This window comes from Medicago sativa, chromosome 6 (genome assembly GCF_051527215.1).
Source record: "Medicago sativa cultivar Bolivia chromosome 6, Bolivia_mono, whole genome shotgun sequence".
In the NCBI taxonomy this organism is placed as follows: domain Eukaryota; kingdom Viridiplantae; phylum Streptophyta; class Magnoliopsida; order Fabales; family Fabaceae; genus Medicago; species Medicago sativa.
In genome coordinates this window covers 28,008,826-28,080,914 of record NC_140754.1, presented here as the reverse complement: position 1 = coordinate 28,080,914, position 72,089 = coordinate 28,008,826, and the positions used below count along the sequence as shown (strand labels likewise).

The window sequence follows — 72,089 nt, the reverse complement described above, 5'->3', positions numbered from 1 at the left end:
TAAAAAAGCAATTTTTTTAGTTATTTTTAACTAGTTCCATGTGTTTATCTCTTTGCTTTTGGAAAAGAAAAAGATTTTGGGAAAAGTTTATCATAATAGCTTTTTATTTTATGGTCAAAATATATATTTCTTTAACGAAATGATTTTCTTAAAATTTTAAACACCACTTAAAAAATAAAAAAAAGTAATTTTTAATAAAAAATATATATTTTTTAAAAAAAATGAAAAAAATCTTGAAGAAACGCATCCAAAGAGACAATAATAAAATACAATTTTTTTTTAATATAATTATTTTGGATAATCCTTTCTTTCTCCCTAGTTAATCTTTAATGTTTTCTTTTTCTCTCTTTTTTTGAAAAATGTTTTCTTTTTATCTCTTCCCACCTATACTAATGACACCATTTATGTTTTTTTTTTTGGTTTATTGCCACCAAAAGAGAATACGATCCAAAGAATTTGAGTGTGCATGTGTCTCTATAAATGAGCCACGAGGGTACATCAACTGTTGCGTTTTATGTCTAAAACTGTGGCTATGTAACAGAATATTTATTCCTATCCGTAGGTGGTAAATGCAAGGCAACCAATGTTCTAGGGTACATTTCCTTCAAAAAAATAAAAATGTTCTAGGGTACATCTTTATACAATATTACACATATAAGCAAATATACACAAGTCAAAGTTTCCTTAAAAAAAAAATACACAAGTCAAAGTTGATGAAACATGATGAGAAAGAGTGGAATATCTGCTAATTTTGAGGTTGTTTGGATTCGAAAATGTCTCAGGACATTGCCGATCTAAAAAGTTATATCTTGTTGTTTGAATCTGCGACACCCTACATGACTGATAGAAAGCATGACAACTTTGTATATGTTTCTTTTAAGTTCGGTATTTTGGATAAAAAAAATACGTTACTCTTTTTAAAAATTCAATAATCTCTCTGTTTTAAAATGAAATTTGTTTAAAATATTTGTAAGATAATAAAATAGTAGGATTAAGTGAATGGGTCATTATATTTTTAGGTTAGTCTAACTTGGTTAAGTTTTTCTATGTAATGTAAATCTCTATTCTGATAAAGAATGTCATTGTTATACAATATTGAAACTTTAACCGTTTCCTTTGTTATTCTCTATTAAAACTCTATATTTGTCAACGATATATATATTGATAAATGGAATAACTAAAGTAGAGTAGTCATTTTACCACGTTATTTGTATTATCTATTGATTTATTTTTCTAATATAATAAACGTAAAGTGAAAATAATATTTTTTTTATGAGTAATGTGTATAGTACAAATTTGAGTCTATTATAATTAAAAAAATAAAAAATAACTAAAAACTGGAGAAAAAAATTAAAGGCAAATGTTAACGATTAGTTGTTAGATTTAAACCTAAGACCTAACTTTTAAACCCTTGCTTCAAAGAAGATTAGCTATCTAATTAAAACTGAAAAAATAATTAGAGGATATCCAAATTTTAATGTCAATTTTTTTTTTTGTGGTGGCCGAGATTTGAACGCCGGACTTTGTATATATTTATGCATTGTTCCTATCAACTGAGTTAAGTTTACGAGGACAATGTCAATTTTGTTTATATGTTTTGAAAAGTCTCCGGTTATAGAAAATAAACAATAAGTAAAAGACTACTATGACCACTTAGGTTGCCAGGGTGGTATTGACCGGAACCTGGGAGTGTGCTCCTCAAGGTCTCCGATCTCATATGGTCTATATTTATAATATTTCTGGCCCTCCTAATCGTAACAACCTAAGGAGCTGCTTTCTGATCATCAGTCGATTGATGTGTTTTTAAACCACAATACTAATCTGACTAATCTACCTTCTTTAATTAGTACATAAAATTGATTCTTCATTCTAATCTAAATTTTTATAATTGAGATTGGAAATTTAGATCTTTCTTGACTTGACATGAGATGAGATTGCATTTGGACTCTTGGTTCCTGGTAAATTCTGTCTTGATTCTAAAGTGTTGTTGAGATGCTTTTGATCTCAATCAAGAGGACTTTTGATCAATTTGAAGTCCTTCTTAACACATTCTAATGTTCCTAATTATGTTTCTTTGGATAAAAACTTATTTGTGGATTATTAATATCATGCTTTAAAGAAATATGATAGTTGTTCAACTAAGTTTCTTAATATTAAAACATCTTAAAAGGGATAGTGTGATTTTCCACAACAGAATCACTAATACCCTTTTGGATGGAAAAACTTCATCAATTGGTAACTTTAGAATTGACATCACCAAAACCTTATTTGTCCCATATCTTAAGAATAAGCTTCAAAGCTTTGAGTTTAGCAGATAAAATAAACTTTGAACAACCAACATTTTTCGTGACCCAATGGACATATATGACATGTTTAAAATAATTATGAAAAGTCCACATTTTTTTAAATTTAAAGAAGGAAAAATTTGTGCATCAGTATCAAAAGTAAGGAGAATAGAGTGATGATCAGATTAAACTTTAGGAGAGTACAAGAAGAAATAGTTTTCCAATAATCAATCCACCTAGAGTTACAAACTATGAAGCACAGATACGGACACGAACATCTGACATGACACGGACACTAACAAGCCGACATTACTAATAATTTGAAAAAAATCATATAATTCAGTGTAATTATATGTCGGCGTCGTGTCGTTATCTGACAAAACACGTGTCCAACACCGAAACACGGTTAATTTAAGGAGTGTCCGTACTTCATAGGTTACAAACAACTCTATTTGCAGCATAATCATAACCTCTTATATCATTGGCCCAATTATATTGATTACCAATGGTAGCTAGATGAATAAGGTTATTAAAATTATTCGAGTTCCAAGTATTCATCACAATATGTTTTATTTGGCAGGCATCTTCCATAATTCTCATGAGTGCCTAGAACTGCATTAAAGTCTCCAATAATGGACCAAGGACCTACATATCTAGCACAGACAACTGGAATATAGTGAGGTTTCTGATCAAAAGAAATGTAAAGAGACCCATGTTGCTAAGATATGCTTAGCATTATAGGATCAATGTCACAGAACCTGGAAAGATTAGGGGAATAATGGCTTCTAAAGTCCATCACAAATCTCTCCAAATTTAGAGCTCTCAAGCACTATACGAGAAATTGAGAAGAGGTTACGGTGAAACTTGTGAAGCTACCTATAAGGCGGAGATGATCACTCTAGTGGCTAAATAGGTTATGGTGAAATTTTTGAAGGATTGAAGAGGTATTGGAGAGGACGTTATTGAGAAGACATTTCGAGGAATATTTTTTTTTTTAAGAAGCTAAATTAGCCCACTCAAATTGACACCAGACTAAGTGTGAAATCTCGTGAGACTAAGTGTAGTTGGAGGCAAGGAGAATGAACAAGGTGGTTGATGATTAAAGAGACATTACCGCCGATTTAAAGGCAAAGCAGAGATTTGTTTATATGCCTTAAAATCTCATCGTTTGGAAAAGTCGAATTTTTTTTGGTGTTGTTCCGCCTTATTCATGAGGCTCATGGATGTACTTCTCAATAGCACCTTCTCTACTACCTCGTGCGTTATTAAAATTTATGGTCTTGGTTACAAAATTATAAACATGAGAAAAAACCAAATTATAATTTTTTTGAAAAAGACCTACTTAAATTGTTTTCAAATAATTCAAGAAAAAAATAATTAACATAAAATGCATGTTCTGCAATTATTTTTATTTACCGTAACAATATGTATAGATATAGATAAGTTAGGTCTAAGGTTCGCAATGAATGAGACATATCTCAATATTCATAAAACACATTGGAGTTATTTACGTACTATCTATTAACATAGTCGTCACTCACGTTAATACTGAGAGTTAAACTCACACTCTGTGCAAGTCAACTCCTTATCAACTGCACCGTATTAGCTTGCAATATGAGACATATCTCAAAGTTTATAAAACACTTAAAAAGTTATTTACAATTATCTACCAATGTGGTCTTCACTCAAATATATAAGTGAACTCTTTATCAATTACGCCACATTGGCTTGAAATATGTGCAATGAATGATACATATTTCAATGTTCATAAAACACCTATGGAGTTATTTACATATTATCTACCGACAATGTCGTCACTCACATTAATATGGAGAGTTGAACCCGCACGCTTATAATGTATAAGTCAACTCCTTATCAACTGCACCGTATTAACTTGCAATATGAGACATATCTCAAAGTTTATAAAACACTTAAAAAGTTATTTACAATTATCTACCAATGTGGTCTTCACTCAAATATATAAGTGAACTCTTTATCAATTACGCCACATTGGCTTGCAATATGTGCAATGAATGATACATATTTCAATGTTCATAAAACACCTATGGAGTTATTTACATATTATCTACCGACAATGTCGTCACTCACATTAATATGGAGAGTTGAACCCGCACGCTTATAATGTATAAGTCAACTCCTTATCAACTGCACCGTATTAACTTGCAATATGAGACATATCTCAAAGTTTATAAAACACTTAAAAAGTTATTTACAATTATCTACCAATGTGGTCTTCACTCAAATATATAAGTGAACTCTTTATCAATTACGCCACATTGGCTTGCAATATGTGCAATGAATGATACATATTTCAATGTTCATAAAACACCTATGGAGTTATTTACATATTATCTACCGACAGTGTCGTCACTCACATTAATATGAAGAGTTGAACCCGCACTCTTATAATGTATAAGTCAACTCCTTATCAACTGCATCGTATTAGCTTGCAATATGTTCAATTCATTGAAAGCTTCAATGAATGAACAAAATATAAACAAAGTGGATTAAGTTAACGATGAAAGAATTCATCTCTTTTCATAGTATTGGCACCCATTAAGAGAAGCATATATCTTGTAAAACTAAACAATAAAATTACAGTGTGATACTCCCTCCGTCCCATATTACTTGACCTATTTAGAATATTTGCACTATTCATGTACCATGGTTTGACTCTATTTTTATACTAATATATAAAAACAAAATATAGCATATAAGATGTTGTTAGATTCGTCTCTATTAATATTTTCAAAATATTAAATTTTCGTAATTTTTTCTACTAGATTATTAAAGAAATTTAAGTTTAAAATTGTGCATTGGCATACGTGACAGAGTCAACTAGGTCAAGTAATATGGGACGGAGGGAGTATTGTTTTTAGGCTCACAATATATATAACAGCTCACAAGATTCCTTTTGGTGGACCCTCCCACAAAGAGTTTATGACTCCATGTGTGATGCTGGCATTTTCTGCAAGGGAAGGGTCCTATTCCAAAACAAAGAGTTGGGTTTCTGTCCCCACAATTTTAAGCCTCTTTTTTCTACTTTTTTCCCATTTTTATCTATCAATCTCTTTTTCTTCTCTCTTCTTTTCTAGCTACAATTTAAATTTTCATTTTACCTGTTCTCATATTTTACCGCCAACCCAAAAATATTCAACCAACTAAGTGTTTAGAGGTAACTAGCTAATTAAATTTAATTAAGATCTAACCTATGAAACACAGATACAAACACAAACATCAGACACAACTCAGTCACGCTGACACCGATAATAATTTTAAAAAGTAATATAATTTAATGTAATCACATGTGTCGATGTCGGACACCGATGCATATCCAACATCAAGACACGCCAAATCCAAGAAATGTCTATATTTCATAAGATCTAACCAATATCCTAGTGTAAAACACAAATGTGAGCATCTCTACTAACAAATAGTCGAACTTTGGTTTCCTTTCATATTCGAGACAATTCTATTCAAGGTATTGTAAAGCACAAAATGTTAGCATCTCTACTAACAAATATTCGAGAACTTCGGTTCGCCATGTCATGAGAGTCTAGACCCTTCTGCTAGAACCAATTGGCATTTGTATTTTTAGTCGAAATTTAACTACCTCTTAATTTTTTCTTGAAAATCTTATGATAAAAGAAAGAAAAAAAATCTCAAACTCTTTTCGCTCATTTCTTTCATCTTCATATGTGTACGAACTAAATGAAATTAGGAAAAAAATAATCAAATTCATCATAACAACATAAAACAATGAAAATAGAAAACAAAATAAATCACTGATGATAAATGAAGAACAAAGATGAAAAACGAAAATTTTCAACCAAAAAATAAAGTTAAATGTAAAGAAGAAATAAATAAACCCCCCAATCAATGGTTTCTCCCATTTACAACATCTTAAACATGAAAATTAAAAATAAAAGAACAGTACATAACATTATTCGAGGTTTATTCCTCTATTATTTTCTTTATCTTAAATTCCCATCTCCCTTATGAACTTATTTATTTAGCTCAAAAAATAATTAATAGTTTCCGGTTTTGAAAAAGAAATAACATATAATCTTGGTGATTATATGTTATATCAAAGATTCCTCACACCCTTCTACCCCTATGTATATATTCAAAAATTTGAAAAAACCACCACCACCTACCACCAATGTTGCCGGTGTCGTTGCCGCCGCTTACTGCCACTTTTTACAACAGTCCATGCACTCTTTTGGCCCCCACCTAGAGCCTCATTCAATGATTGATTACAATCATTATTTACTCCTCTTTTATTGAGGTGGCGGTGGTTTGTTGGCAACCACTTCATAATTGTCACTACCTTCATCTTCGTCCTCGTCATCATCACCGTCATCATCGTCATAATATTCTTCCTCACCTCGACGCGGCCGATCATTCTCAGCATTCTCAGCATCCTCCATGGTCACATCCGCCCCGGCTGCTGGTGGCGCCTGTTGTTGTGGAGGCCATTGCTGCTCCGGCTGAACCATCAACGGTGCCATCATCGTTCCCTCAGGCCTCAACGCAGCAGCTGCACCCTCCACCTTGTTCTTCTGCCTGTATAGAGCATCAAGTTGGTGAAAGTAAGGACATGTCTTTGAATCTTCTGGCCTCTTCTTGTTGCTTTCCTTCACTTTCTTGAAATACTTGTTGATGTTCTCCCATTTCTCTTTGCACCTCTTTGCATTCCTATTGTACCCCATTTTCTTCATCAAACCTGAAATCTCCTCCCATAATGGCCCTTTAGGTCCATTTTCTTGGTACTTCATATCAAGAGTTGTTCTCAGCTTTATCAATGCCTCAACCTCAGTTTTTGGCCACCTAGATGAACTTGCATGCATCATACTCTCACCATTGTTGTCACTTTTCGCAACTTCCATATTCGTCACTTGCTGCTGTTGTACCTGAACCTGTTGTTGCTGCTGCTGATGTTGTGGCAACGGCGAAGCCTGAGGAATGACCGGTGCTGTTTGTTGTTGCACTGTTACAGTTGGAGTTTGAACTTGTTGCGGTGTAGGTATTGCTGGTATTGGTATTGGCAATGGTACTGCTGGTACTGGCAATGGTGCTGCTGCTGGTGTCGGTGTCGGTGTTGGTGTTGGGGTTGGTGTAGTTTCCTGCGGCGCTTGTTGTTGTTGAGGAATGACGGTGTTGTTGTTCAATACAGGAGGAACAAGATTTTGTTGTTCAGCAATCTTCTGCAAAAAAGCCATAACAGCAGCATCTTTAGTAGCAGCAATAGATCTCTCTTGAGCAAGAATTTCCCTTTCTCTATTAATCCTTTGCATCTCTTGCAACCTCCAAGCTTCTTCTCTAGCACCTCTCTCTCTTTCTCTTTTCTCTATAGCTTCCAAGAACCTCTTGTGCAACTCCTCTTGTTTCTCAACAACCTCCTTCATTAGTCTCTCAAAGAAATCCTTCCATTTCCTCTTCCTCTTCCGTCGATTCGATCCCCCTTCCATTGTTGTCGTTTCCTCCGAAGAAGTCGAAGACGAACTTGAATTCGAGAAGAAATCCGTTGAAATATTAGGGAATGAAGATGGTGGGGGTGTAATAGTAATTTGAGGAAGAGGGTTATTAGTATTTGTAGGGTTTGTTGTTGTTGTTGATGATGGTATTGGTGGAAAATGTGTAGGGTTGGATTGTGTGTAAGACATTGGAATTGGAAGTGTAGTTGATGGAACAGTGGTGGTAGGAGGTGTAGAGTTTAACAATGGAGGTGCAGATAGAAATGAAGCTGTTGTTGTAGGGGTGGGAATAGTACTAATGGGTGTTTGTGTTTGAGTTTGTGGTGGTGGTGGTGTTATTGAAGGTGATTGATGCATTGAAGGGTTGTTTTCAAGGGCTTGTAATTGATCAAAGAATCTATAAGTTTTACCATCTGATTTACCACCTCTTCCTTCTTTGGTTCTCTTGTGATATTTGTAAACATTCTCAAACTTTTCTTTGCATTTTTTGGAGTTTCTTTGATACCCAAGATCTGCCATTTTCCTATTAGCCAAAGTACCCAAAAATAAAGACAAAATTAATTAAAAGAAAAAATAAAATTTCTGGCTTTTTCTTATCTCATTAAATCTTTAGGATAAGAAGCAATTAATTGGTGCATAAGATAATAAATGAATTGAGTCAAAAATAATAATAATAAAAATAAATAAATCAATTTAGACAACCAAAGAATTGAAATGGAGCAAGTAACTTAAGTGATTAAGATAAGGGAGAGGTGAATAAAAAATTATTATATATCAAAGTTGATGTAATTGGAGTGAAGATTTTTTTTAATAATGACAAGAAATTAAATAGCGTAAAATGTTGAAAAAATTAAAAAGTTTGTTTCTCATGGAAAACACATGAACCAAAGTGTGAACAAAGATTTTGTAATCTACCATCATATTTTTATTTTTCAACACTAAAAATGGGTAACTGAAATAAGGGAGGAAGAAAATCTTTGCTTTTTGGTGACTCAATTCAAGTTTGTAACTTTATTTGGTAAAAATACAACATGTATCAAAATGAATGTCAGAAAAGCAAATCACATCAAAGTCATCATATCATAGATAGATAGAGTCATAGAGAGATGCTTGCACACATCTCTAAATTATTTAATTTTTCATAAACAGTACTTATATCTTTAAATTAAAAATATACATGAGGGAACTTCAATAATCAATTCAATAATAACAAAAAAAAATTAAAAAATTCATCTTTACATGAAAACAAGTCCAAATCAAAGATAAAAAAAATATGAAATTGAAGTGAAATCAAAATCAAAATTGAAACACATTCAATAATTCAGATTTCTCAAGGTGGCATTGAATCAAGTAAAAAATATATCAAAAATTGAAAAATTAAATTAATAAATGGGATTGAGATGAAATGAAAATTGAAACACATTGAAAAAAAAAATTAATACACAAAACATGAACTCAAAGTGAATTTTTTTTTCAGATTTCAGAAGGTGGCATTGGATTAACAAGTTGAATACAATCTCAAATAATTAAAATCAAAAAAATGAAAAAAATTGAATTTTTTTTTTTGACTAACCTTGAAACTTCATCCCATAAGGGACCTTTAACACTTGCATCTTTGAAAGCAACATCCATATCAGACCTTATCTTCAACAAAGCAACTGTTTCTTGTCTTGGCCATCTATTACCACCAAAACTTCTATCCACACCCTCTTCATTTCTACTACTTCCACCCCCTCTTTCATCATCACCTGAAATTGATCCACCACCACCATCATGGTAAGCTCCTGCTCCATCTCCTGAGCTGCCTCCTCCTGTTCCCAACACTGTTGAGTCCCCTAGCATAGCTGCATAGGAGTGAGCACTCTCTTTCTCCCTCTCTATGTCTCTTTCTCTCTCTTTGAATGTCTCTTTCTCTCTCTCTCTCTCTTGTGTGTGCCTTACAAAAAACAGCACAGAACCTAAACAATTTACAGATAAAAAATATGTGAGAAAATATAAAGGGTAGTGAATTATTTTTTATGGGTATTTTTTTAATTTTTATCAAAGAAATAGAACGTGTGTCTGTCTGGTGAATTTTTTTTCAAAAATATTATTTGGGTGCGATCTGCCAGGTAAGTAATTAATTTTTTTTGTCAATAAATAATAATGATATTTATTTTATTTTTTTGGTCAAGATAATGGTATTTATTTATTACCATGCCAATATTAATACTAATAAAAATATTTCTTTTAAAATAAATGTATTACTATATTATATAGGTAGAATTATTCATTTATTAGTACAAATATGAACACTCATCTATCTCCGAGTTCGGAAGAACTCGAGATTAAATTGTTCGTCTATAATTCTTACTTAATTTGTGTAAGACGATCTATTACAATAATTTTGTGGGTTTGAGGGAGTACTTCTTCCGATCTTATATATAACCAGAAAAACTAACTTTAAACCTCTTAAGAAAAGCCGATAGTTTGATTTAATTTTCTTGAAGTTAAGATATATATCGTTTAAATTATCATTCATGAAAATTTGTTGTAAAATAAAATTTCAGTTAATTGAAGGGTAATTTATAAAAGATAAAATTAAATAATTGATGACACAACATAAAATTTGATTTGTCTCGGTTAGATGTGGATTGGTTCAAGTTATAAAATATTTGGTCCCTTAAGTAAGTGGTTATGAGTTCGATCTTTAACTTTTACTAATGACGGATGTTTGTTGTTAAACAGATGAAAACTTTGTAAAAAAAAAAAATCCATTTGTCTCATGTAGATCATTTTAAATAAGATTAGTCTTATGTTAATATCTTTTTTACAACATTAATGAGCATTAATTAAGTTTTTCTTTGTTCATTTTATTTTTTTTATTTTTTTATTTGGTCAAGATTGTTCATTTTATATTTATTAATGTGTCTTTGTTTTTTTGTGATATTTATATAAAAGATTAAATATTATAATTCACTAAAGAATCCTCTAAAAAAATAATACACTAAAGTATACTCCTTTAAGAAAATGTCAAATGTATATGGTTCACATTGGAATCAAATACATTTGACATTTTGAGTTTATTCTTCAGTTTTCATAATAATGTTATATTTTTTTCAGAGATGATAATAGTTTTTTTTTTCTCAACAATAATAATGATATTTATTTATTACCATGCATATATTAATACTAATAAAAATATTTCTTTTAATTAAAAAAATGTATTGCTATATTATATAGGTTGAATTATTCATTTATTAGTACTAATATGAACACTCATCTATCTCCGAGTTCGGAAGAACTCAAGTTTAAATTATTCGTTTATAATTCTTACTTAATTTGTGTAAAATGATCTATTACGATAATTATATGTGTTTGAGGGAGTACTTCTTCCTATCTTATATATAACCTGAAAAACTAACTTCGAACCCCTTTTGAAAGACCAATATTTCATTTAATTTTCTTGAATTTCAAATATATATTTTATAAATTGTCATTCATGGAAATTTTTTGTAAAATAAAATTTCAATTAATTGAAAGGTAATTCGGGAAAGATAAAATTAAATTATTTAAGGCACACCATTAGATTTGATTTTTGTTTGTCAGGCGCGGATTGTTCAAGTTATAGAAGATTTGATCTTATAAGTAGGTGGTTATGAGTTCGATATTTAATTCTTGCATATGAAAAAAATTGGTTGAAAGGAAGAATCTACTTTGAACCCCACAAGTTTTCTAACGGATATTAGTCATTAAACGGTGATGAAAAGTTTATAAAAAAAATTCATGTGTCTCTTATAGATCATTTTAAATAAAATTAGTTTTATGTTAATATGTTTTTTACAACATTAATGAGCATTAATTATATTTTTCTTTGTTCATTTTTTATAATTTTATTTTATTATTATTATTTTGGTCAAAGGTTCATTTTATTTTTATTAATGTGTCTTTATTTATTTGTGATATTAGTATAAAAGATTAAATGATATAATTCACTAAAGAATCCCCTAAAAAATAATTCACTAAAGTATACCCCTTTTTAATTTTATTTTTTTATTTTTTTGGGCACAAAGTATACTTCCTTTGAAATTAAATGCAAGAAAAAGTACCAACACACGTTGGCTCAGTTGGTAAGGAACGGGCAACTTCCTTGCAGAAGGTTGTGTGTTCGATTCCCTCTGCCGATGTGAGGGCAGTGTTGGTAGGTGATCTGTAAGTACCTCTATAAGTGCCCTTTGGGCCCGGAGGCGTGCCCTGACCCTGGTGGTGACCGGAGCCGAACCCACCTAAACTTTCTGTATGTAGGTGATCTGTAAGTACCTCTATAAGTGCCCTTTGGGCCCGGAGGCGTGCCCTGACCCTGGTGGTGACCGGAGCCGAACCCACCTAAACTTTCTGTAACCAAAAAAAATGCAAGAAAAAGATGCAAGAAAAAGTAAAATGTATATGGTTCAAATCGAAATCAAATACATTTGACGTTGCTTTTACTCTTCAGTTTCATAATAATTGTTATATTTATCCTTTTTGGAAATAGACTTAAATATAATTTTGGCCTCTTTTTTTGGTCAAACAGTAATTTTGGTCTCTTTATTTTTAATTGCAATATTTTGATCTTTTATTTTAGAAATTTTGACCACCTCTTTTGATGATGTAACGATAAATTGTTCATTCAAGGATTCTTGTATTATTTAATTGATATTCTTTTAACTTTGTATATACGGTTCTATGTCAATTTGACATCGTATTTTTTAAGACTCGCAATAATATTAATTCATTCATTTTCATCTCAGGTCAGCAAGCTAATTTCTAAAATAGGGGACAAAAATTGTGTAATTTAAAAAAATGAGAAATTAAAATTGTTGTACAACTAAAATAGAGGGATGAAAACTATTTGCTGACCAGAGATGAAAATGAATGAATAATTTTGATCTTAAATAATATTATAAAAAAAATTTATCAAGGGGAAAATTAAAAAAAAAAAAAAAAAACTAAGCAAAACGCTGTCTAAATATCCCAGAGGCATCCGCAAGCAGAGAGATATTTAGCTGAGGTGGAGGAGTCATCCATATCTTCAAGGGATCAACATTTTTAGCACCAAACTTGGCCAACCAGTCAGCACATTCATTTCCTTCTCTCAAAGTATGATTAAAGGAGACCGACCAAGGAAAAGAAGAGAACTTTCTAATGAGAAAAAGCAAGTTTCCATGAGGATGAAAGTCATTCTGATCAGTATCCGCAATAAGATCCAAAGATGTCCAAGAGTCAGATATTATAAAAAATTATGAAGTTTAATGTTTTAAAAATATTCGTCGAGACAAATCCAATAGTTTTCTTTATATATATTAAAAAAATATGATCAAAATATGTTATATGAATCGTTAAATTTTTTAAAACTTATCATTTAAAATAAGTACATTAAAAAACTTATCATTTAAAATGGACCAGAGAAAGTACCTTAAAATCATTTGTTGACATTTTTCTTTTATTTATTTAAAAAACTGAGTTTTGAGGAGGTATCTTCTTGGGCAATGTAAATTCATGCACCTGGTTTCTTCTCTCTCACTGTAATTATAAAGTGGCACTGAATAAGATATATACCGGTGTTTATACATAAAGAAAAAATAAAAAATAAAAAATAAAATACGACAGTTTTTTAAAACAGCTGCGTAAAAAGATGCTGAAAAATGGAAACAATAACTTGGTTTTTGTCTGTGCAGCTAAATTTAGGTAAAAGCCAGCTCGTGTAGGTCAGCTTTCTTTTGCAGTTTCATTTTTTTGATATCTTTTAACTCTGTTAGTCCCAAAAACTTCGGTTTATTTTCTTCTTTTAATATCTTTTTGTTTTAGGTGAATTTAAATATTCTCTATAGTGTTTTACCTGCATTTTTTAGGGCTGTATTAATTGTTGTTTTGGATCTAAGTGGCAATTGGTAACATTGAGGTAAAATGACCAAACTAGACATAAATATAGATCTTACTTTGACCTTTGACCTTTGACACTCCTAGTCCTTAGTAGTAAATACACTTAAAAGTTATATCAATAAACGTTGATGTATTTGATCCAAATTTTTATTTATATTCCTATGATTCTTTTAAGAAAAGACGAATGGATAAACAAAAGTTAATATTATATTGTTAATTTGTTTATCTTTTATAAAAAATATCGAAGGGAGTATTTATGATTGAGGAAGCAAAACTCACTCTTCTTAATAACGGTTGTCTTATTTGTAATTATAATTTGTCCTAAAACCAACCTTTTTAAATTTTCAATGTCAACTTAATTACTTTTTCAATTTTGTGCCCTTGAATGCACCCACTAATATTAAGAAGTTAAAATGGAATTAAATTATCAAAGACTCGAGACTTTCCAGCTTTTTCAGCACAAGGTGTGTCAGGAAGAAAAGACTAACTCAATAACAAGATACATGTCAAAACAAGGAACGAAACAAAGAAAGAAATGGACGGTTAAGTTATACTTCCTCCAGTCACATTTATAAGCAAAAAAGCACTTTTTAGATTCATTCAATATTCAATGTATTTGGTCAATATATAGACCGAATACATTGTGTATTCAATGAATCTAAAAAGTGCATTTTGGCTTATAAATGTGACCGGAGGGAGTAGCTCTCAAGCACATAATTGGGTTAAGCCACCAAGAATGATAATCAAAAGAGAAAGTAACATATTTTGCTTTCAACCACTAAAATGTATGTAGCTTAATTTTGTTGATTAGTTGATGCAAAGAGAGCTCCTTTTACCTAAAAATTTGATCATTCATTTCTTTCTAAATCACCCAAACACAAGGTAACTGATGAACGAATTGGCAAGTGCACCACATCGCAACAAGTAGTAAAGTAATAAGTTGTATCGTTCTCCACAGGGATTGTCGTTCAACTCTATAATTAACTAAATTATTTCAAAAGTGAAAAGTAATAAAAAATGAATAGAATTGCAGGGATGAATTTCCCTGTAATATCCCTCCTGTCAGTATCGGAATATTACCAGTCGATCGTGCCAGAGGATTAAAGTTCATGTTCAGTAAGTGTAATGGAAAATATTTAATATGTGATATCAGCTTAATACGGGTTAAGTAACAGAGTTGGATTTAACACGCTTAAGACAAGGGCATTTTGGTAACTTCACACGAAAGAGATATTTATTTGGTTTTGACCCAAAATATCCCATTCTTCCTTATCCTTTCTCTCTCTAAGTTTGTTGGCAAAGAATTTCTCTCCCTTCTCTCTCCATTCTCACGCCCTCTTCCTCTCTTTTCTTCACCAATCCATTCCAAAACTTATTCCTCTCAAAGATTAAGCTTATGTTATGGTACTTCCAAGATCAAGGAACAAGTAGAAGCTTCATATGAGCTTGTTTTTCAACTCTATCATCACAAGGAAAGAATCATGAGTTTAGGGTTTTGGTGAAGGAAGCTTTGGGTTGGAATAGAGATGAGCAAGCAAGGATCATGGTGATTAGATTGCAAGAAAGAACAACAAGATTGAATGGTTTGAGCAAAGGAAGTAAGTTGAATCAAGCTAGGGTTTTGAGGTGTGAAGTAGAAGTGATGCTTGGAAGCTTGGGAATCTTGTGCAAGCTTGTTGTTGCTTTGAGGTGAGTTCCATAGATAGTTTATCCTACCTTTTGGAATATGTTTATGTCTTGTAAGGATAACATGAAATTCTAGGTTTTCAAGTATTAAGTTTAGTACCCCTTTTGCCATTGTTCATTGAAATTGTGTGGTTTGTTGTCATGTATTAGTTCTAAGTTGTTTTTTCACATGTTATGGGTGCTTTGTGTGCATTGAAAACTTGGTTTTTGAGGTTAGAAGTAAAAAAAAATATGAAATTTTGCAGGTCTGATGAACTAAAATCGTAGCCCGATGTAAAGGAATCATACTACGATATTTTACGAAGCAAAATGCCACAAAACTGCTCACAGATCGTACTACGATGCTTTATATCGTAGCATGATATAAAGGAAATCGTACTACGATGCTTCAAATCGTACTCCGATTTCCACAGCACAACACTTTTTCTTAAAACTTCCTGTGATGCAGTGGTTTCGACGAGGCTTTTGCTTGCAGTTTATTATAACTATAGAAAACCCCTCAATATCAAGTAGTCATTGCACATTATATCTCAAGATATTAAGAATGAAATGCATGAACAACCTTGACAACTTCAATGACGAATGGCACATGAAATGTTATGTTATGATATAGTTTAGGGTAGCAAGTTATTCCTTAAGCAAGGGAGAAACTAGAGCCTCGACACAGTTGTCGAGAACTAGCATGTTAAGCAAGAATCCCTAGAATGATAAGACGCGAAGTGCAATCTCTTCGCACATGAGCAAGAATGATGTAGTAAGCATGTTAAGTCGTGGTTTGATTAGTTAATCTCTCCACCATGTTTAAGCATGAACAAGTATGAATTACCGTTAATCGGATCGATCAAGGTTCCGAGGTGAACATGTATGCATGAATAGGTTAATCCTACATGAACGACAAGACCATGATTAATGTAATGTAGGTGGCATGTCTCTTGTTATCCACATCAAGGGGATACAAGGGGTTCTCGTAATGAGAACGATTCAAGTCGTAAGGGACCCGCATGTCACCGAGTAAACAAGACGTAGGTGTTCGTGTCTCTTGTTATCCACATCAGGGGGATATGGGAGGTTCTCGACTCAAGGGGAACGGTTCAAGCCGTAAGGGACCCACACGACACCGAGGGAGTCCGATGTACGTACTTCGGTCATGTATGGGATTGTTCTCAGGGTTACTCCACCCGGGGCTCTCCGTAAAATGAATCAAGATAATGACTGTTTGTTCAACGCTAACTTAATGAATGAACTTATGTATGATCATGCATGTTATGTTTAAGATTATGTTCATGATTACGAAAGAATGATTCCATGCACGATTATGTTCAAGAACAAGAGCACTAGATGCTATAAGGCAAGTATAAGACATGGAATAGAGCAAGTAAAGATTATGATACCGGTGACGATCTTAGGTTTCCCCTAATCGTCCAGTTTAAGTTCGTGTCATGATTATGTTATGTTTAGGCCTTGAAACGTAGAGTGTATTCTTGGCAATGCGGTCCTAGATTCCCCCTCGGCCGCCATGACACGTATAAAAAGAGAAGCCTATAACAAGTAAGATAAACCTATGACAGACCTAGCATGCACTACCGTCTAAAAAAGCATGACTACACACGTATAATCAACCGTCAGGTTGTATTGTAGACACGTGGTAACCGTAGGTTTCCCCTGAGGTTACCTATAGCCTAGGATTTAGGGGAACTCACTGAGACATTATGTCTCATCCCAATCCTTATTTGTTTCAGATATCAGGTTGGACGTCAAGGTAGAAGCCGGATGGTTTGATATGGTTATAAAAAGTTGATTTATGTATATATGACAACTATATGTTGATTGAATTGTGAATGTTGTTGGTGATTGTATATATGTCAAGTGGAGGTGAATTGTTGTTGAATACATACATACTAAATAATTGATGATGGTGTGGTGAATTGTTTATGTGAACATATGCATTTGTAGTTGAGTCATATGTTCATGCATTCATGACTGATGGTGGCGGATTTTATATCCAATTGAGGTGATTATGATGTTTTTGTTGCATCATGGGTGACGACCTTGAGGAGACTTGGTACCACATGCATATATGTGTCGAGTATAGGCGCATATCATCTTGGCATGAGTCTTGATTGTTGCATGTGAATGATGAATGTGATGATAAGTGTGTTTGACGAATACATACTTGCAATGATTGGAAGTGTTATGTGAATGTGTATATGGAAGTTAAATGTTCATGATGATTGATAAAGGATTGAATTTATGTGTTATGTCGATTATTATTTGTTGATTATGATTGATGTAAAGTTAACCTCCAGTGGTTTTGACCGCCTACCTGTCTGTATGGATGGGTAGACGCTGTGCATGAGTAGTTCGCTTTAGGTGAGTACTTGGATGGCGGGAGCTATCTCCGTTATCGGTTGGAGTCATAGGTTTAGGCTTTGATTAGGTTGTCGGTGTCTTGTTGTTTTGTTGGATTTATTTTATGTTATGTTGAGTTGACTCACTTGTCGGAATTTGGAGATTTTATATGATGGTGTGTATTGACCATGGCATGTATTTTGGAGACGTATGATTTGTATCCGCTGCGACTGTTGAGATATTTTTATACATGCATGTTGTTTTAATTTTGTTGAGACGTAGCGTCTATTTCTTGAATATATGTATTATTCGCATGTTTTATCGCTTTAATAGAAATAGGGCGTTACATTTACACTTGGATCATAAAGTGTGCTAGCAAGTTTACAGTCAAATAATTACATTTCCTTAAGATATTCTCAACCTTGTGAGATTCCTCGAAAAAGTTCTCTTTTCTGATCTAGTAATCTTGAAACCAAGAATTACTTCAACTTTGTCTAGGTCTTTCTTATCAATGTTGTTGATAAACACATAATTCATAACATGAATCTCTAAACCAAATATGAGCAAGTTGTCTTCATAGAGACATATGATCATGCAAATATTATTTACATATTTGTTTTAAATACATTTGTCACTTTCATTCACATCATACTCATTCGATAACGTTAGAAAGTCAAATTTATCATGTCACTCCTTAGGAGTTTATTTTAGACCTCACAAAGAATTATCTAACTTAGAAACTTCGTTTTCTTGTCCATGAATCACAAAACCTTCAGTTTGTTCCATATAGATTTCATCTTTTAGTTCACCATAAAAAAGGCAACTTTCACATCCATTTGGAGTACTATCGAGTTATGAACGGCGGCTAAAGGGACTAGTACTCTTATGGATATGATTCTAGTGACAGGTGAATAAATGTCGAAGAAGTCTATATTTTTCTCTGTCTAAAACCTTTGATTACAAGGAGAACTTGTATTTATCAACCGTACCATCAGATTTTAGTTCTTTTTTTTTTCTTCAAAATTCAAATACAATTGATTAGTTTGCAACCATGAGGCAAGTCAACTAAGTGTCAGGTTTCGTTAGACTCTAGAAAATCCATTTCATCGTTTATTGCTTCTTGCCATAATTCAGCATCCAATGAGGATATAGCTTCTTTAAGGATTAATGGATCTTCTTCCAATGTATAAACCATAAGGTCCATACTCTTTAGCAGTTCTTGCTTTCTTACCTCTTCAAGGTTCTATAACATCTCGTATGATGTTTTCATAACTATTTCTGATTACTGAAATATGATCAGATATAGTTCCCCCACTAGTTCTTAATATACAAGGGGAATATAATTTACCCCCACTAGTGCCCCCACTATTCTTTAATTTACAGGGGTACTTAATTCATAGAAATCAGCATCGTTGACTTTATGATCACTTTAGCATTTAGGGAAATAAAACTTATAAGCTTCCCTAATTATAGCATACCCAATGAATACACATTCATAGGCTCTGCTAGTGAGTTTAACTCTCTTGGGTTCGAAATCCGAACTTATGTCAAACAATCCCAAGTTCAAAAAATAAGACAAGTTGGATTGTCTTTTCTTCAAATATTTCTTAATTAGAATTTTTGTTCATAGACTTGGGTACTCTAACCAACATAGATTTCAATTTCCGTTATAGAAATTGAACATATCAAGTATATCAATTTTATTTTTCAAAACTCGCAGTCATCAATAAATATGATAAAATATCATTTTATCATTTGTAGGTTATGTGCCATCAAGTTCGCACATATCATAATTTATTAAGTTTAGAGATTCAAATTCTCTAAACACTGATTTGTATGAACTTTTGGTTCATTAAACTTGACTGCAAAAAATAAAATTGTCTAATCATATAACTTTGGAATTAAGTCCAAGTTACTCAAGTATAAAATTAAAAGCTTGTTCTCATAATAAATTTTGATATGTCAAATATTAAAATCACACAACTTATATAAGGAGAATTTAATTTCGAACATACCATCAAAGGCGCAGTCTATTCGCACAAGAATGCATGGAACACAAGTATCTCTTTAAGTTTGAGTCATATATCACATCCTAGAAAATAATTCTTTTCGGACGAGAATTGCAACTTCATATCTCCAACGCCCACTACTTTAGTGGTGTAAGAAGATTCTAACAACACTTTCTTATTCTCAGCAGTAACATATGTTTTTGAACATAGCATAATCGTAGAAAACATGGTGTGAGACACTAATGTTTATCCATCATTCACTTATTCAGCAACTAGAATGATTTAACTAGTCATATCAATGAATTTCTCTTTAGTCATGTTAGGCTACAAAGCAGCACTTGACATCTTCATATATTTGCGGGACATATGACATGGTTTCAGTATTAAAGAGTGGTTTTAGTACTATATTAGAGTGTGCAAAATATATTCCAGATCATGCACTAAAATATATCAGATTGCCTACCAAAATATTTCAGATTGTGTTCCAAAATATTATAGATTGCGTTCCAAAATATTTTTAGCAAAACTTGGGGACTAAGAAAACACTTTAAATTAATTATTTAATTTATCATTTCCAAATAATAAAATATTCAAAAATAAATATATATTTTTCTTTAATGCTTACTTCGTTCACATAACTATGTACTCCTATTAATTAGAGGTACACCCCCACTATATAAACACTATTAATGTGTGATCTATCCGATGTGGGACTTTCACTTTTTTCAATTCACACTACACTAGTTCTACCCATTGTGGGAATTTGTGTTTAGTCAATTACTCAAATTCCACATATGTTCCAACAAATCGGTTGGTCAAAACTAATTTCAGTTGATCCAAATTGATTTCTATTAAGTTGGCAAGTGCGGCATTTTGCTTTTGGTTTAATTGGGAGATTGATTGAAAATCTAATGGTGAATGTTGTGGCAAGATGGTATTGGTATCTAGTCTCCTCGTTGTTGTCTGCAAAATTGTCTCTCTATGAGTTTGATTGCACTTCTCTCTAACTAATTTGGTTTATTTTCTATGTTAATTTGTAACAAGCTTAAAACCAGTAAGATTTAACTTGAAAGGTAGTGTTAGAAGTTTATATTACTTAATATGTTTTTTGTATTTTATTTGACAAACTCACTATGCTATCATGAGTTTGATTGTAGGTGTTAGATAATACAATATTGAGTTTAAGCTATTGAGCTTTTATTCTAGTAAGTTAGTTGTCCATTAAGTTTAATTATATATTGATTTGTAATCTATGTTATTGTAATGATGTTGTTAATCATATCGAAAACCTAACTGTCTCTCTGTTATTTTATATTGAAACCCTTTGTTAACAACAACTTTCACAAATTCACAATCTGGTTAAAATTAGCTTGTTTAAAATAAACGGTGGATAACTAAATCGATATTTAATTTACAAATTAAAGTAACATTATATTCAACATTTCAATTAGATCAATGATATTCTAACTATATTGTCACTCTAAAACTATCATCTATCATTTGCAACATTCAATAAATGTTAAGATTGAATAAAAATAAATAAGAGAGTTTGGGACTAAACCAAAACTCAAGAAAAAAAATCGAGCGAATAATAAGCAATTATATCATTAAATTTGAGACGTATTGATTTTGAGTTTGATGCTAAAAAAGTTGTGGAAAATTTCTCATCGTGATGCTATATAGTATGGATTGATAATTCATAATTGTAAAACTATCTACACCCAATATTATGTAAACTCTTTTTTGAATGACAAATATATATTATATATTAAATATAAAAAGGAGATATCTCTTACAAGAGTCCAAACATATATACAAATTTGAGTACAAGAAGTACTCAGGTAGAGCGATAACAAAATCAAAGGATCTCTCCCATAGAAAAACAAGAGCAAAAATAAAACCACAACATAAACACAAAACTCCTAACATGAACACCCAACGACATTTGAACAAGAGGAAGACTATGAGTAGAACCCCTAAGTCAACCAAACTCTAGACAATATCGGTGCCAACACAAAATGGGTACTTGATCGCACTCATAGAAGGAACAATCGTGATGAGAATATTTTCCTAAGAACCACTTACAAGAGGTGAATTTAACCATATCCACCAACTGGAGCTCAAACGTCACCTTCCCCAAAAAGATACGAGCATTTCGGGATCTCCACAAGGACCACACAACAGATTGCAAGATTAATAAGAAACTTAACCTCTCGTTTGTTCCTCCACCTAAACCGAACATAAAACTAAGACCCGCTAGATCGGAAGGTAAAACCAACTCTGACCCCAACCACCTAAACACATGATACCACACCTGACATAAAAAAGGACATCTAACAAAAAGGTGATAAACCGACTCTACAGTCTCATTACAAAAAACACAAGAAATACCACCATAATCAACTATATTCTCCTTGAAAAGAGATTTTGTCGAGTCAGAATCCTATCTTGGAGCAGCTGCCAAGAGAAAACATTTACCTTGAGAGGAGACCAAGACTCCCATACCCTTGCAATAAGTTGCACAATATCTTATGACCTCTCGTCCACCACACTAGCTCTCATATGAAGAAATTTATAAGCTTATCTCACTAAATATTATATAAACTTTAGTGTTGAGTTTGTGAGGAGACAAACAAATGAGACATCCTATAGATTAACTGAGACGGCCACATCCTCAATTAGTTTCCAGGTCTTAGTAAATATACCAGATTGTATTGAACACATTTTAAATAATTCAATGTTATAAGCTATTTTCCTTAAAAAAAATTATGAAATAAAACCAAGGTAAATTATGAGTAGAAAACCATAAGTTAGCCAGCTTATCATCAAAGGTATTTCCGCCACTGAAGATATGAGAAACAATTGTTGCAAGAGAATGACCCAGTTTTTCCATCTTTTCAATAACACCAAAGAACCATATCAAAAGATTAAAGAGTAGATGCTATTAGTTCAACCTGAAAGGACGACAAAATACCAAGGTTGACAACAAAGGAACTGGAACCCACAAAATAAGCCAAGCTATACCTTTGAAAATGCCACCACAAAAAGTATATGTCTCCAAGAACCATGAGTTGCACTGTCAATATTACATTTAATCCAAACTGTAGGAGGGGAGAGACAATCAACTTGAATTTTGTTTTGAACATTCGTAGGATGGACATTTATTGACAAGAGTATACACGTATTAACAGAAATTAAAGACAATGCCAGAAAACCCAAAAAAAAAAAAATCACATTCAAAATCAAATCAAAAACATATTTTATCCAAAAGCTTTTTATTTTTGTGTGTGTGTGTGTAAAATTTGCTCCAAAGGTTATTACAAATATTAACGGGATAACAAAAGAAGTGTCAATGAAACATTTCATAATAGACTTTGTCAAACGCATGATTTTTGACCCTTACTTTTAGTGTAAGCCAAAATAAATTCATTTTCAAAGAGAAATAATGGTATTATATAAATTTGTGTTAATAATTCAAATTGACCCTCTAATATAGACAGAGTTTGAAAAATGACCATATAAAAAGAACACAAATTCTACTATATGTCATCTTAGATCCTTCATATTTTTGTCCTCCTATTTTTTCTTGTAGACATAAAGTCCAAAAATGTGACCTAGAGTTTGAATTTTTCATAATTTTTTACAAGAACGTGTAAGACGTTAAAATTCCGGCTTTTTTCCTAAAATTAAAATTTTTCAACAAAAGACAAATTAAATATGAACTTTTTTTTTTTTGATAAGCAAGGAACGTAGACAGACATCAAGAGGCATCATCGACATCCCAACTAGGTTGGCACCCCGAGAGACCCCCATCCTATGCCGCCACGCTCTAAAAAATTTATTAAAAAAGGGGGAAAAATAATTACAAAAGGAGGGGGGGACTAGACCAAAACCCTCAAAAAACAAAAAAAAGAAATGAAACAGAAAATAAACAGAAGAAACAATAAAAAGCAACCAAAAAACAGATCAAGGTAATCTGTAATTTGGAAGTCCACATCTATCCCTATAGAAATCAAGCCTTAAATCAAAAGGAAGAGTGTCTAGCCAGACTACACCAACACTGGAGTGACCCATAGAAGCCAACCTTATTTAAATTTAGTGTCACCCCGTGCACTGGATTTAGAAGTCTTCTTTGAAAGAACATGTTGGACCTTCAGTTTCTGCTTCTGATTTCTTGTAAGAACCGGCATAAAGCCTGCAGATGCGTTAGCTGCAGCTTCAGCTGCTGATCGAGCATCATACTCTCGGACTCTTTCCCACAAATCTAAACCATGCTGGATGTTCTTGCTAGGATGTACCTCTTGTCTTTCTAATGGAGCAGGACCCACAGGAATATTATTAACATCATGTGTTTCAACACATAAATTAGCTTCTGTATCAGTTGGCTTTGTTTGCATGTTTGCGGAATGTTCCAACGCCATAACATCCATAAATGATGACTGATGTGTTGCGACAGTGGCACCATCTGCAGAACCCTGTTGTGTATCATCTTGTGATTCAATGATTTCCTCAAGTACATGAACGGATGTGTTGGGCAGCCTTTCTTGATGAATTTCTGTGTCAACATTTCCTTCGTAGGTGAAAGTCATAACCTGAGCTTCGGCCTCATCAGCACACAAGTTGGCCTCCAATTGTAAAAATGCTTCAGTAGAGTTGATATCACGCGCTGGTACTGTCTTAGTAAGTGACTGTTGATGTTGTTGTGAAACATCAGTTGGTTGCTGAACATCACGTGAGTGTTGATGCAGTTGTGCGACATCACTTGATACATCATGTGGTTGCTGAATTTGTTGTGGGGGGGTTTCCACATTTACTGAAGGATCTGGCTGCGGAGTTGGTAGTTGAAACGCTGCAGATGAACCTATTCTGGAAGGGTTATCCTTTAAAGGAACCCATTCAATTCTTTTTGTTGGAACCTGTTTTTTCCCTTGTACTACCTTTTCCTTGTCTGTATTACTATCCTTTTCTTTCCGAGGGTAGAGCCACCGACAAGCAGTAACGACATGGCCTATGTTTTGACAATGTGTGCAAAAATCCGGCATACGCTCGTAAACAACCTCAACAGGAAACGTAAAGCCTTCTCTTTCAACAATAATTTCATAAAAGATCTTGCGAGTAAAATCCATATCTACAAGAATTCTAGCATAATGACCAAACAACCGATTGGTAGTCACATTGTCTATTAGCAGCGGGGTGGCAACCGCATTTGCAATCTCACGGAGGGTTCTCTCCATCCAATACTCCTGAGGAAGCTCCATGAGTCGAATCCAAACCTGAGCATGGGAATTGCGTTGATTGTGCATGTTAAAATCCTTAGCCCATTCGAAAAGCCATAGGACACCAGTTTTCAAATTTACGGTGCCCGCAGCCCAGACATTTCTCTTGTCGTTCTCAGTTGCAAAGAAAAATTCATAATAGCCCCGGCCTAACGACGTCATGCTCCAGTTGGCTGTCGTTTTCCAGACTTTCTGTAGTTTTGTTTGAATGTCCTTTTTTGTATACGATTTATCGCCTTTGTTCAAAAGCAATTGTCCCCGCAAGTTATGCTTGCATACTGCCGTTCCTTTCTAGTAAACTTCTTGCGTGATTTTGATGCTAACTTGTTCCCCTCTAATTAAAGGCGGAGGCAGATTTTCATTGGATGTCGTTGTGTTGTAGCCGGTCAGAGCCTGTGCAAAAGAGACCGGCGGTGCAGCAGCTACAGGAGGTACTGCAGCCCTCGCAGCTGTGGGCAGGGGTGCTGGACACGACAACTCAGCCTGCCAGTCAAACATGGCAGCTGAGATCGTGAAAAAAAAATGGTAGAAGTTGAAAGCTGATCCAAAAAAAAAGCTAATTGAATTGACGGTGGAGGAAAGCTTTCACGTAACAAAGAGTGGAGGATTGGTGTTGTTGCTAACTTACGTAAGCCAATTGGATTGGTGTTGAATTGTTGTAAAAAATTGAAATGATTTCTTTGGAGCAATCAACAACAAGCACAATTAGTAGACAAGCAATTGGATAATTGAATTAGGGAAGCTGTAACGGTGAACAATGGAGGGGTGGCGCTCATGCTAGGCAAACCCTAGCAGAGCTTTTTTTTTAAATATGAACTTTTAAAGCACAAAAAATTAAAAAAACAAAACAAATGAAACCTTGATCTAGAAATCAAATTTTGAGTTGATTTTTTTTGCAGGGAAATCTATAAGAATACATAGGAGGTATTTGCAAGTTTCTGAGCAATCTAAAGAAGTCCTTCCTTATTTTAATTTTTCGACCTAAGCTTACAAAATTGCAATTTTGTTCCGAATAAGCATATTCTCACTGGTCAAATTATGCTCTCTAATTTTCTATTATGTTTATAATATCATAAGAACATCCACGAGTTTTCAAAAGAGGATGGATTAATTGTGAATTGATGTTCCCCATAAATATGAATTTTAAACAATTCAAAATTAATTCGTCTCTCATTTAAAATATTTAAAATTTTCATGATGAATGTACTTATGATATTCTAAACACGCCTACAAAAACTACAAAGTTGGAGAGCGAAATTTGATCTGTGACTGTGAGTACGTGCTTACTCTGAACAAAATTACTATTTTACACGTTTAGGTCGAAAAATAAAAATAAATCAAGGCTTCTTAGGAATGCTCGGAATCTTTATCTTACCTTCTATGTATTTTTATAAACGTTTCTATAGAAAATCAGCTCAAAATACGATTTCTAGGAAGATGTTTCCGTTGTTTTTTTTATTTTTATAGTTTCTGGCGGTTCAAAATTCATAATTATTTTGTCTTTTCTCCGAAAATTCTAATTTTATGTGAAAAACTATATTTTAACGTCCTATACATGCATGCATAAAATTATGAAAAAATTGAAAATTTATGTCACTTTTTTGGGTTTTATGTCTATAACAGAAAATATGAGAGAAAAAATAGGATAAAACTTAAATTACATGGGTAGAATCTGTGTTGTTTTTACAAAGTTATATTTCATATTTCGTGTATATTACATGATCAATTTCAACAATTAACTCTAGATTATTTTAGTTAGACAAAAGTTCAAGTGGTAATCTAAATTCAATTTGAAATCACCAAATATATGACCTAATATTTGAGTATTTCTTGAATTTTGGAGTATTTTTTCTTCCAAATTATAGGTTTTTACATAGTTATGCCACTTATTTATGAACTAGAGTGTTGACCCGTGCGACGCACGGGTCTTGTCGACTATAATAGAGACTAATGAATAATCTTTATCCCATAAGATGATGGATCGATCAATAAACGTAAATTAGAATATTAGAGATACAATATTACGATCAAATTTGTCTTACTATGTCCTTCAATGACACTTGAATCTTATCAAATTTTACATTTTAGTTTTGAAAAACTAATCAATTAAAGAATGTTATTTTATTTTATCACAATATAATATTGAGGCATTATCTTCTCATTTTTTTAAAATTATAAAGAAAAAGATAAAAAGAATACAATATTATATTATTGCACAGGTCAATTTTATTTATTACTTTTATAGTTAAACATCAAAAATTAACTTGTAATAATTGTTTTAAATTTCTACTAACATGAAAAACAAAGTCACTTCAATTAATAGAATTTCTAAATCACACGTACAACTCTAAAAAGAATAATTACACTTTGATATTTACTAAAAGTAATAATATATTTTTCCAACCAAATACATATCATATCCAACCAAATAAAAGAGATCTTATACAATGGATTAATTATTTTGAAGATGTGTGCTTGGTTGAAGGACTATGTATTTTCCAAGGGGTATAGCAATAGATGTAATTTAATGCAATTCATTGTTCCTATCAAAAAGTTTTGAATTTCAAATTGAATAAGTGTTGGAAGGAAATAGTACATAATTAGGGTTAGCACTTAGCAATTAATGTGAATCATTTGGAGGGAATTTTCTAGGTTTAGTTGCTGCAAAAATTAAGGTAGTCGAGTATGCATGAAAATTAGGGTATTACATAATTAGGGTTAGCACTTAGCAATTAATGTGAATCATTTGGAGGGAATTTTCTAGGTTTAGGTGCTGCAAAAATTAGGGTAGCCGAGTTTGCATGGAAATTAGGGTATTCTGTTTGTAAACGTATTAAATAAGTGTATAAAATATTGTCAAAAAAAGGCAACAGAATAGGAATGAAATTGGTGCGATGCATTTTTTTTATAAGTATTAAATAAGTGTACAAAATATTTCTTTCAAAAAAAAGTGTGCAAAATATTGTCAAAAAAAAAAGCATGAAATTGGTGCGATGCATTTTTTTAGTATTAAATAAGTGTACAAAATATTGTCAAAAAAAAAAGGCAAGAGGATAGGAATGAAATTGGTGCGATGCATTTTTTTAGATGGAATTTGTTAGGTTAAATTACTGAATCTAATACAGTAAATGAGCGGAAAAATATTAGGTTAAATTATTGCAGACCTAACAAAATTAATAAATAAGGATTCTTTACATAATATTAAATATATCCTATGCTGAAAAAGAAAGATCGTTAAATAAAACTAGTTTGATGCAGTGCAGGTCATGTTATTAGGCCAAGCCATTTATGAACAGAAGTTAATGGTGGCCAATTCTGTTGGAATTCTGACCCACCGTTATAAATGGCATCAAAATTTCGATGGAAGTTATATTAGAAGGCAAGATGACACAACAATTTTTTATTTTAACCGTTAGGATTTTGTTAATTATTTGAGTCCAATAACTTAGTAACATGATACAATATCTTTTGTTGCCAAAACCATAATTAATACAATTTTTCTTTTGTTGATAAAATTTACAAAACAAAGATTGAAAATTATATATTAAATCGGCTCTAAATTGTTTCTTGACAAAGTCCATTTTATTTAAAGGATTCTAGACATAATGCTGGTTGGAGTTCGAGGTATTTTATCCTGTCGTCTTAAATAAAGAAGCTATTTTATCCTGAAAATAGCTTCATTTAATTAAAGATCAATTCTATGATTTTTTGTTGTTGCTTTATTTTACTTATCTTTAGCTTGCAGATGACACCCTATAAGTTGCTAGGCTAATTAAAATAGCTTCATATGATCAAATAATGCATATATCATGTAGTTAATTTTGTAGTGAATTGAGTTAGTTGCTAGGCTAAAAGTTAACTTTTGCAAGAGTTGCTTGATGTGACACAATTTACTCTTCAATGGAGAATTAACATTTAAATGGTAAAAATTTGTAAATACTGATGTAATTACTTCCATAATTCAATTTATAAAGGTGAAAGCGATAAGAGTTGTTTGCATAAGAGTTGTTGATTGCAAAGAAAATAAAATAAAGTGAACAATGCGTGCTTGAGCAATATAAGTCTCTTGGAGTTGTCCTTAAGCAGTGGAAGTCTCTTAGTAGTGGACCTTGAGCAAAGAAGTCTCTTGCAAGGGTTCTTGAGCATTGGGAAGTATCTTAGAAAAGTCCTTGATTAATTGTAATCTAGTGCGATTATAATAAAAACCTTTGGAAGTGCAAGGGGACTGGACTACTCTTGTGTTATGAGAGGAACTACTCTCTCTCTCTCTCTCTCTCTCTCTCTCTCTCTCTCTCTCTCTCTCTCACATCTTTGTCTTCTGTATTCCGCTGTACTCAGAATTTGTACTCATCAGATTCTGATAAGCTCAAAACACTCGGAAAAAGAAAATCAGAAAAAGCCAACACAATATTCAACCACTCCTTCTTGTGTTTCTCTCACCTTTACAATATACCATAGAGAAGCAATGCAAGTATAAAAAAATAACATCAATGCATGAGTGTGAACTTAAGCACACATTCTTCATCTTTATACATTAGTTTCCAAGAACAATAGAATTCACTGCATCCTTCTTCCAATGCTTGTCAGGTGACTCTCTTTGAGCAAGATCCTACTCTAAGTCTTCGAACACAACTATTTAGTAACAGTGAGCCTTTTCCTGTTGATATTCATATACTCAAACCTATGAAGCACGGACACGGACACCAGATACGACACAGACACTCACACGTCGACACCGCTAATAATTTAAGAAAATTACATAATTCAGTGTAATTATGTGTCGGTATCATGTCAATGTTGGACACGATACGTGTCCGACACCAGAACACACCTAATCTGAGAAGTGTTCGTGCTTCATAGACTCAAATACTTGTAGAAACTATGCTCATTCTAAGACCTTAACCTAAGCTCATCCAACTCCATTTCAATCATGGCTCTTGAAGTTGCTAAGAAGAAGTGGACAATCATAATCCTCTTCCATATACAATATCACAAAATTCACTGTGAACATTAATTTGCCCACCTGAACCAATACATGTTTGATCACTTTTTAAGACCAAGTGCAATGATGATGAATGATGGTGTTGAAAGCATGATTCAACACTTGGTCAAGATGCAATGGAGTGTTGAAGTTGGGGAAAATGATGTCGAGGAAAGAGGAGTTGAATGAGTTCAACACTAGTTGAAGCCTGTGCCGAGGGACACGTGGCGCGCTAGCTATTGTTGGCCAAAACTGGCGCGTGTGGCACCCGCGCCGACAGGAGCGCGTCATGCTGCAGGACGCGGAGAGAGAAAATGCTTTGTGGATAAGTGGGTGACACGTGGCTGATTCTGATTGGCTGTCTGGATTTTTCCCATCTTTATTATTTGAACTCAATTATTTCATTGCAAATTAATTTTTTTTATCAAAATTCATGATTTTTTTGTCTATAAATAGAGACTTGATTCATTTGATTTGGACACAGCAAAAAAAAACCAAGTTTTTCACTATTTTAATCTTATTATTATCTTTCTATTAACTTTTTTTTTATAAAAGTTTTAAACTTCTTTTTAGTGATATGGATCCCAATAATAATCATTTCAACACCCCGAATTCTTCTAATTACCCAATAATAATCATTTAAACGAAGTTTTCCACTATCTTAATCTTAGTTTATTGTATTGCATTTTAAGTTAAGAAAATAGAAATAAATTATTAAAATAAATTTTGTTTTTCCAAAAAAAACTAAAAAAATAAATTGTTAAGTGTTTATTATTCTAATTTAATTATAATCGATAATTGTAATTTTATGTAATAAAAAAACAAAAATATAAAATTAAATAAGAATATGAAATAAAAAGTGGTGGGGTAGAGTATTGAATGAAAAAACCATTGGAGATGGTAAAAGTTGAATGAGTGTTGAATAAGAGAGAGAAAATGATGTGGAATGTTGGGAAGAGAAAAAATGGGTGTTGAGAGTGTGAACCATTGTAAGAGGTATTCTTCCATGGTCACAAGACCAAATCAATAATGTTTGGACACACATAAAAAAATTTTCTTCAAAATATTCAATCATCTTTTTTTATCAATTTCCTCCTTATTATTAAAAAATATTTCTTTACGTGTGTGTGACCAAACACTATTTCTTTGGTCCTGTGACCATATTAGAATTTCTCCCGTTGTAAATGGTCTAATCATACTTATTATACTTATTTACAACTGTAAGACTCATCTTGGTCAGTCTCACATTGCTCTTCCCCCTGCACTTTTCGCTCGTGCCCTGCAGCCATTCCAAAAATGTCCTTGCGTTAGTTAACTAACGCAAGTGTTAAACTTTGCGCTACTTAACTAACGTTCCGTGAGTTAACTAGCGCAGCGTTAGTTAACTCACACTACGTTCTGTCTTAAACAAGGCAGAACACCTCATTTCCTCATTTCTCATATAAAATCAAAAAAAATCTCAAAAATATCTCTCAAATCACCCAAAACCAAAATTCCTTCAAGTTCAAATCAAACAACACTCCAATAACAAGTAAGTTTTCATAATCAAACATCATTAACCATTTATGTTTATATGTTAGATTTTTTTTCTTAAATTAATTTTTTTTAGATTTAGGGTTTGTTTAAATTTTGGTTTTTTTGGCAAGAAATCATACAATGTTTACATGAAAATGACTTGTGTTGCTTAAATGTTTAGATGTTTGCATGTTTATGTTGTAGGTTTTGACTTGTAGAGAATTTTTTTAGATTTAGGGTTTGTTTAAATTTTGATTTTGCTTGCAAGAAATGATACAATGTTACATGTAAATGACTTATGTTGCTTAATTGTGGTTAGATGTTTGCATGTTAATGTTGTAGTTATCATTTTTAGGGTTTATGTATAATTTGCACTTCAAGTGTTTGATGAAATGTTTGAATGAGTTTTTCATTGATTATTTTTGATTTCTTATTGTGTAGATTTGAATAAATGGTCGGGTGGATCGACGTTCATGCCCAATTCAACAGCGGAGAACTTCATAGGTTGAAGGTTCAGTGCCTTGGTGTAACGTTAAAAGGTCTCAAGGATGAACTGGATGAATTCAACCAAGGAGTCAACCCCGGAGACACAAGGAGGGTGGAATACGTTCGGTATAAACGTCCAACGCTCGACGAGGGGAGAGTATCATTCACTTGGGTGGAATTAAAGAACGACGAAAACGTGACGAGCATGTTTTGGGAGCACAGCATGTTCCAGTGGATCGATATGCGGGTAACGTTGCTGAGATCAACAGAAGATATTATTAAGAGTCTGATTCCGCCAGAAGATCGTGATTAGGTAGGGAATGCACCTTTCAACTACAACAATTGTCTTCCTTTGAATGGGGTAATTCAAACTTGCCAAACGGAGGGACTCCAACATTCGCCCGACATTCCCATTGTTCCTTTCAAAGGATTAAATTCTTGTTAGGCTGGTTTAGATGAAGGTATTGAAGTGTCAAGGGATGGACCTCATTCTTTTGACACTTGAATACCGTCATTTAAACCAAACATAACAAGAATTTAATCTCTTGAATGGAACAATAGAAATGTCGGACGAGTGTTGGAGTCCTGCTGTTTGGCAAGTTTGAATTTACCCCATTCAAAGGTAAGACAATTGTTGTAGTTGGAATGAACATTCCCGAATGTAATGTAATGTAATGTAATGATAGGACATATTTATGAACATATATAGTTGACATACATGTCGTTTATGTAATGTAATGCAACTTTTATTCGAATTTATTCAATACACAATTTTTATTCTAATTCATTTATTTACTTTATTTGAATTTATATCTACCATAAATAGGGTAAAAAAAACATGAGAAAACTTAACAACAACGTGCAAAACCAATTAAAATGCATTGAACAAAGTCAAAAAAACGTGTGTTCTTGAGCTCCAACCACCGGCCAACTTGCGTGAGTTAACTCGCGCACATGCCAGTGGTGTGTGACTTAACTCACGCAAAGATTATAAGGTGTGTTAGTTAAGTCACGCAGCGTGACTTAACTAACGCAGGGGCTTTATTGAATTTTCAGTTGGGTGCGGTTGATAAGTGCAGGGGGATGAGCAGAATTCTTCTCCTTCTATCTTCTACATTATAGACAACGAGATGAGGTTGAGGCATGTTCTTATATCACATAAGGGATAGTATAAAACTCCTGATCAATGGTTTCCCGATATAACAAGGTATAGTGAAACTATCGGGATCTTTAATCTTCTAAGGGAGCTTCCTTTGAAAAAAAATCCACTACAATTCTCGGCCAATGCCATATATTCATCATAATTTGGTTTTCTCATATGTGATGCTTGTGTGTAAAAAATCATGGTAAAATAAGTTTTCAACTAAAAGATATTTTTCAACTGAAGAACCTTTATGATGGTGGAAAGCAAAAGAAAAGTGGGGGTTTAAATTGTGATTTCATGTTTTAAAAATTATTTTTGGAAACTCGCAATTACAGGACTCCGAGTATCCACACAAAGATTTCACGAAACAATTATATTTTTTAAGTCCATTACTTCCATCACTTACCCAGCTATAACCCATGGTGATCACTCTACTAATTAATCGTTATCCAATCATGATGATCCTAGCACTTACCCGGTTGCCTAACCATGACGAGTTACCTAACAATAACCATGACTTTGACCAATCTACTCCGTCTTCTCACACATATGTGAGGTCCCAAGTGTTTAGAGGCTCTATGAGAAACATTTACACAAATTACACCACCGATCAACACCGATAAAAATACAAGGTCATAGTGGGCGGTACTATGGTTGTTAACGATAAAAAATATATTTAAAATGTGAGTTTCAGGTGGTTTGCCACTTTATCTACATATTAAAAATATTTAAATATCTATTTTCAAAGTGTAAATGTTGAGTTTTTTCTTTTCTCATCATTGCTTGTCTTATATGTCAAAAAAAAAAAACACTCTGTCTTATAATACATACATAAAATAATATTGGTTTAAATATATTTTGATCTCCTTATTTAAAAAAATAATATGTTTTGAAGCCCTCATTTTAAAAACTTGATTTTCTGAATTTTCCACCACATTCCTACTTTGGGGTGATTTTTGCTGACGTGGCTTATTCCTGAATGATGTGGATTATTGCAACAACATCAATAAAAAAAATGTCACATCAATAGAAATGACAACAAGCCGGCCCTAGTTTTCTAGTGAGAGAAACTCTAACTTCTCTCTAAACTTTCTTTCTCCTTCGTTCATCGAGGAGGGGTGGTTTTAGGTCATTTTTTGACCTAGAATCACCCATCTACATCTTTTTTTCCCTTTTCTTTCAATCTAAATAAGTGGTTTTCACATATATCAAGTTTTTTCTTTTGTGTTTTTTTGTGATTTCGTCGTCTAAGTGCGGCGTTGTGTTGTTCGTCGTCTTGTGCGGCGCTTGATTTCGCGTCTTGTCGCGGTGTTCGTTTAGTTCCTATATCTACATCAGTCAATTACAAATTCAACCAATGATTTGGGCGTCAACGTTGCAGATCCGGAAGCATGGGTATTTCGGTGAATTAGGTTTTATCATATTATTTGTAGGCATTTTGCCGTTATATGCTATTAACTTGGGTGTTGTGAGTTTGTTCGTAGATTCACCCTTTACGTTTTTAGCGATGTTTGTATCTGATGTACTCTATCGATTTAAATGAATGAATATCCTTTTGTTTTTGTCAAAAAAAAAATGACTAAAAAATGGAATAAGGTAAAAAAAATATTGAAATTGTAGACAAAAGATCAGTTTTTAAATCAATTATAGAGAAGATGCATTACTGACTCAATACGTATATGTCCATCATATTTGGTATTTCACAGCCTAACATATACCGGATATATATTTTCTAAAGAAAAAAGATTACAAAGTATATACCACAAGTCCAAAACCCTAAAAAAAATCTTTTGCTTCTCCTTTCTCTCTCTACACGATAGGTATTTTTTTTTTTTTAATAACGATAGGTATTGTATTGTATTGTATTGAACTGTATTTTTAAACCTGTAAAAAAGTGATACATTATATAATATGATATTCTTAGGGTTATGCATGATCCGCAGCAGAATACTATATAATAAAAAATTTGGATGCTATGCTATAATGTAACGGCATTGACAGCTTACTACAGAAATATATAATAATTTAATAAAACTGATAAGGAACAGTGGTTGAGTACATATACGTATTTTGTGTATGAAGTAAGGGATATATTCAATTCATAGCAATCTCATTATACCAAAAAGCAATTAGTACATAACCAACATTTTTTTTTTTTTTTGAGGTGGACATAATCAACATGCATGTACACCAGAAAAATAAATGAGATATATAGTGGAAAACAAAGTTAACATTTCTCAACATACATTTCTCTCTTAGCTTGGTGAATTAAGGTTTGAATTAGGGTGGAAATAGTTGACAATATTTAATATCCGACAATATTTTGAATAGGATTATCTTAAATGAAATAAACCTTTAAGAAACCAAACAAAGTTAACATTTTTTTACTATTCCGATTATTTTTAAAATAAGTTAACATTTTTTAATTTGTTCTAATGAAATATTTTAAACTATCCAAACGAAGTTTATTTGTCAAAAATTAATAGAAAAAGAAAAGTGAAGTTTTATCACTTGATTGATAGATTTACTCATCCGGTTGACACTGTTAGTCTTTTTTTTTGACAAAAACAAAACAATATTCTTTCATTCAAATTCATAAAGTACATAAGATACAAACATCGCTAAAAACGTAAATAGTGAAACTGCGAACAAACTCACATCACCAAAGTTAAAAGCAAACAACGACAAAATGCCTACAAATAATATGATAAAATTTAAGTCACCAAAATACTCATGCTTTCGGATCTGCAACGTTGACGCCCAAATCATTGATTGAATTTGCAATTGACTGATGTCGATCTTTCAATAGGAACTAAATGAACACCGCGATAAGACGCGCAATCAAACGCCGCACAAGACGACGAACAACACAACCGCACTTAGACAGCGAAATCACAAAAAGAGCAAAAGGAAACACTTATATGTGAAAATCACTTATTTAGATAGAAATAAGAGGGGAAAAAGATGTAGATGGGTGATTCTAGGTCAAAAAATGACCTAAAATCATCCATCCTCGATGAATGAAGGAGAAATAAAGTTTAGAGAGAATTTGGAGTTTCTCTCACTAAAAAACTAGGGCCGGCTGTTAAATTTATCATAGTAATAGTCAAATGGAAAATAAATCTACTATTTTATTAAAATTTATCAAAAATATTTGACAAAAAGAAATAATAAAAATAGTAAGCTTTACCTTTGGATCATATCTATATTAGATGCACTCTATCTCTTGTGCTGCTACTATCATTTACATTTTTTTTCTAATAATCTAGTGACTAGAAATTCTTACATTTAAGACGAATAAATGGATAATTCAAGGTTTGAATCCCTACATATATAATATAATGTTCATACCAATTGAGTTATGCTCACAAGAACAATATCATTGATATTTTGTATGAGTAAAATTATTGTAAATGTGTTTGCTTATTAGTTAAATTTATATATTTGAAATGGATAGAATAATTGTTTTAGTTTAGACTAAAATATCCTTATATTTAATATAACTTTAAATATTATATGGCTTAAAAATGTAGTTGATACTTTTCTTGCATTAAAATTTCTTCAATCTATATGTCGAAACAAAACATGCCATTTTAACATATCTCCCCTCCCTTATTTCTTCTTCTCCATTAAAATCTCTAATCTCCCTTTCGTTGATAAAAAAAAAAACATGAAAATATTAAAATCATTTTTTTAACCATTGTTTAGATGAGTTGGACTTCGAGGCTCAAAGACCTCAACGTTTAAAGAGCACTTGATGATAGATCATGCACTAAAGAGGTCATCACATCAACAAGAAGAGTTGAATTTACGACTTTGTAGGTGAGTCAACTCCTTACCAACTGAAACAATATTTATTGGTGATTAAAATCATATATGCCAATCAATTTATTTTTTTAGGACATATGCACATACGCACTTGTTTATGTGAATCAGAAAAATATAGTTGTATAAAGAAACATAAAATATTATATTTCTTTTTTTGAAATAAAACATAAAATACTATATTGTTAAATAATTCTTGTAGATAAGTACGTCAATGTATCGCCTCAAAAAGAAAAGTACTCTAATGGTAGGCTGCAACTAATTGCAAATTGCAATATGACATAGAAAACTTTAAAACGGAATTATGCTTTTTTTTTAAAGAAGAATTATGCATTTCTTATCGGGTGAAGCATATCTATTTAATTTAATTTGTAAAATTGTATAGGGTGGTCTATTTTGATATTTTCAAAAATTAATTAATCCTTACCACTCACATACTCCCTCCATTTTTAATTGTCGTACTAATATCTTTGTAATAAAAATTTGATATTCTCCATATATATTTTTTTGTGGTAGTCGAGGTTTGAATCCTAACCTTGCATATATTATGCATACCAACTGAGTTAAGTTCATGAAGACATATCCTCCATATGTTTTAACATATGCGAAGGAGTTAATCATATTTTACCTTATTGTGAAAAACGTTAGCGTAGCATGGAGAAAGAACAAACTCACTTCATTTTTCATTTTTTATTTATAGAAACAAATTAAATTTCTTTAAAGGTAAAAAATAATTATGTCACTGCAGACTGACCTTGCAGACAAGGAAATTACTGAAAATAAGAATAAAAAATTGGTTAGTGCAGTTATCATATATTCATTTTTTACAAGAACAAATAAAACGTATGCATATGCATTCATTCATTCAATACGTAACATTTTTGTGGATCTTGCTGACTTTATATTTACAAGAGACATTTTATTTTTACATGTAGACAAAAGGTTTAATTCACATGGGAGTATGCATGTGATTTGAATGTACACTTACATCTACTTCTGTCTACCATGTGGATTAACCCTTAGATTTTTCTGTCACCAGCTAAGCAATCCACCAAGTTGATTCTTTTTTTTGTCCCCCTCTCTACATTAATTTTCTACTCTTACCCTTCAATATTGTTGTCCAAGTTAATCAATAAATATGTCACAAAATAATGCATACCACAATATATTTCAATGACTGGAAATAGGTTATACTCCTACAATGTAGCGAATAAAAGTTTGAATCATGTATGAAGAGATGTTTATATTTAATTTTTGTCCGACATAATTACTTAGATTTTTGAGATGAGAAATAATGTTTGAATAGCAGTTTAAAGAGTTGCTCATATTTAACGTGTGACAATGTCTTGAATATGATTAACTCTCGTGGATCAAAATTGAAAAAAACCCAAATAAAAAACGATGGAATTTAGGTTTAATCACTAAAAGGATTCATCTTCCTAACTCCTTTTTTAATGTAACAAGTTAGACTCCCACAACATAACGAAGAAATTAAAGTTTAATCCAACATAAAAAAGATATTCATATTTTATTTGTGTTTGGCAGAATGGTTTAGACTTCCATAATATGATGAACTAATGTTTAAATATCAGTTGAAAGAGCTGCTTATATTTAACGATATCTTTAATATGATTAACTCTTGTGAATGAAACTTAAAGGAAACCCAAATAAAAGGAGATTGAATTTAGGTTTCATTATAAAAGGATTGATCTTCCTAGCTCCTTTTTAAATTTCTTTCACTTTATTTAAGATCAAATTGTAGTTGCAAGTTGGAGAACCAAGCCATGATCGATGTATTAAAAATAATATACTGCTAAAATTATTTTTAACTTTTTATGAATTTCTCTTTACACTTGCCTCTTTTATTTTTTTTCCTTATAATAAGCATTAGAGTGATATACATTGTACAATGATTAATTTTGAGCCGCTATATTTAGTAAAAAATATTATACATCTAGCTTTAAATTTATGGACTTTTTCTCCACTTGAGTTATTTTTTCTTTTTCACAAGTTATAATGATAACATTGTTTTGTATAGAACCTTCCCTAGTGGAATTTTCAACCTCTTTTTTTTTTCTTCATTTTATTCCCAAGAAAGCTTGATGTGGCATATAAATGTCACCTTTAAAGCTTGTACTACGATGTAAACAACTAAGAAAACATGGTATAGTGGAGAGTAAATTTTAAGCAATCATAACCACGTGCAAAAGTTAGAGTTTTTAATAATAATCACATTATCACTTCTCACTTTTAAACTACCGTAAAAAAAGGTATATCGTAGATTCATTGGAACATGAATGCATGTGTGCATATACCATAGTGAAATTAATAAGGAAAAGTTCATCACACTCCGTTACTTAAAAATGATTTAACAAATTCGCTTCAAAAAAATGATTTAACAAATTGTTCACCATCACATTATTCTTTAATTTTTATTTTTATTTTTTGGACTATGTTTATATCCATCCAGTGGTGGGGCCAGGATTATTATAAAGCATTGGCAGAAAAAAATTGCAACACATTTATAGGGGTTTATATAAGAAATTGCCAAAAATTTGGGTCGGAGCCTAGGCGAGTGCCCGGGGTCGCCGTGCCTTATAATCGCCCATGTATCCATTCAATCTTTTGTTTTTCATTTTTTCTTTAATAAATCTTTAGCTTTGAAAAAAATATTTAGTTTCTCTTAGAAATCGTGATTGGGTCTAACAGAACTCCACAAAACTAACTTGTGAGGTGACTATTGCCCTTTACCTATAAACACATGTTCAGATCATCTTTTGTTTGATGTGAGACTCTTTAACACACACCCTCACGACCATCACTATTGGGTTTGGTTCGTGTACATAAATAATGGGTGGTCCGATAGCGGAAACCTAATAGTTGATAGTCCAATGGATCATAATGAAGGCTCTGATACATCTTAGAATTGTGGCTGGCCAAAAACAACTCCACAAAACCGACTTGTGTGGTGATGACTGCCCTTACCTAAAAAGACATGTTCAATCCATCTTTTGTTCGATCTGAGACTCTGTAGCAGTTTCTTTATATCTTGCTCAATTTTTTATGAGAAATGATATTTTGACAACCACTTTTTGACAACTTTTGGACAACTTTCTCTCTCATACTCACATGATATTGTTATCCTCTCTCTTCCTTTTTCTCTCTCCATTGTTTTTGACCAATAAGAAGTGAAAAAAACAAGGTTGTCAACAAAGTTGTCATCAAATGGATGTCACAATATCATTACTCATTTTTCTATTCTAGGACACCAAAAAATCCTTAACAATCCCAAGGTTAAATTAGGGTTATAATTATTTTATGGGTAATTATTTAAAAACCATACTAAACAACAATTGCTAAAGCTATGTCATTATCATATTGCCTGCTCCTAATGAAGTTTTTGTTTTGGTCTGTGCCAACCCTAATTAAAAGTTTCAAGATCAACACTTATACAAAGAGGGTGACAGTAAATGGGCCACAATGTGGGCCCTAAGAAAGAAAGCACTCAAAGCCCATATTGAGCAAGGAAAGGTGGAGGACCCATGTGCCCATAAATTAACTTGGTGAAAGAAAGTGAGAGTGCTACGTAACACAAGAACTAAACTCCTCTTGTGTCCGCTTCTTTCTCTTCTCATATTCAAATTATTAATTTAATAATTTTTTTTTTTACCTCAACTACAAAGTTTTATTTTTATTTTATTTGCATTCATATCTATTTCTATGATGTAATACTTATGGATAATAGGATAAGCTTTAAATGCTTGTTGCCAATGAACACTACGCAAGTTTCATAATTTCCTATCCCTCTCTTTGGATTGTATTCCGTTAGGAATCTACACATTTATGATTTAAGATATCATCCCAATCATTTTTTAAAAATATTAATTAAAATAAATACAATAGAATGTAAATAAAAAGACAATTCAAAAAAATAAAAACATCTAACTAATAACTCTAAAAATATATAAAATTGTCATTCAAAATATAATGCTTCATATAAAAAAAAATTAAAAATTATCACGACAAACAAAATAATTTTTTTTACTAGAGTAAATGTTCGTAAGTTTTTCACGACAAACAAAATAATTATCATTAAGGACTTTTGGCATGACATGAAGGATGATATTATGCGTTTTGTGTCAGAGTTTCACCGCAATGGTAAATTGACAAAAGGTATCAACGCTACTTTTATTGCTCTAATTCCTAAAGTGGATAGCCCCCAGAAGCTTAATGACTTTCGTCCTATCTCATTGGTGGGGAGTCTGTACAAAATTTTGCCTAAACTGCTAGCTAATAGATTGCGTCGGGTTATTGCTTCTGTTATTTCGGACTCTCAGTCGGCTTTTGTCAAAAATAGGCAAATTTTGGATTGGATTCTGATAGCTAATGAAGTTGTTGATGAGGCCAGTAAAAAGAAAAAAGATCTTATGTTGTTCAAAGTGGATTTTGAAAAGGCGTATGACTCGGTAGATTGGGGCTATTTCGACTCTGTTTTGGGCCGTATGTCCTTTCCTGTGTTGTGGAGAAAGTGGATTAGAGAGTGTATCAGTACAGCCACAACGTCTGTTTTAGTAAATGGCAGCCCCACAGATGAGTTCCCGCTCAAGAGAGGGTTAAGGCAAGGTGATCCATTGTCTCCTTTTTTGTTTTTGTTGGCGGCTGAAGGCCTAAATATTTTGATGAAATCGTTGGTTAAGACTCAGTTATTCAGTGGTTACAGCATTGGGGAGGTCAATCCGGTTGTTGTCACTACTACAAAAAACCCCTTTTATAGCATTCATTTGGGGCGTTTAATAGCGCTTGTCAAGCGCTAAGAAAGCCCCCGCTATTATAGGTCAGAACCCTTATAATAGCGCTTTCTAAACGCTATTAAATAGCAGCTTTTCAATAGCGCTTTCAGGAAAGCGCTAATATAGCCCTATTTTTGTGCTATATTTAAATAGATGTTTCTTAGCGCTTTGGGAAAAGCGCTAATAAAAGTCCTAATTTTTTTTATTTTAAAAATCAAATCTACAACCAAAAGCTTCATAATAAGATACTGACTTGACAAAAAATATATATACATATTATAAACTCTAGTAATCCATTAATAGAAATAAACAACAATAATGTGTTGATCACAAACTTAATTACAAATGACATCTAATGTACACTTGCATAAAAATGCAAAGTCTGTGCAGAGTACGTATATATAAACGATGACAAACCTAAAGTATCTTACAAAACCTTGGCTTTTTTTCTCCAATTTTCCATACTAATTGGAACCTCTCGACGAACGATGACTCCAATGTAACTGACAAAACATTGGCATTCTTCCCCAACTGGTTGACCTCAAGCATTCCAACTGACAAAAGGATAATATGAATGAGAAGGAGATAAAAGGTAGAAAAGAGAATTTCACATAAGCCCTACACCTCGCACTCCATTGGAGGCTCGTAAACTAATGTGGAACAATAAACAATCAACACCAAAACTTAATTGGTATAGTTATATTATATGGGAAGCAAAATACATGATCAGTTTTGCATATATCTATAGTTGACAGGTTATAACTAAATAAAAAACAACTATGTTAAGGAAAAGAACCAAAATAAGCTAGCAAACATGTGTCAATGAGTAAAATGAAATGATCATGAACGCACCAATGAGTGAAGCCTCCGACAAGTACTTTTTATTTACATTGTTTAAAATCTTTTCATTTATAGAATCAGCACATACTACAATCTCTACAAAAAAAAAATTAAGTAGAAGTTAAATCATTTCAATCATTGCCAAATTCAAAGATTTGAAACTTTATATGCCACATTGTTTACTAATCAAATTCTATTTTGTTTTTCCCCTGTAATTCAACAATTTTATTTAAACACGTTGAGATAATGTCAGGCTTATCTAAATTTGAATAAAAAATGAAAGATTCAAAGAGTGGCTTCAATATTTTATGTTCAGTCAATTTCTACACTTGTATCTAAAAAATTGCAGTAAATTCATTTTAGTTTAATTCTTATCAGTTCAGTTAAACCTACTTGATTTGAATGAATCATTATAGTTTTTCTTATACTATCTCTTCAACATGATCACACTTTTCCTAAATAGCCAATTCATTATTTGTATTTAGAGCTAGTATCATATCCTTTAAGGTTTCAGCTGCATAGACCAAGTTAAAGCAAAAGTCATGTAAATCTTTCCTTTATCTCACTTGGTGATATAACAACATGCAAACCAAAGAACCAAAAGACACAAACACATAAAAATACTATATGAAAATAGCCCCACATGTGTCTCACCTCCAATTTGCTGACGATACTTTGTTGGTGGGAACTAAAAGTTGGGCCAATGTCCGTGCTCTAAGAGCTGCTCTTATTATTTTTGAGGCTATGTCGGGACTGAAAGTGAATTTTCATAAGAGTTTACTTGTCAGGGTTAACATCGCACCATCCTGGTTGAATGAGGCCGCGTCTGTGCTAAATTGTAAAGTGGGAAAGGCTCCTTTCTTGTACTTGGGTCTGCCTATTGGTGGTAATCCTCGGAGATTGTGTTTGTGGGATCCTATTGTGAATCGTATTAAATCGAGACTGTCGGGTTGGAATAGCCGTTTCCTCTCTTTTGGTGGTCGATTAGTTCTTCTCAAATCTGTCTTGACTTCTCTGCCTGTCTATGCTCTTTCCTTCTTCAAAGCTCCGTCAGGTATAATCTCTTCCATTGAATCTTTATTTAATTAATTTTTTTGGGGAGGGGGTGAGGATCATAGGAAAATTTCTTGGATATAGTGGAGTTCTATTTGCCTTCAAAAGGAGTACGGAGGGTTGGGGGTAAAACAGTTGAAGGAATTTTATGTTGCCTTACTAGGAAAATGGTGTTGGAGGATGTTAGTGGATAAGGGTGGTTTTTGGTATAGAGTTTTAGTCGCCCATTATGGCGAGGTAGGTGGGAGGTTGGAGGATGGGAGCCGGAGTTGTTCTTCGTGGTGGCGGGAGGTGGTGAGGATTAGAGATGGGGGCGGTGGTGTTGGGGGCGGTTGGTTTGAGGAGTGCGTGACAAAGAAGGTGGGGGACGAGACTGACATGTTGTTTTGGTTTGATAGATGGTTGGGGTCGGTTCCTTTGTGTGTGTGATTCCGTAGGTTATTTGAGTTATATGAAAACAAGTCCATTACGGTGGCAACTTTGTTTTCTCTTGGAGTGGAACCGGGGGGGAGGCATGGCAGTGGAGGCGGAGATTGTGGGCTTGGGAGGAGGAAATGTTAGAGGAGTGTAGGACTTTACTCTTTGATGTTTCTTTGCATGTTGATGTTACAGATCAGTGGTTGTGGCTCCCCGACCCTTCTGAGGGTTACTCGGTTCGGGGTGCGTATCATGTGCTGACATCTAGAGACTTACCTCTTGCGGACTCAACAGCGGAGTTGATTTGGCATAGGCAGGTGCCTCTGAAGGTATCAGTTTTCGCATGGCGGCTGCTTCGTGACAGATTGCCCACTAAATCTAATCTGGTTTATAGAGGTGTCATCTCTTCGGAAGCCGCTTTGTGTGTTTCAGGTTGTGGTTCTATAGAATCGGCGCAACATTTATTGTTATCATGTTCTACGTTTGCTTCTTTATGGGCCTTGGTTCGCGATTGGATTGGTTTTATGGGGGTGGACTCCAATGTCTTGTCTGATCATTTTGTTCAGTTTGTTCATTCAACAGGTGTTAGTAAGGCTCACAAGTCGTTTCTTCAGCTCATCTGGCTTCTCTGTGCTTGGGTCTTATGGACTGAACGTAATAATAGGTTATTTAATAATACTATTATCCATATTCCCAGGTTGTTGGACAAAGTAAAATACTTGTCTTTAGGATGGCTGAAAGCCAAAAATGCCATCTTTATGTTTGGTACTGATAGGTGGTGGTCGAGCCTTTTTCAATGTTTGGGCATTGGCTAATGGTTTCTGCTTTTGTAAGACCTGAATGACACTGTGTATATTTGGGAGTCTCTATGGCACGTCTTGTGCTATTGAGATTCTTCTATTGTGTTAATATATATCTCATTTTTGATTGTTTAAAAAAAAAAAAAGTTTTTCACGTGAGTTTAACTCAATTGATATAGATATTACATTTTATTACATCGATCGAGTATAAACTCTAAATTTTGTACTTGTGTAAATTTATAATCACAAGACTACTTAATCGGGAAAAAGTTCGAAGGTTCAAACTATTTAAAATAATAGGCTAAGATCGTAAAATTAAAGTGATAAAAATTTCAACCCACTCCATCAAAATAAACCGTAATATGGAATCCAATCTTCTTTATCATCCCTAATCTTCTCTTTATAAATCAGTACACCCCGAACAGAAATGAAATATCAATCACAAAGTCAAATGGGGATAAAGATGAACATAAGATAAAACAAAAAAGACCAAATAGATGATAAAAGTTGAAACGAAAGATAAATAAAAGCAACAAAGGGAGTCACTGTTTATAAGCCACGTCTAGCTTTATTAATGCCGTCATTGTTGTGTATTTGGTTTCTATTATTCACTTTTTTCATATTTCGATAACTAGTAGATAGGCTCTTGAGGTGTCCTAAGAATTTGAATTTTTCTTTTGGTTGGTAAATAAAATGGTAAGTATTTGACATAAAACTGTGACATTGAGTTTAAATAAACTTGAAGAAAAGTGTTCTATTTAACAATATCGACAATGTTAATTGAATTAGATCTTATTAACTTAGAAATTTGACTTTATAATCTTAAGAAATGGAGAATAAAATTTATTTATTTTTATAACAAATTTAATTTTTTTTATTAAACAGTTGTAAAATGATTATTATCACAACAACCGTTTATAATAGTTTATAATAGTTCTTTTTCAAAAAAAAAAAATAGATAACTACTCCCTCTGTCCCAGAATAAATTACCTAGTTTGACCATATTCTTATACTACTCTCTCCGGTCCTATTTATAAAAAACATTTGACTTTTTTGATTCACTGCATAAATGATGTATTTGGTCTATATTCTAGAGAAGTTACATCAATTACTTAATGAATCTAAAAAGTCAATTATTTTATAAATAGAATCGGATGGAGTATTATATAAAATGCTAACATGTCACTTAGGGCACATGTTAATGTACTAGACACAAAAATTTTGCATTAAAAATTATGCTAATTTATTTCTCAAGTAGTTAAATAATTCACGTGAATTAATTCTTTTCAATAAATACTTATTTTTAGAATCCTTAACTTGTGTCTTATGGCACAAGTTAGCAAGATCCATTATATAAAGACAAATGATAATATAAGATGTAGTTTGATTTATCTCTATAAATATTTTCAAAATATCAAAGTCTTATAAGTTTTGTTAATGCATAATTAAATATATTAAAGCTTAAATATATTAAAGTTTATAAGTTTTTTTAAAGAAGAAAAGGAGAGTGAGTGGAAAATAGTGGGAATTGGGAAATGTCTACATCTGGGTATTCATTGATTCCAATTATCTGGCGTCAGTGACAATAAATATCATTTAGGGTAAAGTTCAAAATTCCCATTTTAGGCAAAAAAGAGGTGCACACGCCACACGATATGTAACTATTGGAGCTTCTCAAAGGACACTATTCGTATATTCATTAGCCTATGAAACCTTATCATTTCATTTTTTAATGGAAATTTCAAATTAACAAAAAGCTATTTCATTTCTTATCAAAGAAAAAACAAAGATGTTTGATAAACAAATCAACAAAAAGCTAAATGGACACACATAAGAGTGTTCTATTATATCATTCCTTAATTAACTCATTAGTATATGTATTGTAATTTTTTAATTTCTTCTCATGGCTCATACTTTTGTCTTCACATTAGTTTGATCGACTATGTTAGTACGAGAAAGAAAGGTCTTCGAACGGCGTTACATTATGTGGTCACAACTCCAAATATAATTTGTTTAGGCACACACACACAATTTTGAAAAGGTACAATATAAAACAATTTAATAATGTGTGTTTTTGAAATAATAAAATGAAATGTATTGTTATGTGTGAGGGCTTGAATAATTTTTAGGTTTGTGACTTTGAAAGTTTTTTTCCTTCAAACGAGATTTTAAGAGGACATATTACATATGTCAAAATTTGTCAATGGAATGTTAGGGGATTGGATGAACAATCACTTTTTCTTTGTGTACTCATATTGGGCGAAATTTAATATTACGGGATGGCTTTTTAGTATTTAAAGTCCATCCCAGTACTAAGCTTTGTAGAATCTTAGGGTCCGTTTTAGGAGGAAACTCTTATAACGGAGAAAATGGGAGAAATTTTATTTTACATATATATTAAGAGAACTATAAAATGTTTTAAAAAAAAAGAATGAAGTTTGATTGAATTGTTATATGATCACATAAAGTATTATTTTGATATTTTTAATATCTTAAATATATGTTATAATATAGACACAATCCTCCAAAACAATCCAAAAACCCCTCAAAACAAATTCTTAGTTTATCTTAACTTAGTTAAAAAAATTTGAGGCAATATTAACTAATTAACTAATGAATCTATATCAATAAATAAAAGCTATGTTATTATGTTTACCTCAACATTGCCTGTTAAGGTCCAAAAGCCATAGACATGAATAAAAACATATGGGATTGTTCTTTAGTCACCTACCAATTACTCGCAGACACCTAAAAAAAACACTGAACAATAGTTAACTACTTTTGCTGCAGAACGGTAGTTATCAACCGGTGGGGATATTTTCAGTAGTTTGAAGTGTCTTTGAGCAATTGCTAAGAGTCTAAAGAGCAATCCCTAAAACATATTAAATTGAGAAAAGAACTAAGGCCCAAGTCAGAAAAATACAAATGAGAAAGATAATGAGGGATTTCTTCTATCCACACCCCTACATAGTTTGAGAAATCATGTTAGCAAATATGTGGGCTATGCTACTGTCATCCCTTTTATTGTGAGATTTGAGAGCAAAAGGTATTTTTCACGAAGAAATATGATATTGAGACCTAGGTATTTTCCTATTCTCATTATCCACATTGGTATAATTGAAATTGTTCATTCTTACGAAGACACTTTGAAGAGACACAAGGTTAATTTTGAGCAGTTGATTTACAATGGTTCATAAGACACATTGTTTTTTTTTTTTTTTTTCCGGTAGATAATGTGTTTTCTGAAGACACATTATTAACTTTCGTATACAAATTTTTCGTAATATTTAGCAACGCTCTTATGTAATATGCACTCATGAAGTTTTTCCACGTCTATATATTGTTGACGATTAGTTCAGTTCACGCATAGGAAGATAGACGATTAGATTTGAAAGGGGAAATATTGCGTTTCCCATGTTTCTTTCTTCTAAACTTTTAAAAAAATTGAATTACATTTGTGTATATCCTCACAAATCGGAGACTTCTGCATTCTTCTCTCCCCCGTCGTTTCTCTTTCATTTCCAATATTATATGTGGTATGTATTTTCTTCGTTATTTTATTTTCTTGTTTGATAAAAGAAAAAATGGCTAGTGTAAAACAAGTAGAATAGTTGCTTTGCGTGATTTTGAACAAACAATCCCGCTACGATTCATGTTGCCGCGATAACTGACGACTCACTAGGGAAACATATTCATTTAGGTTTTGTTGAGGGATGACACAACTCTATGAAAACTGGATACAAGACTCCTTAACCAAGGAAGAAGCAAAAACAACAAACTGCAAAGACTGCATAAAGCTTGTTGAGCTCGCGGACATAGAAGCAAAATAAATGGAAAAATGACGAACAAATACTATCAAACTCCCTGTTAAACAATGGCTCTCACCGACGATACTACGAAATACGGCAGAAGAAGGGACTTCTTAAGAGCGCTACAACTTCCACACAATTCCGATCCAAAGCAATAATGTAATTAGAACCCTGGGAAATAACACCAAACTGACTGAAAACCACGACAGCAGTAAAAGGGACTCCAAGAATCGGCATTCTGACGAAAAATGATAACAGAATTGAGCCTGCTGCCTGAAAAATCAAATCTGCAAACAGCCTAGACAGGCCCTTAGGTTTAGATAGGGCGCCACCATAGTAAGCATCCCCTCACACATTGGCTATGGCGGTTGTAAACAATTCTGCCACGCCATGGCCACCGTTTAACAACACTGATTTTCAGTTCATTTTTCGGAACAAATGATAGGGAGTTTTCAAAACAAGGGCTGTCGGCAGCATATAGTTCTTGCCCCTGGTATTTGTTTTGTGTAGTACCGGTTCAAAATAAGTTACATATAGGTTCTCACATTATTCTGCAGTTGTGCCTCTGTAATTATTTGTTTCGCCTTTTTGGTGAGTGCTATTACCTGTTTGTGTTCTCTTGGTCCAAGGACGACTTTTTGTGATTATCTAGGTGCTTCCTATGTCAAAGGAACATTTTTAATGTTAAGCTTTCATGGTTTTGGTAGAAGTAAATACTAGAGAGGCAAAATCTTTGTCACAATATGCAATCTACACTACTACTGTTTTACCGATTTTGATAGAAATAATTAAGAAGCTATGTAGCATGAACACTTCAGGTTGAAGATGTGTCAGAGTGTCCAACATGTACGTGTCTAACACTCAAACGACACTGACATGTTTTGTGTCATATTTTGTATGTGTCGGTGTCGTGTTTGGTGTTCGTGGCTAATCTATGTCTATTGTCGGTAACAAATAGTTAAGGCGGCGGACTATTGTGGCACTCTTGTGAACAAAGGTCAGCACAAACAACATATAGTAATATTTGAAACTTGATAATCCAAAATGAAAGATTAATGGTTCAACTAACCATTCATTAAATATAGGCAACACAACTTATGTAAAAGCGTAACCAATGATCTCTCTGCACCAAATATAAACATAAACAGGGGTTCTTAATTCTCTCCTTTGTTACCCCATCAAAACTGTACAATTTCAACTAAATATCCCACAGATTACCAAAGACATAAGAAAAATATATTTATTTTTATAAGAAAAAGAAAGAGCAACATGCATGTATTGCCATTGACAAAAGCTTGCACATTAGCAAACCTAGTTAAAGCTGGTGCCGCCGATCTCCTTTCGCTTCAGTTCTAAAGCAATACGTTCATTCTCAATCTTCATTCTGTCATTCTCCAGCTTGAACTTCTCCAACTCTCGGTCTTTTTTCTTGCTAAACCTCTCCCATTTGAATTTTTGTTTCTCTAGTTCCATCATCTCAATCTGAATCTGTAGCTTCTGTTCTTCTAACTGAACCGAGCGAGATTCAACCCATTGCTTCTGTAACCAAGCTGCTTTCATGTTTTCCGGTAAAGCTTGATTTCCATCTGGTTGTACCATCTGTCCATGAGGATACGAACTTTTATGGTACTCCTGACAATTTAAAGAATTTCCAAAAGTAGTAGCATCTTCATGGCCTTGGCCTTGTCTTAGTCTTTTCGTAGTTCCCCCCAATCCCCCAAAGATTCCTCGACTATCACCATGGGAAGCGTAGTTCTCTTCGAACTCATCATGATCGTCTGTTTCCATATCATGATCATCCTCGTCATGATCATCATGATAGGACCTTCTCACATCATCGTTATCATGATCATCTCTATTTCGGAGAGCTATTTGCAAGGACCGCTGCAATGCAGGATCATGCGGCAAATGCAATCTATTACAATTATGGTAAGAACACATCTCTTCATAGAAAAGATGTTTCGAGTTCAATATTTTTCTAACATCATCCTTTTCTTTCTCGTTAAGATACTCAATTACATCCAACAAAGCCGGATTTTCAACAACTTGACAGGAAGTTCCCCTTCCAAGCATATCGTTAAGCCTTTTATACCTTTTATTAAGATCGTTGAATTTATCCTCACATTGCTGAGGCGAAACACGATAACCCCTTTCAGCCATAACCTTGGAAATAGATTTCCACTTACCCTTTTTCTGCAACACTGCAAATTTTTTCCTTCCACCACTACCACCTTCAGAACTCCCGTCCTCGCCAATATAAGACACCGCCGTTATCAAAAGCCTCACCATCTTATCAGTCCACTTCACACGCTGCCAAGGCGACCCCTTTTTCCCTCTACTTCCTTCTTGATGATGACCATCACCACCTTCCTCCGGCTCATCTTCCTCACTCCCCGAGTGTTTGTTTCTATCTCCCTGACTAAACTCGTTCATCGACATCGTCTGATCACAGTTCTTCAACGTCCCTATTGTAAGAGGAAAACCTTCATTAATCGAAGAAAGCACCGCCGGCCCTTGACACGGATGAGTTTGATGTTGGTTCATCGTATGCGGACTCTGCCCTTGACGATGAACTCGCATCGATCCCGGCAAATCAAAACCACCAAAAGAACCACCACCACCACCATCACCTTGAACTATACCTCCTTGAGACAAATTCCCTTCCATTTCTTCTCAACAACAACAAAATCAATTCAAATCAAACCAAACCATTTCAAATCCAATTTCCATCAAACCTACACATTAAAATCATACAAAACAAAACCCATCTCAATTCAATTTTCCAACATCACTTTGAACCTTTCTCCTAAAAATCAAATTTCACAAACCAATATTCCAATCCAAATCAACAAAAAAATAGTTCAACAATTCAACTAACAGAATCACCAACCCCACACAGTAAAATCTTCAAACACCAATATCACTAAGATCTTCACATAAAATTAACACCAAAATCAAACATGAACATTTCTCCAAAACCCATTTTCACAAACCAATATTCTAAATCAAAAACCAAAAATTTAGAACAACCCAAATGCTCAAAACAAGAAAAGGTTCAATTTTTCAACAAAATTCACAACAAAAATATATAAAAAATGAAGAAAAAAAACCACCTTTGAAGGCTTATACAGTAAGAATTCTTCAAACTTTGCTACTTATATGATGAAAATCTGACAAACCCAGAAGCAAAGATTGGAACTTTTTCTCAGAATGAATTCAAGAAGAGTATGATGAGAAATGAATAAGCCATAATTCAGGAAAAGTGAAAGGGAATGATGGAAGAAAACAAAAGAGATAATGAATGAAGAAAACGAGTGAAGCACTAGAAGACAAAAAAGGGTTTGTGGTGTGCAAGTTAGTTTTTCAACTATACTGATATTTTATTCAAAAGGATATAATAATCAAATGTGACAAAGGGAAAAAAACCAAATGATTCAATGTATAAAAACTATGGTGTGGGGGCCAAAAGATATAATACTCGATATGATTTACTCCGTTTTTAAATACAAGTAAAATTGACTTTTTAGGTTCATTCATTTAATAACGCATGTAGTTAATAATATGAACAACATACATCATTAAATGAATGTATCTAAAAAGTCAATTTTGATTATATTTAAAAACGGAGGGAGTATGAGTTATTCTTTGAGATGATATCAATTCACACCATTTTTATTTTTAAGAATGGAAAATTAATGAAAATAAATAGGGTTTTGATAGAAGACACCCATGAAGGTGTTTTTTAGCAATCCACATTTTAAGGTGTGATTATCAACTTTTTAGTTATAACTTGCTAAAATACACCTTCATAAAGGGTGTATTCTAGCAAAACCCAAATAAATAATTATCAAATCAAGTAATGGAGCTATATCATTTTTTTTATGATATGTAAACATGACAGTCTGTCTTTTGTTTATTTGAGACTGTTTATTGATGGTGATCCGAGAAAATTTTAATTTTGGTACCCTTTGTTGATCGGATTAGAAGTAGATTGTCTGGTTGGAAGAGTAAGAATTTGTCTTTGGGTGATCGGCTGATTCTTCTTAAATATGTATTGTCCTCCATTCTGGTTCATTTTATTTCCTTTTTGCATTCTCCTTAATTTGTCTTTCATATTTATAGAATTTTATGGACATCGTAGATCACAGAAACTGTCGGTTGAATGTGGACTACACAAAAAAATTATGTCCTGAGCTATTTAGGATTATATAATCCAAAACATCCATCACCCTATAATTTTCGGATTATACAATCCGAAACAAGTCAGACTTTTGGATGGTGTTATGTAACTAACGGAACACGTATTTCAAAGGATTTTACCAGTTTTAATGGTTGGTAAAACCCTTTGAACACGTTTTTTGACTCACCATTATGAGTCGTTGCATTCTTTGCAACACAACTTTCACAAATTTCCCCTATAAATACCCTTCAAATCTTCACCATTTCTCACACTTTCTCCTCCTCTTCCTTTTCCAACAATGTGTTACCATTGTTGGCCTTTCATAAGTCTCTTTCGCCCTATAAAGGAAACAAACTTTACCCCATCAGCTTACACTGATGGTTTAACTTAGGGTTTTTAATAGACTAGCAATAGGTTTGAAAATTTTATGTAATAAGTTTAAAAAACTTTAAGTTTAAGCTTTATTTTATTGTAAATGTATTGATATAAGAATAAAATGATATTTTTAGTATCATTTTGTCCTTTTAACTTTATTTATATTTCCATTTATTTTATGATTTTGGTATCAAAATAATATGAATAAATCAGTCTATTTTAAATTCTGGACAATGACCATTTCAGATTATATAATCCGAATATTCCTGGCAATCTAGTTCAGATTATATAATTCAAATCAGGAGTATTTTTGTAAAAAAAATAGGGCCCGTGAGAATGTCATTGGGTGTGAAAAGTAAGTCTTATTATTTTTGAAAAAAAAAAACATAATAAAACCATTAATGAAAAAACAAATATTTTTTATTAATTAAAAATCACAGTCACCAACAATAATCGGAGCTCCGGCAACCACCGTCTGCCAACCACCGTTTTCCTTCAACCACCACTAGATTTTTGCCGGAAATTTTCCGCCCACCACCTTGGGTTACCGGAGCTCCGGCATTGACCCAACTGTCTACCACAACAGCTTTACCATAAAAAACCTGAAAATTAAGTAAATTCTCTTTAAAAATTGGGGCTTGTGGGCTAATCTTATATTTAGTGGGCTTAGTACTATTGAGGTCTATGTAAAAGGGAGCCAATTTTCTCATGTTCTTTTTAAACCCCCCCTTTACATGTGGGTTAGGGCTGAAAATTCCAAACCCCATCAAATTGACAGCTCTAAGACTACGTATAATACACCAAATGATGGGACCCCTTCCCAGACTCTGCGTAAGCGGATGCTTTGTGCATCAGACTTCCCTTTTAGAGACTTTGTTTTTTCCTTCTTATAGGTTTGCTTCACTAAAAATAGTTTTATTCGAGACACGTACATTAAATGTGCATAACTTTTTCAACAAGAATTCGAATCCTGATCCAGCAAATTGTGGGGCTCTAACCCCTTCTGCTAGATCCAGCTCTGTAAGTATTAGACTACCTTTTTCTATACTAATTATTTTTAACATCAGATCTTTGACATTAATTTTGTCAATTTTTAAAACCAGTTTTGCTTCAATAGTAGTAACATGTATAAGTGTCATTTAATCTAAAGTTGTTTCTCCATTAATTAAAGAACTATAACCATGGCAAACACATTAACAAGTTTTCTTATAAAATAATATACATATACATGATAAGGTAAACAAGTTTTAATTCTTATAGGCACTTGTTAGCCTAACAATTGGATAAATGCTTGCAAGTAGTGAAAAACAAAAGGAAATTTTTCATGATCCTCTTATTTAGCCTCTGCAGCATAAAGAGCTTTGATTTCCTCGATATCATCATAGCTACCAAGAAATATGGGAGATCTTTCATGCAATTTTGTTGGAATTAAATCAAGTGCCTGATATCATAGAAGATTCATCAGTTGATTGGAAAAATGAAGCTTTCATCATAGTTTAAAAACACACAGCTAAAGTAGTAAAATCAGCATGTTGGATGAGTTCTAAACTTCTAAGGAATTCAAAAAAGGATCCTTATTAGACATTTATAAGAAGGAAAAAAAAAATATGATGGTGTCTGTTAGCTTCTGATTTAGTGAACTCTGATGTAAAGTTTGTTCGGAGACTAGTCAATGTAGTTGCTCATAGCTTAGTTAGGGTAGCTCCACGTTATGCTAATTTCCATACTTTTATTGAAATCTCTTCCATGTATCTCTACTCTTATTATGAATCAAATGCACTAAGTTTATTTCCGTAAAAATAAATTCTTTTCAACAAATATCGTTTTATTGGATTAGGGTTCGTTTATTATAATTTCTTTTTGTAAAAGTCACTTTTTAAAACAAAACAATTGCTTTTAGAAGTTTGCATCATATGGTTACATATTATTAAAAAATGAAAAAGAGAACCTGCAGAAAAAAGAAAAATCTAAAACCTATTTAAAATGAGAAATTGTTGAGTAGCTTCTTTTTAAAAAGTGATTTTTATTATGGTAAACAAACACAATTTAACCTATATATTTTTCGAAGAAAAAAAAAATTAATCAATAAAGATGCATTACCCTTTCCTTGCCGGTGAAAGCCTGTCCTCCTGCCTGTTCCATCAAGAAGGACATTGGGAAGACTTCATACAATACACTGCATTAAAAATATTAATTAAATTAAGCCATCAAAATTAAAATAATTAGACCAAATACAAATTATATTAGCTTAAACATTGAGGTTAAATTTAACATACCGAAGTTTTCCATTTGGACTCTTTTTGTCAGCAGGGTACAAAAAGGTACCTCCATATAGCAATGTACGATGAACATCAGCTACCATGCTGTTTAATGTACAAAAATATCATAAGATGAAAAAAGTTGTTGAAACTTAAATAAACTTTTTTTTTGTAGATGAAGCTCAAAAAACTTAACTATTCAGCTTAAATTATTGTTTAAAAACTATTAAGCATCACAAATGACAAACTAAAAGAAGTATACATCACATTGGTCCGAGTGGAACTGAACTCAGATATCTTAAGTAAGGTCTCGGGTTCGAGTCTTGTGAATAAAAAAAATGCGGTTGGGATGGAGGACTTCACTAAAAGTTAATCGGTAAAGTCGGTGGATACTTTACACCAATAACAGGGTTGTAAAAATAAAACCAAGTGCATAGAATAGAGGCTTAAGTCCAATTGGTTCAACTTTTGTGGGCAATAACTAATGAGGAATACATACACTCTTCACTAATGGGTCAGTGGACACAAAATTCCAAGAGTTATGAACAGATCACATGCAGACTCAAGAAGCTGAAAAATGGTTCCACACAAAAGCATGAAAATTCATGAAAGATAATTGATGATTTTGGTGAAACTAGAAATTGTTGATTAAAACAACCATTAATAATTATAGACTCTAGTACGTCTACAGCTTGATGCAGTTGTCTGAGTTCATAAGCTCTTTGGTTAGCAAATAAAAACAACTTATTTCTTACAGGAAAACAATAAGCTCTTTGGTTAGCTAATGAAAACAACTTATAGCTTATTGGAAAACAATCTAACTATAGAAATAGCTTGTAGAAATAGCTATTGCTATAAGCTTTGGTTATAGAAATAGCTTATATATAAGTACTTATCGTGATGCTTATGTTATAAAATGAATATTTGTTTATTTTATCCAAACAAGGCCTAATACATGGGCAGTAAGCATGTTAGACTCTTTCTAGGGTTGAGAATCTGCAATACCTTCCAATATATCTAAGAGACTTTGCTGGTGAACCATCTGTTGGAAACTTGCATTTCTCCACATAACTGTAATAAGATAAACAAATTGCAGCAATGTTAAATTTTCCATCTTAGTGCTTGAAAACATTATAACATTACTGAATTCAAACGTACGCAGCGGTAGGACCGTCCCAGTTCTTGGCGTTTCCTTCATTCACCGAATAAATCTTGCCTTTCTTTGGGATCTGCAAAGAGAACCACACACCAACAATTAACCAAATGGTGTTGATATTCATGATTCTTTACTCTATTTAAATATTACAATAAGTTTGCGTAATAAATAGGTAAATATCAATAGAGAGCAGAGGTCAAGCTCTAAACAATACTGGTTTCGACCAAACTAGGATAAAAATAAAGCAAATTCTACAGTGGACCAATTCGATAGGTGATCCACCATAGACCGGTACTTGAAAATCGTTCAAAATTTCAACGACAGACATTGCCTTCTGGAAGTAGAAGCTCACAAACCTTTCTGCCATCGTTGCTTATACGGTCACTTAACCGGCATCAGTTTAATAAAAAACAAGGAAAAACGAATATACGCGCAAACTCAACTCACATTTGTTTTTCCCTGAATTTGTTGAACAGACACCAATCAAGCCACCATAAAGACGAGGAGTGTGCGCTTCTACTGCCAATGGGCGTATTCGATCATTGTTAGAGTTCCAAGTGATTTTTAAATACTGGTTTACCATGGACAACCTATTAAGGTAGTCAAGTTTAGACCCTACCTCGAAATGAGCAAGTTCGTATAACCTAGTAATGCTTGATTCATGAAGTTTTGAGCAAATAGAAACTTAAGAAGGTCCCGACTTTCGTCAGAGCTGAACAGGCAGGCAGGCAATCATATCCAGAGAGAAAAACAATTTATAATAGCGATCCATATGTTATCAGCTTATTACCTTAATGTCAGGGTGAGTTAGGATAAACTCGCCAAGAGAAGGGTCAAGGGTGAAACCATTAACACCACTTCCAGTGGTTATCACAAACTGCAAATCAATAGATCTTAAATTGTAATGGAGTAATTATGCATTGTAATTTTAGAATGAAGACATAAAAAATCGCGATCAATGAACAAAGATACAAGTTTATTAATATTATTACCGTGCAAGAGCTTCCGTACATGCAATAACCAGCTGCCAACATGTTCTTCCCTGGTTGCAGAACATCTTCTATGATTGGTTCATGGTTATCTTTCATCATATAAATCCCAAAAATCTGCAAAATGTTCAATTGACACCGGAAATATCCGGTTAGTATGAAATATCAATCCTTCTACACATAACAAGAACAGTAACAATAGTCGTAGTAGAACAAAATCTATGAAGCACTGACACAAACGTTTGACATGAAATTGATACATCAACACATGTAATAATTTGAGAAAATGAAAGTAATTTAATGTAAACACACATGTCTGTGTCATGCCGGTATCGGACACAGACACACGTTGAACACCAGACATGCATGCCTTCGATATGAAGTGTCTGTGATACATAGTTACAAAATTGCAAGACAAATTTGAGTAGGGATTAGGGATCATACAGTTCCAATGGAAACACCACAATCAATGTTGGAGGAGCCGTCTAATGGATCAAAAACAACACAGTACCTGAATCGTAATAAAAAATAGAAGACTGTGTTAACTAATCAGACCAAAAAATCACAGTTAAACTTCTCCCTAGAAGGTTTTAAACTGTCAACATCATGTCATGCGACACAATGCTTGACGATGTAAAGTACAAGTAAATACAACTGATGCAGTCACAATTTTGATGACAGTGCACATTGCAATTCAATCAAAACCTTGATTACACCGGCATCTGGTGGACACAATGCAACCGCGACAAAATCGCTACTGCAAATTAAAACCTTCTTAGAGAATATAAAAATTGACACTACTAAAGAACAGAGAGAGTGAACAACTTTCCACGCTGCGTAGGCTCCACGAATATTGCATCCTCATCTTCTTCAGAAACCAAGATGCACTGTTAAAACATCATATCATCGTCAGCATCCATTAAACTCAGTTGTTAAATACCAAATTGATTAATCACTCACTGTTCTGCCACTGCTTATCAAAGCCTTGCAAAACACCTCATTGGAAAGAACATCCAGCTTCTTCTGTTCTTCGCCCTTCATTCAAAACAATAAAGAAAAATAAATTAAAAATGACACCAAATAGTTAATGTGTGTTTGGTTTCAATAGCGAGTGTCCAAATTGATTTCATCTCAGTGTTGTTAATCGCAGATCGCAAAATATAGTGTCCTGTTCAAATTTTGCTACAGTACATTACTATTTCATCTCTTAACAATTCATTTAGTAAGATACTGACTTTGATTACCATCATCAATCAAAAGTGATTTTATATCCAAACCTCCATTTCACTAACCATGATGAAAAAGTAGTATTTTTTCAAAATTGAAAATTTTACACCAAGTTCTAAATCAAATTTGATTTTAGAGTAAAAAAATATTCTTACATAAATTATTTCACTGAAAATTGAATTTTAATCAAATCTATGTTATAAAATCAAGTTCTTTAAAAATCACTTTCGGTGAACCCATATCCGACCAAAAATTAAGTTATTTTGAGTTCTAAAAGCAATAAAGTAAAGAAAGAAAGAGACATATACTTATAAGTTTGTTTGGGAACACTTACCTGAACATTGGTCTCTCCTGCAAGTCCAATGAGCTTCGCAAGACCAGCCTACACATATAACAAAATCTCATAACTTAATATATCATCAACATCTCATTATCATAATCAACATGACTATAAATTGCAGGTGTAATCACAGATTCACAGTTCTATTATTGCAACAGTAATGTCACAATCAAGACTTCAATATATTGGTGGTTGCATCAACTCAATGTGACCACAATTAAAATCTTAGTTGCAAATTATATTATACTATTACAGCCACAACTACGCTATTCAAAACATAAAACACTTTTTGATGTCTCTGCAACTACTACTCATCTTCAACTGCAATTGCAACTGCAGAATAGCTTATACCAAAACAGCTTTTGACATTTCATTAGCTGTGTTCAACTTACTTTCATAAGTTCTCCAAAATAGGTTATACAAAAACAATTTTTATTTTATCTTTTTGTTACAGAAATAGCTTATAAATAAGCACTTATCATGATAAGCTCTTATGCTAAGTTGTTTATCCAAGTGATTGGGAGAACCTGAGTTCGATTTTTGGAAGGAACAATTTTGCGCCAGATTTTACTTACCTCTCAACCAAACTCCGGATTACTAGGCCCGCTTGTCAAAGAAACCAGGGTGTTAATACCAAATAAAATTAAGTTGTTTATCCAAATAGGGTCTAAGCCTTTTATGTTTGGTACTGAATGCGATAATGGCTCGACCACCACCGCAATTCCAAACACACACTTAAAGGTCTGCACAACAACGTCAAAACCGTAGATTGGCAGCTTAACCACAATTACAACAGCAATGTAAAATTAAAACCACTTTTGATGTCTCTTCAACCATGACTGTATATCAATCACGGACACATAAATAGACAACAGCAATGTAAAAGTAAAACCACTTTTGATGTCTCTTCAACCATAATTGTATATCAATCACAGACACATATAGAGACACCAGACACAACAGAAACACTAACACCTCGACACGGATAATAATTTAAGAAAATAACATATTTCAGTGTAACTATATATGTTGGTGTCTGACACTCACACATGTATGAAACTGAGACATGCCTAATACGAGGAGTGTCCTTCCTTACTTCATATCAACCTTTTTTAATCAGGCAGTATCAAAGAATACAACACTACAACAACAAAATGAATCTTGATAACAATATTCCCATGTTTAATGAAGCACTGATACGAACAAGGACACCAGACATGATATGGACACTGACACACCGAAACTCCTAATAATTTGAGAAAATCACATAATTCAGTGTAATTATATGTGACGGTGTCGGACACTGTGTCGGACACGACAAGTATCCGACACCAAGACACTCCTAATCCGAGAAGTATCAGTGCTTCGTATTAAAACACTTTTAGATTAATTATGAAACATAGAATTATGATCAGTGGTGGCCCTGAGTATGGTAACTCAAAATCTCATATTACGTCAAGTGCAGAAAACCTATGAAAAATGAAAACAAAACAAAACAAAAACGAAAAAGAGTGAAGGTATCTACCTTGTTAACAGCAGAACAAACAAATTTGCAACCAAGAACAATGTTATTAAGCAAGATGGTAAAATCTCCACGTGATTCAGGATGCTTAGACTGTTCATTCAACACAAAACGTGTTATGGTCATCAAGTCTGTACGATGGGCATCTGCGCTGTGGTCCATTTTTGATGAATCTTCAAAATCTTCTTCCAATCAATGAATGAATCAATCGTAACTGAAACCAATCAACTACGTATGTACCAAATTCTTTAGATATATATGTGTTCGTGCGTCATCGCTTATATTGTTATTTATTTCTTGTTTCTTGTAATAAAAAGTTGTATATTGTCAATATTACTCCCTAGGGCGTGGGACATGAATTGTTATATGCAAGTGTCGGTGTTTGAACTCCGGACATCTCACTTATTCACTTTTTAAAAAATTAATCATCTAAAACAATTTATCCAAATTCTAAACATACACTTAAGAGAATTTTTATTTTATTTTTATTTCTTTAGTCTTTAGTAAAACAATTGTATAGGATAAAGTGTGAGAGGGACCAATGTGCTATGTGAGGAGAAGGGGGAATGGTGGTGGGTTCGATGTTTTGGGTGATGGGAGAAGAACCAGAAAGGGATGGGGCTATCTACTTGATGAAATGACACGTGGCATTCATAGAATCAAATACCCATTCGTGGCTTTGCGTTGGATAACATTTCTGTTTTCTGCTTTCGAGGCAAAATTAACGGCTATAGCTTTTCTTTATTCTTAAGTTTTTTTTTATACTCCCTCCGGTCACTGTTATAAACAAAACTCTACTTTTTAGATACATTGAATAATTAATGTATCAAGTCTATAATAAAGACTAGATACATTAATTATTCAATGTATCTAAAAAGTAGAGTTTTGCTTATAATAGTGACCGGAAGGAGTATATTTTTTAGGATAATAATAAACAAATGTAATAAATATTCCGAAATTGTTAGATAAATATCATGATTGTAATTTAATATTGCCTCCTTCAACAACTTCACTTCTAACATTTTATGGACCTTAGTCAGAGCGTCAAAGAAAAGAGTTATAGATAATATATCATAATTTTTTAATTTTTACAAATGATGAGCGAGAAATACGTCGGTTATGACAGTTGAAATTTCAGTTATGTTGGCACTGCAAGTTATTATAATATGATCATTTTTATTTAATTAAAAAAAAACTTGAATCCTAATACAATATTTAGATATCTCAATTAATGTTATGATGTCACCCCAAAACAACGTGAGTCATATGCACCTCCTATATATTATTAGTAAAAGAAAAAAGAATATATAAAAGTTTGGTTTTGGATTGGTTTCTCTTCAATTGATGCTTTAAGTATTTCAGATCATTTTTGCATTTTGGCTTTTTAATAGGCAGTTCAAAAGTTCGGCGATCTTTTACGTGTGTTTTTTGATTTTCTTGCGTTTTGGTAATTTGAAAAGAGAAGAATAATAGAATATTTAGCCAAAAGGGTGTTTCTATTCATCATCTATTAGATAAAGTCAAGTTACTTTGCTATGGATGGCTGAAGGCAAAATTTGTTAATTTAGCTTTCGGTTATCATGATTGGTGACTCAACTCTTTCTCTTGTGTCTGCATTGGCTAATAACACTCTTTTCTTTTTCTCTTTTTTCGGTTGTTTGTGTTCTTTTTTAAAACCTTTGGTGTTTCTCTTTAGTACATCTTGTGCTACGAGGAACACTTTATATTGTTGACATAATTCATTTTGTCTTGTTATAACAAAATAATAAAAATTTGGGGGTCGAACCAAATCCAACTAAGATAAGTAAAATGATAGGTAGACAAGATTATTCTTAGCAAGTTATTTCACAATTGAAAACATTATGTGTAAAACTTTTTTTTTTTTTTTGAAGGAATTATGTGTAAAACTTGTCTTCAACACTCTTTCTCTTACAAAATTTCTTCTTCCAAGTGTTTATCAATTGTTTGATTTTTATTCAATCTTATTCATTCTAAGTATTCATATTCGTCATATGTTTGACACTATTTTCATGTTGTGTGAGTCTTTTTATGATATGCTTCCAATCACTTAAGCCCTCATTTGCTATCAAACTCAATTTACTAGAAGTTGAAGTTTTTAACAACTTACAACAAAAACAATATACTTTGTCAATATATTTACGATAAACTAACCATATTTTTATAACTAATCTCACAATTTCTTAACTTTCTGGAATGATTTTCATTTGAGAAATGCTTAAGATATTTGCCGTTAGGAAAAATTAGGATTTATTTTTCTAGTAGGCTCCTTTTAAACTAGAATATCCTTTGATTTGTTATCAAGATTCTGCCATATTCTTTGATCATAAATTTCAAAATGGTGAACTTCTTTTTTCATTTTTTGTTTGTTTATGAACTAAGAGTGAGTTTAAGTATCAAGGAGAGACTTTGACATCCAAACTTAGTTGGCATCCCAAAAAAAACCTATCTCTACCACCCACTCAAATATACATACATAAAGAGAAAAGTATGTACAGGGCCAAGCCAAAACCCTCAAAAATAAAAACAAGAAAACATAAGCTCTTCTTTTTTTCATAATCATCAACAGGATTTTTCATATTAGATGCATTTGGAACATAATTAGAAACACTTGAATTATCATCAATGTCCACATTTTCATTTTCGTTATCCGAATTTTCCAAGTTTTTGTACGGCTCACTTGATAGTGCAATTTGGGGCTGAAAACACTTGCCGGGGCGGGGGGTTATATCACAAAAATATCATTAGGACTGAAAACTTTGTTTATATTTGGGCCTCCTAATGCGATTTGGTATATAAACCCCCTATAAAATCAGTTTTTCTATGTACACTCCCTTATAAAAATAGTTTTTGAGCCCCCTAAAAACCGAAGCCTTAGTTTTTGCAATCTTCTCAAATATTGCTTCATCATTTACACTTTCTGGTTTAGCATGTAACCTGTTATCACCTCCTTGCTTTCCACCATTTAATTCAGACGCATTTTCAATATTTTCAAAAGCAGTCTTTGTGTGTGCAGAATTAAATAAATCTAGTTGTGAGTCTATGTGTTTATCAGCAAACCCAGTTTTTTTTTTTTGAAATGGCAAAATTTTATTAACCGACGAGCCCGTGCGAGGAGCACTAATAAATTCGGGTGGAGAAAAAAATACAAATAAGGAGAAAAAAATACAAATAAGAGGAGCACTAATCAGCAAACCCAGTAATTTGAAGAGGTTGGAGAATGAGCATCTTCTGTTGGATTAATTATTTAATTAATCAATTATGGATTGACAATAATCAATTATTATAAGTTAATGTCATAATATAAATTATGGTCTATTGTGTTAAGCACTAATTAGTTGATGAATATGTGTCATTGAGTTATTCTTTCTAAATGGACAGTGATGGGTTGGACCATTTAGCTAAGCCCAATGAGAGGTCCCTGCCCTCAGCCGTTTAGCTATTTAAACGTCATCCCATCAGACGGTTAATTCTATTCTGAACATTCTGGTGCTAAACAGAATGAGGGTAGTCATCCCTCTCATCCTTCTGACAGTCATCCTTCATCAATCCTAAATCTTAAAGGTACACAATCTCTTATTCCTTCTTTCTTGTCTTGATATGCTATAATTTGTATCTAATGATCAATGACTAATTCCTAAAACTTTTATCATCTTCATGGGGTACAACATCCAATGCGTCAGTCAACGGAATGAGAGGTTACACGTTGGTCTTTGTGCATTTCAATAACTTTGTCTTCTTTAAGATTCCTGATCTGAATTCTATGTTGGAACAAAATGTGTTTAACAATGAACCTTAAAGACTTTTGATGATAACAAGGTATTAAAAATTGTAAATTGGACTAGCTAATATTTGTTCAAGTGTACAGGACCATAATTAAAAGGTTATATCATTTATTGGTTCTGAATGAGCAAATAAAGAGCAAAAGGAATCAACAAGATTGAAGCTTAGTGCTCCTGAAGGCAACTCGCTCCTGAAGAGAAAAACGCTCCTAAAGAAAAGCCGATCCTGAAGTTAGTATAGTGCTTCTGAAGAATAGTGCTCCTGAAGACAAGAGGTCCAGAAGCCACATTATCAGAAGCTGCATTATCAGAAGCTGCGTTATCAGAAGCTGCGTTATCAGAAGCTGCCTCATCAGAAGTCATTTCACCAGAAGCTGAAGATCAACTGGATTTGCAAAAGATTCAAAGCATTGACCACAGATGCGAACATCCCATGTTTACCCAGCACTGACACGCCTAACAACGGCGACCTATATCCAAGAATCTCCCAAGGCTATTTCCTCTACAAGTTTTATTGCCCTCAGCCATGGTTTTGATACGTCTCCCAACGACGGTCTCTCCAAAGAGGTTTTCCCCTGTGAATATGTTGCAGCACGAGCCACTACGTGCCCAACCTTCCAATGTTTTATCTGCCTTTGTGAAAATCCTCTGTCAAGTTACAAACCAATCATGCATTTCAAGCATTCATACATGCATAATCATGCATTTTATGTGCTCATACATTCAGTAATCTTGTTATGCCATACATACATGCTGCATTTCCAATTTCAATTTCCAATCTAAATCAGTTTCCACTTCCAATTCCAATTTCAAATCAATCCCAATCTCAATTCCAATCCAAATTTCAACTGTCAAACTCAATTCCAATCTCAATTACAATTCCAGCTGTCAAATTCAATTCAATTTCAACTGTCAAATTCGATGCAATCTCCAATGTCAAATTCAATTCAAATTTCAACTGTCAAATTCGATGCAATCTCAAATTTCCAATCTCAATTTCAATGTCAATCTCCAATCTCAATGTCAATGCCAATTTCAATTTTCAATTCCAATCCAATCTCAATGTCAAATGCAGCTCTCCAATCCAATGTCAATGTCTATGTCTCAATTCAATTCCAATTTCCAATGTCTCTTTCAATTTCAACTCTCAATCCAATGTCTATGCCTATGTCTCTGCTCAATCTCAATTCTCGATCTCTTTTTCAATGTCAATTTTCAATTCAAATCAATGTCAATTCACTCTCAATTTGCTTTTGGGCCAACAAAAATGGTCATGTCTACTTTCAAATCAAGTCAATGACAATTTACCCTCAATAGGTATCTTGTCAAAACAGACTTCCAACATATCTTGTTACTGGTCAAGTGCCAGGTTCGATCCAAAAAGAACCACTTGTACCTACTTATATACCTATGCTTCCGGACAAACGACAAGTTCGATACGAAGAACAGTTTGTACCCAGCTTATGCTTTGATTATCAGTCAAACGGCAAGTTCGATCTAAAAGAACAGTTTGCACCTACCCACATGATGTGGTGATAATCCAACAAGCAAGTTCGATCCAAAGAACAGTTTGTATCTATCCTTCTGTCTATACCTCCAGCCAAACAGCCAGTTCGATCCGAAGAACAGTTTGTGTCTGTCTGTCTGTCTGCATCTCCAATCAAGTGTCAAGTTCGATCCAAAGAACAGCCTATGTCTGCCTATATTTCTACGTTTCCGGTCAAGTGCCAAGTTCGATCCCAAGAACAATTTGCACCTATCTCTTGCTTTGTCTTTCTTGGTCAAGTAGCTAGTTCGATCCAAAGAGCAGCTTGTACCCTTTTTCCATCCCCTGGTTTGTCTACCATGTCGATGTCCACCTGAATCCCCAGTGGCGTGACATGCTCCATAGGCTCCAGCCGTTTGTCTTGCATTCATAATCAAAGTATTGCATGGCATTCATATCTTTGAAACTCTGAAAGCGTATTTTTATGTCCAAAAGCAGTGCAAATGCTAATATTTAAGTATCTTCGTCCCGTCAACTCAAAGACTTCGTCTCTTGACTCTCCGGACAAAGAAACTTAAATAGGGGCAGCTGTTATACCCTAATTTTGGACCTAAAAATACTTATTCAATTCTTCCTTTCTTGTATTTCAAGCCATTTGAACTGTCTCTGATCAATTACATCTTTCTTTGCATTTTATTTCAATATCATTTGCAAAATTCACATAGAAAGGTATTTTAGTCATTTCCTGCATTCAACTCATTTTAATCTTTGAAAATTGTTTAAGTCTTTTAATTAGGTTTGTATGAGTCCTTATTTCAATTCTATGTCAAAATCCATTTCAAAAAACTGCATTTAAAGTCATTTTAAGTCAATTTTGCCCCTAGAGGCATTTTAGTCTTTTCAAGTGGCAAAGCTCTGTTTAAACCCTTAAGATTGTCTCTAAGTCTGTCAATGTTGTGTGTACAAGTTCTTGCTTTAATTTCTTGCTAAAAATCCATTTTAAAATTGCATCTGAGTCATTTTCAGTCGTTTTAGCCCCAGGGGCATTTTGGTCATTTCACACGAAATTTTGGCAGAGAGAGGTTACTTTAAAGTACCTCATTTAAGCCATTGGTTCATTTTAGTCCGTTTTGTCAAATTTTAATCGTTTCACTTTACGTTATTTTCATTTTACCAATATTAATTCAATTTTATTTTAAATTTCATTTTAACCCTAAAAAATCTAAGATTTGCATTTTGGTCCTTGTGTCATTTTATTTTAAGTCTTTGTCAATTTTCGTTTCAAGTTCCTTTTTTTGGTCAATTACATTTTGGTCCCAAAAGTCTCAAGTATTGCACAATGGTCCTGATTTTTGTCCAAGTTCTTTTTAATTTCGATTTTTTGCAGGATGGTCCCCAAGAGTTTCAAAATTGCACAAAGGTCCTCAAAGCCAATTTCCAGCCAAGTAAGGGTTAGTTACGGTCCAATACAGGTGTCCAAGGCTCATTGGGTCAGAATTTACAAGCTGGCCTATAAATACCAGCCAACTCATCACATGTGTCAGAATACACCACAGACTCATTGCCAACTCATCAAAACACAGTCACCAATCCATTTTCACGCGCGCCACGCGCCACCCTAACAGAACCCTAACAAACTCTTTCAGCCATTGAAACCACCGTAACAAACACAATTCAACACCAATTCGTTCCAAATTCACCATCAAAAATACAATTCAATGTCAATTCGAGCAAAGAATTCATCATCAAGCACATAGATTCCACAAAAAGCAAAAAAAAAAAACAGTTTCAATTTCCCAGCGGATTGCGACCTATTTCGATTCTCAGAGCATCTTCGACGAAGATTTTCATCATTGAATCGTTGCCTTCTCCCTGCAATTCGAACCCTAGGGTGATCACAGGAAGAAGACCGAGGAAGAGTAGAAGAAGGATCGAATTCGAAGTGAATCGAAGAGGAAGAAGACGAACGACGTTGAAGCACTTACCAGAAGCTCAGGGAGAATCCGAAGAAGGTTTCATCATCTTCTTGCTCAGATCTTCGTTCGAAATCAGGTAAACACACAGATCCTACTCACTTTTGCATCATCGAAGAATCCATGGTCAAAACGAACGGTGAAACAAGTTAGATCGAAGAGTTTCGAACTCTTTTCTTTCAAAAATTTAAAAACTTCAAAACCGAAAACAATCAGTGCATAGATCCATCACGTTTCACCGTTTGTTTCGAAATTTAGGGTTCATATTCGTGAACTATGTGAAGATTTAGGGTTAATTTAGAGTATCATTTCGCCTGAACCATCCAAGAAGATGAACGGCGCCGTTAGGGTTAGGATGAGAGGAAGAGAGAACGAGAAGAAGATGAGGAGAAGAAAGAGAAAGAATCTGTTGAAATGAAAGGAAAACCGACCCATTGTTTTTTATAAGGGAGCGAACCGGACCGGTTCACCTGAACCAGTCTGGTTCACTCCCTAAATCATCTCTTCCTTCATCCTCACCGTTTGATCTGCTTGATGATGATGTGTACGGCTTAGATGCCATGTTACGGTGTGCCTGCTTTGTGGTATTGTGTGACACGCGCTGTGGACCCTTGGATCTAGGTTTAACTTGATTTGGGTCAATCTAACGCCTCTGAGGCGTTTGGATGATCCAGATCCAAGTTAAACCTTGGGTTTGGACCTTATTTGCATGCTGTTTGTATTTTCGTTCACTTTTTTGCTATTTCCTACACTTTTTTCACTTTCTGCACCTCTGTATATGCTCAAAATTACTTGGAAATTTCTACAAGTTTTTGTGTATATTCTTGATGATTTTTGTGATGTTTATGAGCAATTTGTTTACTGAAAACGTTGATAAAAAATATTCTTGTATTTTCTTGCATTATTTCTTGATTTTATGTGAAAATTCTCATGGAAAATGGTCTAAATTCTATTTCAAATTCTTGATATGTTGATGATATATGTTGATTGATTTTGTGAATACTTTGCTACTGTTTTGCTGCATGTGTGTGATTTTTAATTAGTTGCTTGGCTTACAAGTCACATTTGTGAATAAATAGTATAAATATGTCTAAATTCACTTAAGAATGTAGGGCTCATCATGTGGCTTCAATTCCCATTCTTTGAAATAGAATGTATACTTTTACAAATGTATAAGACTATGAGAGTTGTGAGCTCTATGATGCTTGCATTTCATGAGTGAATTCTTAGTCATATTTTACACTTGGTTTGGTTTATTTTGTGTTAGATTCCATGCTTTTATTATAGTACTTTTCTTGCCTTATTTTTCTCCATATTATCATGTGCTACTAACCATTTTCTTGTGTTTCATGTCTCATACATCATAACCATACTTCCTATCACACTTTCTCATCCCATTTCTTTACATTTCTTTTGCTTTTAATTCATTTGTGTGGGATTAAGTTCTCACAAGGAAGTAGTGTGTATCTAGGCCAATGATGTAATAAGGACAATGGACTCTAATAATGTACACCGACACAAGCACCGACACATGCACACACATCACTATGGTATATAGCTAGAATATGCATGTTTAGATGTATGTTTAGGATTGTATGTTTAGATGAATGTTTAGGCTTTATACTTAGAAAAATCATTTTCCCAAAAAATATGAACAAACTTCACTCAAATCTTTTTCCTAATAAACCTTGGGATCAAAATCCCATTGCATTTTCCCTTTCCATTCTCTTAATCAAATTTCAATGAAAATAATCATACTTAGACCTTTTTGCAAAATGACTAATCAAACCTCACTCTTTTCATAAATTCTCATGCCTTTAAGGCCTCTTTCTATTCTTCAAACTCCAATTTTCAAACTTAAAATCAACCAACAAAAACAAAAAACATTTTTGAAAGAGAACTACGGTGGATTTGATCCCTTAAACGGGTACGTAGGCAAGGAACAAAATTCCTTCAATTCAATTAAAACAAAAATTCAAACACATCCTTCTCCCTCCAATTCTTCACTTAGAAAACTCTTAGGTGTAAATATCATTTCAAAATAGCATTTAAAAATAAAGCGCGTGCGTAGAAATTAAAGACGGTTCCTATAGGATACTATAGTCGTTATGGGTGCCTAACACCTTCCCGTAGCGAAAACAACTCCCGGACCTCGATGCTCAAGGGTTTTGCTTACTTTTTCCCTTCCCAAGAAAAAATAAGATATCACCGGTTTAAAAGGTTCAAACGTAATCAATGTTTGACACCCGAAAACCAAGATAAAACAGCTGGCGACTTCACTGGGGAGATTCGAGAGTTACGCCTAGTCTTTATTTCCACGCTTGCGCTCTTTTTACTTGTTTCCTTTACTTGCTTTCCTATGTGAATAAATGTTTAATTTCTTGCAAACGTGTGGGGTGAGAATATCAAAAGTCCTGCACCCGGGCTGAGTGAACTTAGGATTTAGGAGGGATATAATCGACAATTCATTCCGGGGGTTGCCTCGTGTTTTGGATTATGCGATCAATCCCACATAGCTGAGGCATTTTGGGGGTGATGTTGTCGGCGTGTGTTGTCGCGTTTAGGCACTTTACTTCTAATTGTTCTATGACGCTATGAACCGCAGATAACCAAACCCATCCATGGCCATTTTCTAGGACGTAGTGCGGAGGCTAAACCGAGTGTTGTCTCGAGTTTTAGTCGTTACGCGATACTACACTCAAGTTAGACCTTCCGCGGATAATCTTGGAGCGAGTGTTGTCTCGTGGCACCATGATATACGTCGGAGAGGTTGCAACTTGGGAACCTTTTTAGAACCCGGTTACAATTTCCTAAAGCCCTAGATTCACCGGACACCGTGTCCACCCATGACTCCTCGACTTTGAACTTCAAACCCACCATGTTTTCTCTGAACTTGAACATAGTCATGCATTCATGCATACATGCATACATGCATAAACTTTTTTCCATGCATTTATCGGAGGACTTAGACAAGTCATCTTTTGAACATCACGGATGTGAACACCAGGTGATACCATCTCAACTAAACTGCTAGTTTTGCTCAAGATCTTCAAATAAAACCGTGTTTCTCCGTGATGTTCACAACCACTTTGACAAGTCTTCTGACAAAAAAAGAGAGTCTTTTTGCATTTTCATATCATGCATCATATGCATCATTCATTGGTCACAAAAAAACTTCTCTCGTGCTCATCGCCTCCTGGTTTTGTCCGCCGCAGTCTGAAAAGTGGCTCGTGTTCGCAAAGTCTACCAACCAGACAGAGTTCATCAAACAAGATTTCACAAGAGAAGGATTATGGCTAACTTTGAAGAAGAAAATGCTCAGCTCCGTGCCGAATTGGCCGCTATGAAAGAAGACCTGGCTAAAGCTCATGACACTATGTCTGCTCTGATGGCTGCACAAGAACAACCAGCCACATCTATTCCAGCTGCTACTGAAGCAATTCCATCTATCCCACTGTCTACTGTGGCTACCGATGCTCGGTTTGTTATGCCTAATGGGCGTCCTTATGGTCTCTCAGCTTACTATTCTCCTAATATTGCTGCCGGTGTCTCTGGTGTTGCCGGTCAAGGACAGATTCCCGTATCCGCTGCTATGCCTCAAGTAACCACTGTCGTCACCGACCCTATTGTACACACTGTGCAACAGGTGATTGATGTCGATACTCCGCATGGACAAGATCCCGCAATGGAAGCCATGAAGAGACAGTTAAGGGAGTTGGCTGGAGAACTCCGTGAAGTCAAGGCTAGCTGGGGAAACAACGGTGTTCCTGCTAAAGCTCGTGATCTATGCTTGGTATCCCGATTTGAGGTTCCTAAGAAATTCAAAGAACCGGAATTTGACAAATACAATGGAACTTCTTGTCCACACAACCATGTTATCCGGTATGACCGAAAGATGGCTAACTACGCAGATAATGATGCACTAATGATCCACTGCTTCCAGAGTAGTTTGACAGATGATGCAGCAGAATGGTACACTAGTTTGAGCAAAGATAACATCCATACTTTTGAGGAACTCGCTGCTGCTTTTGAAGGTCAATATGAATTCAATACCCGTCTGAAGCCAAATAGGGACTCTCTTAAATCCTTGTCTCAGAAGTCAGATGAAACCTTCCACGA

At 33.4% G+C, this 72,089-nt stretch overlaps 5 protein-coding genes across 5 annotated transcripts; 1 reads left to right on the top strand and 4 right to left on the bottom strand.

Moving 5' to 3' along the window:
- Positions 1 to 6,128: 6,128 nt before the first annotated feature.
- Positions 6,129 to 9,752, bottom strand: LOC146914304 (trihelix transcription factor DF1-like). The gene is made up of 2 exons (XM_085717170.1): positions 9,357 to 9,752; positions 6,129 to 8,306 (listed from the first exon to the last, which is right to left on the bottom strand). Exons 1-2 carry the CDS (start codon positions 9,623 to 9,625, stop codon positions 6,587 to 6,589), a joined length of 1,989 nt encoding a protein of 662 aa, XP_085573296.1. The 5' UTR covers positions 9,626 to 9,752; the 3' UTR covers positions 6,129 to 6,586.
- Positions 9,753 to 23,813: 14,061 nt separating this feature from the next.
- On the bottom strand, positions 23,814 to 25,166 carry LOC146914303 (uncharacterized). The gene has a single exon (XM_085721043.1). The coding sequence runs from the start codon at positions 25,164 to 25,166 to the stop codon at positions 23,814 to 23,816; it is 1,353 nt and encodes a 450-aa protein (XP_085577169.1).
- A 19,026-nt stretch (positions 25,167 to 44,192) lies between these two features.
- LOC146914302 (uncharacterized) lies at positions 44,193 to 44,870 on the top strand. The gene has a single exon (XM_085721042.1). The coding sequence runs from the start codon at positions 44,193 to 44,195 to the stop codon at positions 44,868 to 44,870; it is 678 nt and encodes a 225-aa protein (XP_085577168.1).
- Positions 44,871 to 49,709: 4,839 nt separating this feature from the next.
- LOC146914301 (sequence-specific DNA binding transcription factor) lies at positions 49,710 to 51,928 on the bottom strand. The gene is made up of 2 exons (XM_085717169.1): positions 51,778 to 51,928; positions 49,710 to 51,399 (listed from the first exon to the last, which is right to left on the bottom strand). Exon 2 carries the CDS (start codon positions 51,329 to 51,331, stop codon positions 49,976 to 49,978), a length of 1,356 nt encoding a protein of 451 aa, XP_085573295.1. The 5' UTR covers positions 51,332 to 51,399; positions 51,778 to 51,928; the 3' UTR covers positions 49,710 to 49,975.
- Positions 51,929 to 54,357: 2,429 nt separating this feature from the next.
- Positions 54,358 to 61,017, bottom strand: LOC146914300 (fructose-1,6-bisphosphatase, cytosolic). Its single transcript, XM_085717168.1, has 12 exons — positions 60,715 to 61,017; positions 59,184 to 59,231; positions 58,583 to 58,657; positions 58,448 to 58,509; positions 58,067 to 58,133; positions 57,626 to 57,739; positions 57,424 to 57,510; positions 56,636 to 56,706; positions 56,483 to 56,548; positions 55,496 to 55,582; positions 55,320 to 55,395; positions 54,358 to 54,660 (listed from the first exon to the last, which is right to left on the bottom strand). The coding sequence occupies exons 1-12, from the start codon at positions 60,871 to 60,873 to the stop codon at positions 54,553 to 54,555; spliced, it is 1,020 nt and encodes a 339-aa protein (XP_085573294.1). The 5' UTR covers positions 60,874 to 61,017; the 3' UTR covers positions 54,358 to 54,552.
- Positions 61,018 to 72,089: the final 11,072 nt, after the last annotated feature.

Excerpts from the sequence above, each read along its gene's own strand:
- LOC146914300 (XM_085717168.1), bottom strand. The coding sequence starts at position 60,873 with ATGGACCACAGCGCAGATGCCCATCGTACAGACTTGATGACCATAACA. Across the intron at positions 56,549-56,635 it reads TGGGACGGTCCTACCGCTGC|TTATGTGGAGAAATGCAAGT; the intron begins GTACGTTTGAAT and ends ATCTTATTACAG. Across the intron at positions 55,396-55,495 it reads AGTCCAAATGGAAAACTTCG|TGTATTGTATGAAGTCTTCC; the intron begins GTATGTTAAATT and ends TTTTTAATGCAG.
- LOC146914301 (XM_085717169.1), bottom strand. The coding sequence starts at position 51,331 with ATGGAAGGGAATTTGTCTCAAGGAGGTATAGTTCAAGGTGATGGTGGT.
- LOC146914302 (XM_085721042.1), top strand. The coding sequence starts at position 44,193 with ATGTTAGAGGAGTGTAGGACTTTACTCTTTGATGTTTCTTTGCATGTT.
- LOC146914303 (XM_085721043.1), bottom strand. The coding sequence starts at position 25,166 with ATGACGTCGTTAGGCCGGGGCTATTATGAATTTTTCTTTGCAACTGAG.
- LOC146914304 (XM_085717170.1), bottom strand. The coding sequence starts at position 9,625 with ATGCTAGGGGACTCAACAGTGTTGGGAACAGGAGGAGGCAGCTCAGGA. Across the intron at positions 8,307-9,356 it reads TTATGGGATGAAGTTTCAAG|GAAAATGGCAGATCTTGGGT; the intron begins GTTAGTCAAAAA and ends TTTGGCTAATAG.